Source organism: Helianthus annuus, chromosome 14 (assembly GCF_002127325.2).
Source record: "Helianthus annuus cultivar XRQ/B chromosome 14, HanXRQr2.0-SUNRISE, whole genome shotgun sequence".
In the NCBI taxonomy this organism is placed as follows: Eukaryota; Viridiplantae; Streptophyta; class Magnoliopsida; order Asterales; family Asteraceae; genus Helianthus; species Helianthus annuus.
The window spans coordinates 115,047,421-115,119,509 of record NC_035446.2 but is presented as its reverse complement, the minus strand read 5'-3'; the positions used below and the strand labels follow the sequence as shown (position 1 = coordinate 115,119,509).

At 37.5% G+C, this 72,089-nt stretch overlaps 5 protein-coding genes across 6 annotated transcripts in view; 4 read left to right on the top strand and 1 right to left on the bottom strand.

Annotated features, from left to right (window-relative positions):
* Window positions 1-22,797: 22,797 nt before the first annotated feature.
* On the top strand, window positions 22,798-26,031 carry LOC110909126 (SRSF protein kinase 3). 2 transcript variants are annotated; one of them, XM_035982781.1, is made up of 5 exons: window positions 22,802-23,228; window positions 23,778-24,392; window positions 24,540-24,569; window positions 25,364-25,411; window positions 25,522-26,031. In XM_035982781.1, exons 1-5 carry the CDS (start codon window positions 23,049-23,051, stop codon window positions 25,786-25,788), a joined length of 1,140 nt encoding a protein of 379 aa, XP_035838674.1. In that variant the 5' UTR covers window positions 22,802-23,048; the 3' UTR covers window positions 25,789-26,031. The 2 variants fall into 2 exon arrangements, with proteins under 2 accessions (XP_022009824.1, XP_035838674.1); XM_022154132.2 differs by having other exon boundaries at window positions 22,798-23,228; window positions 23,778-24,569.
* A 23,607-nt stretch (window positions 26,032-49,638) lies between these two features.
* On the top strand, window positions 49,639-52,893 carry LOC110909096 (trafficking protein particle complex subunit 6b). Its single transcript, XM_022154105.2, has 4 exons — window positions 49,639-49,929; window positions 51,162-51,279; window positions 51,351-51,567; window positions 52,478-52,893. Exons 1-4 carry the CDS (start codon window positions 49,778-49,780, stop codon window positions 52,504-52,506), a joined length of 516 nt encoding a protein of 171 aa, XP_022009797.1. The 5' UTR covers window positions 49,639-49,777; the 3' UTR covers window positions 52,507-52,893.
* A 1,417-nt stretch (window positions 52,894-54,310) lies between these two features.
* Window positions 54,311-62,335, top strand: LOC110909095 (DNA mismatch repair protein MLH3). Its single transcript, XM_022154104.2, has 27 exons — window positions 54,311-54,439; window positions 54,966-55,148; window positions 55,382-55,433; window positions 55,521-55,568; window positions 55,751-55,905; window positions 55,991-56,048; window positions 56,139-56,196; window positions 56,311-56,403; window positions 56,491-56,656; window positions 56,721-56,736; window positions 56,856-57,076; window positions 57,595-57,652; window positions 57,777-57,848; window positions 57,982-58,053; window positions 58,149-59,210; window positions 59,294-59,354; window positions 59,435-59,532; window positions 59,617-59,690; window positions 60,061-60,258; window positions 60,363-60,407; window positions 60,476-60,529; window positions 60,623-60,729; window positions 60,801-60,849; window positions 61,383-61,442; window positions 61,566-61,638; window positions 61,765-61,850; window positions 61,950-62,335. Exons 2-27 carry the CDS (start codon window positions 55,023-55,025, stop codon window positions 62,115-62,117), a joined length of 3,330 nt encoding a protein of 1,109 aa, XP_022009796.1. The 5' UTR covers window positions 54,311-54,439; window positions 54,966-55,022; the 3' UTR covers window positions 62,118-62,335.
* A 5,162-nt stretch (window positions 62,336-67,497) lies between these two features.
* The window catches only part of LOC110909093, a 9,443-nt gene continuing 4,851 nt past the window's right edge, over window positions 67,498-72,089 (top strand). Inside the window, exons 1-9 of the mRNA XM_022154101.2 lie at window positions 67,498-67,754; window positions 69,550-69,680; window positions 69,840-69,978; window positions 70,106-70,197; window positions 70,295-70,398; window positions 70,481-70,553; window positions 70,641-71,043; window positions 71,563-71,886; window positions 71,970-72,089. The exon at window positions 71,970-72,089 is cut by the window's right edge and continues 75 nt beyond it. Of these exons, the coding sequence (XP_022009793.1) occupies window positions 67,713-67,754; window positions 69,550-69,680; window positions 69,840-69,978; window positions 70,106-70,197; window positions 70,295-70,398; window positions 70,481-70,553; window positions 70,641-71,043; window positions 71,563-71,886; window positions 71,970-72,089 (1,428 nt within the window). The 5' untranslated portion in view covers window positions 67,498-67,712. The remainder of the gene's footprint in view (window positions 67,755-69,549; window positions 69,681-69,839; window positions 69,979-70,105; window positions 70,198-70,294; window positions 70,399-70,480; window positions 70,554-70,640; window positions 71,044-71,562; window positions 71,887-71,969) is intronic.
* The window catches only part of LOC110909094 (cancer-related nucleoside-triphosphatase homolog), a 6,687-nt gene continuing 6,614 nt past the window's right edge, over window positions 72,017-72,089 (bottom strand). Inside the window, exon 7 of the mRNA XM_035982780.1 lies at window positions 72,017-72,089. This exon is cut by the window's right edge and continues 254 nt beyond it. The gene's annotated coding sequence lies outside the window, so the exon portion shown is untranslated.

Here is a 72,089-nt window from a genome sequence, read left to right as displayed (position 1 = left end):
CTTTTAGCCAAGTTTTAAATTTATAAAACACGATATTTACTAACACTAAACACACATATGGGCAAGTGCACCCATCGTGGACGTAGTATAGTGTTGGTAAGATACCGAGGTCGTCCAAGGACACGAGAGCTTTTAATACCGGTTTATCCTCAACGTCTAATCAAATCAAAAAGTGAGAAAAGTGTGTTAAACTAAGAAAAATAAAAACTAACTAAATGCTGAAAAATAAAATAAAATAAAAAACAGATAGACAAGAAGAATCACTTGGATCCGACACGTGTATTAGTATAACCTTTGATTATTTTCGCACTTTTGCACTTGTTTAAGAGATTATCTTAGTTATTGTAGTAGGCCCCTCTTTTGAAGGCGACGTTACCCTCAACCCAGTAGTTTGAGTCAGCAAGGATACAATCCTAAAGGGTCGGATTATTGAAAGATAATGAATTAAGTTATTAATGCAAATTGTGGTAGGCCCCGCTTTTGGCGGTGACGTTACCCTCGGCTAAGTAGTCTGAGTCAGCAGGGATACAGTCCTAAATAGCCGGGTTATAGTATTAATAGTAGTTAACTTATGAGGGGGTCAAAGAGTTTGGATCCCCGCCATCCAATACCTATGGGCATTGAAGGAGATCCTACTAAAATTGACCCAGGTCCCAAGCAGGACCTCTAAACGTTGAACAAGGGCAAGACCCTTACCAAACCGTTCCCTTAACCCCCGACCAGGTAGCCAACATACCTCCATATAGACCGTGGATATATGAATGGTGAAAATCTTTTATTTTATATAGACAGTAAAATAATGCCTAGACACCACGGACAAACGATAAGGAAAGATCACCTTCAACATAAGTAACTAGTTATTAAAGTCATTAATACAAAACCAAATAAAAAGTGCAAAAGATTAAAAATAAAAAGTATTATACTAAACACTTGTCTTCACCAAGTGATGTAAGAGACTTAGGCAAACATGGCCTTGATTGTCAAGAACTCTTACGATCAATCTTGGATCCCGAGACGACTCACACACACTCTACGATGGACAATGGATGATGGTGGTGGATGATGGTGTTATGGTGGTGGTGGGTGGTGGATGAAGTGTGAGAGAGGTGGTGTGCCAAGGGATGAGAGAGAATGAAGCCAAGCTCCTCTATTTATAGGCTGAACAGAAGGCTGGACACGGCCCCGTGTCCGCTGGACACGGCCCCGTGCCCGTCTGACATTCTCTCACTTCATTAATTGTAATTGCGAATTACAATTAATGCGCCTGCTGTACTTTCACCACGCCCCCGTGCTCGCTGGACACGGCCCCGTGGTGGGCAATGGAAGCTTCTACTAGTTTGTCTTTTCTGCTGCTTCCTGGGCACGCCCCCGTGTTCGCTGGACACGGGGCGTGTTCAGACTCTGTTTCTTCTCCTTTGCCTTGGGAGGTGCCGTTGAGGGTCCGGGCAGTCCACTTTTGTTCCTTTTCTTGTATTTATGGTAGAATTAGTTGTCTTTTTGCTTCTTTTGTGATTTTGAGCTCATTTCATCCTGAAAATACAAAAGGAAGACAAAAACACTCTTTTTCCAACATTAGTACTTAAAAGGGGTTAGTTTTATGCCTTAATTGATGTGATTTATATGTTGCATTTTACACACATCAACAAACTAGTGCTATGCGTGCTCCCCGCGGACCAAAAGAGACATATAACTATTACCACTCATCATTGCGAAATATAATTGAACGTACTTTTGGAGTGTGGAAAGCTAGGTGGGCGTTATTGAGAGATATGCATGTTAATTTCACGTACGAACACCAAGTGAGTATTGTGATAGCGTCGATGGCGATCCATAACTATATTAGAAAGGCCGGTGAGTTTGATAAAGCATTTGATAGGGCACAACAAGAATCGTACAATCCTAGACGGGGTGGTACTAGCGATGAAGTTTGCGAAGAAGATCAGGCTACACGTCGTGCAAATGATGATATGTATATGTCAGCGATCCGAGATATGATTGCGGGAGAAATAATGAAATTGCGGAGATGAACATGACATCATTTCAATTGTATGGATGAATGTAATATGAGAACTATGGTGGTATTATTGTGTTTTAACTTTTGTAAAAGACATATTTTTTATTTTGTAGGTTTTTTTATTAAATTAAACTTTTTATTAAGAGAAGAGAAACAAAAAAGCTAAGCCAAACACTTTTTAAAAAAGCAACTTATTGACTTATGAATGAATGTCCATTTTAGTCATTTTACATCAATAAGCTAAGCCAAACACTTTTTAAAAAACAACTTATTGACTTATTGGCTTTTCCCACCCCATAAATAATATTTTTATACCTTTATCATTACATTTTTTTCTCTCCTTCACTCACAACCACTTTTAATATATATTAAAAAATTATAGTGGGTGAACTGGATCACCTCCTTTTCAGGGAGAGCTAATGCTTGTTGGGTATTTTGGTTTGACACTGCTTCACACCCAAAAAGAAGGGAGCTACGTCTGAGTTAAACTTGGAGATGGAAGTCTTCTTTCGTTTCTCGACAGTGAAGTAAGACCAAGCTCATGAGCTTATTATCTCAGGTCGGAACAAGTTGATAGGATCCCCCTTTTTACGTCCCCATGCCGCCTGTGTGGTGACACGGGGCCGAAAAAAGGAAAGAGAGGGATGGGGTTTCTCTCGCTTTTGGCATAGTGGGCCCCCGGTGGGGGGCTCGCACGACGGGCTATTAGCTCAGTGGTAGACAGTGTCCCCCCAAATATACAGATGAATAGTAACATTTTCTCTCTCCTCCACTCACAACCATTTTTTATACTTTTTATATTTTAAAAACCCCACACTCACAATTTAGTTCTTTGGATGTGAATGCTCTAAGCTAATCCAAACACTTTTTTTAAAAACTCCTTTTCAAAAAGTCCTTTTCCCAAAAGTCCTTTTTAACTCTAATAAGCTTAGCCAAACATGCCCTTAATCTGTTATTACTGTTCATTTCGTTCTCTTATTAATGTATAGGAGAATGTATAGGAGAATTAAGAGGAATTAGAAATGCATAATTAAAAACTCGTAAATGATCGAATAAAAATTTATAGTTCTAATTAGGCCTTAGCAAAAAGAATGTATAAGAGAATGTATAGGAGAATGTATAGGAGAATTAAGAGGAATTAGAAATGCATAATTAAAAACTCGTAAATGATCGAATAAAAATTTATAGTTCTAATTAGGCCTTAGCAAAATCGTTTTGCAGACTTAGATTTTTCCCTTTCAATTTGACGAACGTAGCCACATAGTTGTAACGGGCAAAATCATTGTTAGTGATCACTATAGGCATCAAATGCCACTACGTCCCTCCCTATAGATCATCGACCCATTACCCCCCAACCATGAGTATAAAAGCTCAATCAACCCACATCTCCCTTTCTTGTCACTTTCCCCTATTCAATTTTTTAGTTAAATTTTCAGTGAACTCGAACCCTTCTAATTCACAATCAAAGCCAAATTTTGTGTTCCTCCTCTCAAGACAGACATGTGACATGGTCGAGATTATCAACTTGATTCTCATATTTTTATACGTTGGTTGCTAGTTGGTTTTCTCTAACTATATTTTGTTTTGTTTTTTTTTTTGTTGCTTTTCTGTTACTATGAACAAGTTACATAGTTCACCTTTAACCATGTAATTTAAATTTGTTTTTACCATGTAACATGTTTTTATGGAATATATTATAAAACACTTTAAAAACTTTAATTAGTTGTTTTCAGTTTGAGATTTGTGGCTTGATATTGCGAGTTAATGAAGTACGGGTTTTAGTGTATACTATTTTTTCTTATAAAGTTCATTCAAAGAGTTTGAGTAGATGAAAATCAAACATGACACATTCGTTGAAGAATCTTGATGTCATCACACTTGGATACTTGGATCGCACATATGGGGTTTATTACTTTAGGTTCAGAATTTTAATATTTGTTCAGGGATATTCGAAATAATTTTTTTAGATCTAATGGTATCCTAATTTTGTTCAAGGATATCTGATACATAAAACGGGGAAGGAAAAAAATTCGCTAGCTTTGCACTTCACCGACAAAGTTCAAGGGTAGCCCGGGCTACCTCTAACTCCTTCATAGATCCGCCATTGGCCGATGTATGTGCCATATAATTAATTTGTTCATTTGTTGTGTACGTGGCTAGCAGAGCCGGCCCAAAGGGCTTCAGACCCTAGGCCTAGGGCCACCCAAATTAAAAGGTCTCCAAAATTTGGTGTGCCTTCTTTATACTAGGCTCAATTATTATAAGATAATACACTAAACAACTCACTAAATGACCTGCAATTGAAACAACCCATTAGTCCATTACCCAAATTGAAAGGCCTACAATTATTATATCAATCGAAAAAGATTTCAGAAGAACTTGATTACAATAATTTTATCAAACAATTTGCCTCAGTTAAAACTAGAAAAATAAATCTTATTTAAACATATGTTATATCTATAAAAAAGAGTGAATCGCAAGAATTGTCATTTATCTTTATACCACTTTGCAAGAATTGTCCTTTATGTTTAAAATTGACGAGTTTTGTGCTTTATGTTTAAAAATCAAGCACGTTTTACCCTTTGGGCCTAACCCAGTTAATTTTTCAGTTAAATTTGATCATGTGTATAATTGTCTTTTTACCCTGTTAATTAAGAAAACAACTTAAGAAAAACTAAAATATTATATGTACACACTCATATATGAACACTCTTTCTGTCACTCTCTTCTACCTATTCCATTTGGGAGTGTAAGCCACATTTAAAGAGTTTTGCTTGAGGATAAGCAAAAGTTCAAGTGTGGGGGTATTTGATGTGTGTAAAATGCAACATATAAATCACATCAATTAAGGCATAAAACTAACCCTTTTTAAGTGCTAATGTTGGAAAAAGTGTACTTTTGTCTTCCTTTTGTATTTTCAGGGTTAAAAGAGCTTAAATGAACAAAAGAAGCAAAAATGCAGCCAAATCCAACATAAATACAAAGAAAAGGAAGAAACGTGGCATGCCCGACTCCTCGACAGCATCTCCCAAAGCAAAAACAAGAAGAAAGCTGAGCATGGGGCTGTGCCCAGCTGAACACGGGGCTGTGTCCAGCGGACACGGGGCGTGTCCAGCTCAACACGGGGCCGTGCTCAGCGAGCACGGGGCAGTGTCCAGGATGGTCAGCCCTGGCACAAAAGACAAAGTGGTAGAAGCTTCTATTGCCCACCACAGGGCCGTGCCTAGCGGACACGGGGGCGTGGTCAGAGTGCTGCAGGTGCATTTATTGTAATTGCGAATTACAATTAATGAAGAGAGAGAGTGTCAGACGGGCACGGGGCCGTGTCCAGCGGACACGGGGCCGTGCCCAGGCTTCTGTTCAGCCTATAAATAGGAGTGCTTGGCTTCATTTCAACTCATCCCTTGGCACACCACCTCTCTCACACCTCATCCACCACCCACCACCACCATAACACCATCATCCACCACCATCATCCATTGTCCATCGTAGAGTGTGTGAGTCGTCTCGGGATCCAAGATTGATCGTAAGAGTTCTTGACAATCAAGGCCATGTTTGCCTAAGTCTCTTACATCACTTGGTGAAGACAAGTGTTTAGTATAATACTTTTTATTTTTAATCTTTTGCACTTTTTATTTGGTTTTGTATTAATGACTTTAATAACTAGTTACTTATGTTGAAGGTGATCTTTCCTTATCGTTTGTCCGTGGTGTCTTGGCATTATTTTACTGTCTATATAAAATAAAAGATTTTCACCATTCATATCTCCACGGTCTATATGGAGGTATGTTGGCTACCTGGTCGGGGGTTAAGGGAACTGTTTGGTAAAGGTCTTGCCCTTGTTCAGCGTTTAGAGGTCCTGCTTGGGACCTGGGTCAAATTTAGTAGGATCTCCTTCAATGCCCATAGGTATTGGATGGCGGGGATCCAAACTCTTTGACCCCCTCATAAGTTAACTACTATTAATACTATAACCCGGCTATTTAGGACTGTATCCCTGCTGACTCAGACTACTTAGCCGAGGGTAACGTCACCGCCAAAAGCGGGGCCTACCACAATTTGCATTAATAACTTAATTCATTATCTTTCAATAATCCGACCCTTTAGGATTGTATCCTTGCTGACTCAAACTACTGGGTTGAGGGTAACGTCGCCTTCAAAAGAGGGGCCTACTACAATAACTAAGATAATCTCTTAAACAAGTGCAAAAGTGCGAAAATAATCAAAGGTTATACTAATACACGTGTCGGATCCAAGTGATTCATCTTGTCTATCTGTTTTTATTTTATCTTTATTTTCAGCATTTAGTTAGTTTTTACTTTTCTTAGTTTAAAACATTTTTCTCACTTTTTGATTTGATTAGACGTTGAGGATAAACCGGTATTAAAAGCTCTTGTGTCCTTGGACGACCTCGGTATCTTACCAACACTATACTACGTCCACGATGGGTGCACTTGCCCATATGTGTGTTTAGTGTTAGTGAATATCGTGTTTTATAAATTTAAAACTTGGCTAAAAGTGTAAAAAGGGCTTAAATATACATCAAAAATATAACACACTTCACGCACATCAAGTTTTTGGCGCCGCTGCCGGGGACACAAGGATTTTAAGAAAGTTAGGAATCAACGGCCTAATCATATTTTTATTTTTCTTTAATTTTTTAGGATTTTTCTTAGATTTTTAGCTTCTGCAGAGCTCAACACGGGGCCGTGCCCGCTGAACACGCCCCGTGCTCAATCATTGGAACTGGCAATCCTGTTTTAAGTCAGACAGTAGGCTGAACACGGGGCCGTGTCTACTCAACACGCCCCCGTGCCCAAGATTCAGTTGCTGAAAACAGAACCGTTAGATCCCGGCGGTTGGTAATTTCTGACACAAACATGAGTGATAGTAATTCTTTTTACTTTCGGCACTCTTATGGTTTGTGGTGTCGAATATGTGGAGGCGAACATGAGGAATTAAAATGTTTTTTCCTCACTTATAGGCCCCACTATATAGACCCACCGATTCCTTGTAACCTTAAGAGGGGCGAAAGTAAAAATAAGCACTATTTCTCCCTCGAATGCGCCCAGCCAGATATTCTAGGAGAAATGCTCCTTGACGAGCTATTTCAACTAGAAGAACTACTTCTCAATTGGTCAAAAGAACTCAGGAAGGATTTTTTAGATCCATCCCAAGATGATGACCATGAGGAAATGTTGGAACCGCATTCCGACAACCTCGTTGCTCCCGAAAATACCTTCTTACCTAGAAAAGACGCGGACGATAGTCGTCCCTGTGCCGATTGTGCCGTGAAGGACTCCCCATCGACTTCGTTCGATGCATACATAGACCTGAGCGATTCGGCATACACCTTCTTTAACGAGAGCCCGGGAAAGGGTTGGACTTGTCCACCTAGAATGAAAATAGGAATTACCCTCACCGACAACCTCTTGCGTTCTCGCCTTAGTATAGGACAATTAAGGTATCTTAGGCACTTTGGGGTTGTTCCAACAAGTCAAGAGCCACCCGATATAGATTAGTTCCTTAGTAAAGACAAAACTCCATAAAACAGCCTGCCGACACGGGGCCGTGCCCGGTCAACACGCCCCCGTGCTCACTCAGAAGATTCTCTACTGATTCTGTCAGAATACGGACAAAATGTGTCAGGATTTTTTCTGCACACGGGGCCGTGTCCAGCGGACACGGGGCCGTGTCCAGTGTGCTGTCGTTTTCTTTAAATGCAGCCTGAATCCTGCTCATTTTTTACCACTTCACCAAGCAGAGATTCCAGGGATCTTCACATATACCATCCTAGGTAAGTGCTAAAAGAAGGTTCCTAAGGACCCTCTTGTCTTTTCCACTTTTGTTCATTTCTCCTTCTTCCAAAAATTTTTCAAACCTTACCTCCATGGAAGCTTGGAAATCCATGATTCCAACCTTCTATGAAAAGTTTGTAGGAACTTTTTCTACGGATTCTTGTCTAAAGTTAGTTCTATAACTTTGTTTTAAATTATCTGAGCTTAAAACACAATAAAAGTGTATTAAAATAATTTAAAAACCTGGAATCGATAGACAAAAAAGTCCTGCAGACAGCTGAACACGGGCCGTGCTCACTAAGCACGGGGCCGTGTTCGAGGTACTGTTTTGCAAAAGTTTAGTTATCTTCGGTTTATTTCGCAGAAAATGGCCAGCAGAAACAGCGGAACATCTTCAAGAAATAACCGAAATGGAAGGAGATCGTCCACGGCGGAGGATTCCCTAGTAAACTACGTTTACGCTTTGAGGGAAGCCATAGACGAAATGACGGGGGTAGAGGAAGCATTGGTGGACCGTATTAATCATCTGACGGTAGGTTTGGAGGGCTGCCTGCGAGAAGTAAACCTCCTGCACCAAAGGTTAAACCTTCTCGCTTCCCCGCCTTTGGTTCCAGTGATAACCCAAAGGGCGTGGAATGTAGTACCCGAGGTCATCATTCCAGCCGAATGGCACGCCATGCACCAAGTACCTCAACCAAGGGTGGTGCAAGGAGTCCCGGTGAGCGTTCCTCCTCGAGACACGGAAGAGAATGAAGCTACCTTCTACCTCCCAAGGGAGATAGAAGAATGGCTTTGAGTAACAACCGAGGAGTCATCGGCTAGGAAGAGTTACTACATCGGGAAGCTATTCCCGAAATTTTCCTAAATAAGTAGAACCCTTATGATAACCTTATGTATCCCTTAGTTATTTAGCTAACTTAATGTAATGTCTCTCTATTAGCAATGTTATGATGGTTTTTAAGATTGATGGTTGTTTTGAGAATAAAACACACTCATGGTGGTAATGGATGAAAAAGGGAACGAGAAAAATGGAACCATGCACGAAGAACAGAGCAACCCGACAAAAATCTCCATCACAGAAGGCTCAACACGGGCCGTGCCCAACCAACACGGCCCCGTGCTGAGCCCCTGCAGAAAATCACCCAGTTCAGGTAACTGGACACGGGCCGTGTTCAGCGGACACGCCCCCGTGTCCAGGCTTCTGTTTCAATTCTGTAATTTTTGTTACTGGCACTTGACCACGGGGCCGTGCCCGGTCAACACGGGGCCGTGTCCAGGATGCCAGTAACATAAATCTTTGCTTTTTAACCCACTTTTATACATTCTAATCAACCAAAAACATTATTTTTGGACACATTGAGGACAATGTGTAATTTAAGTGTGGGGGGGATGCTAAAACCCTTGAAATTTTGCAAAATCCTAAACACAAGCCTTACACAAAACTCTATTGGAACCGCTAAACACCCCAAATTTTTTCAAAAACTTTTTCATTTTTTTTTATTTACTTGTCTTAGTTTAAGTTGGGAATAACAAGTTCTAAAAAGGTTATATTTTTACAAGTTTACAACCGATAGCGTCGTGATAAAAAAAGAACCAACATAAGAAAATTATGAAACGGTATAACAAGTCTAGTTAAAAATTCGATTATATATGCTTGGTCACATTAAAAACCCATTCCCACAAAAGTGAGTTTTGAGCCTTTATTGAGCACAAAAATACACATATTTAGATTAAATGCTCATTTTTCGTTTCTTGTGTGAATAGCCGCTCGGTCCTTACAAATCTAGAACTTGCCACGACGATACATTCCCGGTCCTTACCAACTTAAACCCAAGTAAGTAAATGATGGAGGCATTAGGATTAACCATTTTTCTTTCAAAACCATTATTTTTCATTTTTTTTTACCTACCCAAAATCCCCCTAGATAGCCCCTTTGAGCCTAAACCTTTCATTTCATTACCCCAAAACCCTTTTTACCCACCAAAAACCTTTTTATTTTTTTTAGTAACAAGTTCGCTTTTTCGTAAACTCACCTTTTTATGTGACGGTTGAAAAAAAAAATGATGATGATGAAGTCAAAAACAAACAAAAGCTATAAAAGCTTGTTTGGAGAAATACTTCAAAATAAAAAGTCACTAAAAACAAGGTACTTCACGAAAACCGACGCTTGTTACGATTTTCGCCCTTTTTACTAACCACTAACCAACCACCCACCTTTAAACCCAAGCCTTCACCCAAAAAGTCCTCTTTGTAACGCCCGGCTCTTTTGTACTTTCCATTTATAGAAAGTTTGGTTCGTATTTCTATTTTTGGAAACCTTGTATTCTTATATTTGTTCCTTTCTTTGTAATCTTTATCAAACCGAGACTTGGATCATTAATGAAGCTTGCATTTTGTTACATTTATGTCATACACACTCTATGTATGCTCGTGTGTCCGACTTCGTGAATCAATCAATGTCTAATCGTTATTCTTGGAAACTATGTGCGAAACTTGTAATTGATCTAAACTTATGCATTGAACGTCTTTTGAATGAGAACGATAATTGAATATGGCTCTTATACGCTTAAATATACTTTGGTTATGATCATCATGCTTAACTACACCTTATACTATGCTTTTATATCAAAACAAGTCCCTAAACTCTCAAGTTTGCACCAAAAGGGATTAAAAACAAACTTCAGGGACTAAAGTGTCACAAAACGAAAGATGGGAGACCATACCCGCCGCGTGACGCCTAGGTCCCTCGCGTCACGCGAGGCCCTTGTTTCGGCAGATTGTGTTTTCTTCCAGCTTTGTGCACGAAATCCCATTAATCTAACCCACCCAATCACCTTTAATCCACCTCTAATCACCTCCAATCACCTTCTAACTCATTCATTATAAATACTCACCTTCTCCAACCCATTTGACACTTTCACAACTCACTAATCTTCACAAATTCACTCTCAATCTGCAGTAAATCTGAGTTCTTGGACAGATTCTTGTAACTTCACTAAAGTGAGTGTAACTTGCTTACTTCTTAGCCAAATCACTTGATTCTTCTTCCTATTGCTTTGTTATGTCCTTGGGTTTGAATCCTTGGTTTTTCCTTGGAAGAATCATGCTTGGATTTGCCCTAAAATGGACTAAAACTTTCTGTTTTGTTTAATATTAATCAACAACTTGTTATTTCTTATCCAACTTGTGTCTAACACATCTCACACCAATGTCCTAATGCTTACAACCTCTCTTATGGTTGGTTAAGCTTAAAAACATGGTTGAGACACTTAAATCAGAGGTTAAAACCTCACAAACTTTCTGTTTTAATTAGGGTTTTACCCACAAGTAATGTTCAAGTGTGAAACTTGATGTATGTGTGATAGTTGGTTTAGCCTAGGCTATCCTTCATAAGAATCCACTCATTACTTGATGTTTTTCTATAGATTAGTTATTGTTAATACCTTAATACTTGTAATGACCTTAGTTCAAGACCCTCCTTGGTTGTTCTTACATCAAGTGTAGTGGTGAACACCTAAGGGGTACCTAAACGGAAGCTTGTCTTCCTACCCCATACATGACATCTATGACGTAAACTTGAGGTACCTAAATGAAGGATAAACCTTCTACCTCTTACTTGAATATCTAAAATACATATATTCTACAAATTAAATAACATATATGTACATACACCTCTTTGATAATCATCTAAGGACCAAAACCTTGCCATGATTCTTATGAGTGTTTAACTCATGAAATCATTATAACCCTTGTGGTTACCAAGTGTCATGCAAGTGTTAAAGGGAAGATGAGTACTTTGATATTATATTCTATTACATTTCCGTATTACTTAAATTCCGAATCTTCCGAACTCCCCAAACTCATACGCTTTGTTTCTTTGTGTAGAGGAACAAGGTGCTCCAACTAGCTAACTCAACCACCAACTTGCTCTCGGATTCTCAAGTTTAAAGACTTGCAAAACCGTGAGTATACTCGTATTTCCCCCTTTTTACCTTTACCACTTTTGGGGTGTAACATGTTTATCTATCAACAAACTTACACATGAACATTTTACTTAAACACATGAACATTCCTATAACATGCTTGTATACGTGATGACTTGATGCTTTAAACTTGGATTTATCTTATGTGTTGAATTTATCATTAACTTCGTACGAGCCAAACCGTGACATATGTAGCGCTATAGGATTAACGACCCGCCCCTTTATCTCGGTAATGTCATGAGCATATTGCGTTTCCTTGGTTTGATATGTTAGACACATACCATGTTTAGATGTTTATCTTGAATCACATGCTTGCTATGAGGAATTGTTCACACTTTTATCTTATGCTATGTATGTATCAAACTTGTATACTCGCCTTTGCTTTTGCATTAAATTGTATTTTTAAACATGTTACAGGTTGATGATGATGAAATGAAAACGGATAGCAAAGATGCCTAGATACTCACTTAGACGTTTAGGTTTAAAGTGTTGTATCAATTTTGTTTATGCTATGTTGAACAATGTTGTTATTTGCGTTTCTTGTAATGTTTTGACAATTTATTTTGGAAATGAAATTTGGATTATTAAATTATTGTCACAAATAGCGTTATGACGTCTCGAGCAATCTTCACACTTCGTCTCATCCCGATGTTTCCGCCATTGGTTGGAGTGTGACACTCTTGATATTTACAAAGGTAAAAAGTTAAAAAGGAGGAGGATTGATTGCTTGGCAAGCCTATGGAAGACGTAAGTTCCGTGCCGCTCTCGAGTGACTCACTAAAATATACACCTTCGGCCGAGTGTTGAGTGATCTCCCGTGAGGTATGTGAACTTGTATATAAATGGAATTTTAATAAGGCATGCTATGCCCAAATAAGTAATTCATCTTATGAAACGTTCAAAATAAATCATAACGAATAGGATTGTAAATAAATAAAAATAAAACCTATAAAAACCTTGGATTCCCGACACTCTAGGACAAGCTAAAAAAAAAAAAACTTCTCTTCTACCTATTCCATTTGGGAGTGTAAGCCACATATAAAGAGTTTTGCTTGAGGACAAGCAAAAGTTCAAGTGTGGGGGTATTTGATGTGTGTAAAATGCAACATATAAATCACATCAATTAAGGCATAAAACTAACCCTTTTTAAGTACTAATGTTGGAAAAAGTGTACTTTTGTCTTCCTTTTGTATTTTCAGGGTTAAAAGAGCTTAAATGAACAAAAGAAGCAAAAATGCAGCCAAATCCAACATAAATACAAAGAAAAGGAAGAAACGTGGCATGCCCGACTCCTCGACAGCATCTCCCAAAGCAAAAACAAGAAGAAAGCTGAGCATGGGGCTGTGCCCAGCTGAGCATGGGGCTGTGCCCAGCTGAACACGGGGTTGTGTCCAGCGGACACGGGGCGTGTCCAGCTCAACACGGGGCCGTGCTCAGCGAGCACGGGGCAGTGTCCAGGATGGTCAGCCCTGGCACAAAAGACAAAGTGGTAGAAGCTTCTATTGCCCACCACGGGGCCGTGCCCAGCGGACACGGGGGTGTGGTCAGAGTGCTGCAGGTGCATTTATTGTAATTGCGAATTACAATTAATGAAGAGAGAGAGTGTCAGACGGGCACGGGGCCGTGTCCAGCGGACACGGGGCCGTGCCCAGGCTTCTGTTCAGCCTATAAATAGGAGTGCTTGGCTTCATTTCAACTCATCCCTTGGCACACCACCTCTCTCACACCTCATCCACCACCCACCACCACCATAACACCATCATCCACCACCATCATCCATTGTCCATCGTAGAGTGTGTGAGTCGTCTCGGGATCCAAGATTGATCGTAAGAGTTCTTGACAATCAAGGCCATGTTTGCCTAAGTCTCTTACATCACTTGGTGAAGACAAGTGTTCAGTATAATACTTTTTATTTTTAATCTTTTGCACTTTTTATTTGGTTTTGTATTAATGACTTTAATAACTAGTTACTTATGTTGAAGGTGATCTTTCCTTATCGTTTGTCCGTGGTGTCTTGGCATTATTTTACTGTCTATATAAAATAAAAGATTTTCACCATTCATATCTCCACGGTCTATATGGAGGTATGTTGGCTACCTGGTCGGGGGTTAAGGGAACGGTTTGGTAAGGGTCTTGCCCTTGTTCAGCGTTTAGAGGTCCTGCTTGGGACCTGGGTCAAATTTAGTAGGATCTCCTTCAATGCCCATAGGTATTGGATGGCGGGGATCCAAACTCTTTGACCCCCTCATAAGTTAACTACTATTAATACTATAACCCGGCTATTTAGGACTGTATCCCTGCTGACTCAGACTACTTAGCCGAGGGTAACGTCACCGCCAAAAGCGGGGCCTACCACAATTTGCATTAATAACTTAATTCATTATCTTTCAATAATCCGACCCTTTAGGATTGTATCCTTGCTGACTCAAACTACTAGGTTGAGGGTAACGTCGCCTTCAAAAGAGGGGCCTACTACAATAACTAAGATAATCTCTTAAACAAGTGCAAAAGTGCGAAAATAATCAAAGGTTATACTAATACACGTGTCAGATCCAAGTGATTCATCTTGTCTATCTGTTTTTATCTTATCTTTATTTTCAGCATTTAGTTAGTTTTTACTTTTCTTAGTTTAAAACATTTTTCTCACTTTTTGATTTGATTAGACGTTGAGGATAAACCGGTATTAAAAGCTCTTGTGTCCTTGGACGACCTCGGTATCTTACCAACACTATACTACGTCCACGATGGGTGCACTTGCCCATATGTGTGTTTAGTGTTAGTAAATATCGTGTTTTATAAATTTAAAACTTGGCTAAAAGTGTAAAAAGGGGCTTAAATACATATCAAAAATATATTACACTACACACGCATCAAGTTTTTGGCGCCGCTGCCGGGGATCGAACCCGGGTCACCCGCGTGACAGGCGGGAATACTTACCACTATACTACAAAAACTTGATGTGCGTGAAGTGTGTTATATTTTTGATGTATATTTAAGCCCTTTTTACACTTTTAGCCAAGTTTTAAATTTATAAAACACGATATTCACTAACACTAAACACACATATGGGCAAGTGCACCCATCGTGGACGTAGTATAGTGTTGGTAAGATACCGAGGTCGTCCAAGGACACAAGAGCTTTTAATACCGGTTTATCCTCAACGTCTAATCAAATCAAAAAGTGAGAAAAGTGTGTTAAACTAAGAAAAATAAAAACTAACTAAATGTTGAAAAATAAAATAAAATAAAAAACAGATAGACAAGATGAATCACTTGGATCCGACACGTGTATTAGTATAACCTTTGATTATTTTCGCACTTTTGCACTTGTTTAAGAGATTATCTTAGTTATTGTAGTAGGCCCCTCTTTTGAAGGCGACGTTACCCTCAACCCAGTAGTTTGAGTCAGCAAGGATACAATCCTAAAGGGTCGGATTATTGAAAGATAATGAATTAAGTTATTAATGCAAATTGTGGTAGGCCCCGCTTTTGGCGGTGACGTTACCCTCGGCTAAGTAGTCTGAGTCAGCAGGGATACAGTCCTAAATAGCCGGGTTATAGTATTAATAGTAGTTAACTTATGAGGGGGTCAAAGAGTTTGGATCCCCGCCATCCAATACCTATGGGAATTGAAGGAGATCCTACTAAAATTGACCCAGGTCCCAAGCAGGACCTCTAAACGTTGAACAAGGGCAAGACCCTTACCAAACCGTTCCCTTAACCCCCGACCAGGTAGCAAACATACCTCCATATAGACCGTGGATATATGAATGGTGAAAATCTTTTATTTTATATAGACAGTAAAATAATGCCTAGACACCACGGACAAACGATAAGGAAAGATCACCTTCAACATAAGTAACTAGTTATTAAAGTCATTAATACAAAACCAAATAAAAAGTGCAAAAGATTAAAAATAAAAAGTATTATACTAAACACTTGTCTTCACCAAGTGATGTAAGAGACTTAGGCAAACATGGCCTTGATTGTCAAGAACTCTTACGATCAATCTTGGATCCCGAGACGACTCACACACACTCTACGATGGACAATGGATGATGGTGGTGGATGATGGTGTTATGGTGGTGGTGGGTGGTGGATGAAGTGTGAGAGAGGTGGTGTGCCAAGGGATGAGAGAGAATGAAGCCAAGCTCCTCTATTTATAGGCTGAACAGAAGGCTGGACACGGCCCCGTGTCCGCTGGACACGGCCCCGTGCCCGTCTGACATTCTCTCACTTCATTAATTGTAATTGCGAATTACAATTAATGCGCCTGCTGTACTTTCACCACGCCCCCGTGCTCGCTGGACACGGCCCCGTGGTGGGCAATGGAAGCTTCTACTAGTTTGTCTTTTCTGCTGCTTCCTGGGCACGCCCCCGTGTTCGCTGGACACGGGGCGTGTTCAGACTCTGTTTCTTCTCCTTTGCCTTGGGAGGTGCCGTTGAGGGTCCGGGCAGTCCACTTTTGTTCCTTTTCTTGTATTTATGGTAGAATTAGTTGTCTTTTTGCTTCTTTTGTGATTTTGAGCTCATTTCATCCTGAAAATACAAAAGGAAGACAAAAACACTCTTTTTCCAACATTAGTACTTAAAAAGGGTTAGTTTTATGCCTTAATTGATGTGATTTATATGTTGCATTTTACACACATCAACAAACTAGTGCTATGCGTGCTCCCCGCGGACCAAAAGAGACATATAACTATTACCACTCATCATTGCGAAATATAATTGAACGTACTTTTGGAGTGTGGAAAGCTAGGTGGGCGTTATTGAGAGATATGCATGTTAATTTCACGTACGAACACCAAGTGAGTATTGTGATAGCGTCGATGGCGATCCATAACTATATTAGAAAGGCCGGTGAGTTTGATAAAGCATTTGATAGGGCACAACAAGAATCGTACAATCCTAGACGGGGTGGTACTAGCGATGAAGTTTGCGAAGAAGATCAGGCTACACGTCGTGCAAATGATGATATGTATATGTCAGCGATCCGAGATATGATTGCGGGAGAAATAATGAAATTGCGGAGATGAACATGACATCATTTCAATTGTATGGATGAATGTAATATGAGAACTATGGTGGTATTATTGTGTTTTAACTTTTGTAAAAGACATATTTTTTATTTTGTAGGTTTTTTTATTAAATTAAACTTTTTATTAAGAGAAGAGAAACAAAAAAGCTAAGCCAAACACTTTTTAAAAAAGCAACTTATTGATTTATGAATGAATGTCCATTTTAGTCATTTTACATCAATAAGCTAAGCCAAACACTTTTTAAAAAACAACTTATTGACTTATTGGCTTTTCCCACCCCATAAATAATATTTTTATACCTTTATCATTACATTTTTTTCTCTCCTTCACTCACAACCACTTTTAATATATATTAAAAAATTATAGTGGGTGAACTGGATCACCTCCTTTTCAGGGAGAGCTAATGCTTGTTGGGTATTTTGGTTTGACACTGCTTCACACCCAAAAAGAAGGGAGCTACGTCTGAGTTAAACTTGGAGATGGAAGTCTTCTTTCGTTTCTCGACAGTGAAGTAAGACCAAGCTCATGAGCTTATTATCTCAGGTCGGAACAAGTTGATAGGATCCCCCTTTTTACGTCCCCATGCCGCCTGTGTGGTGACACGGGGCCGAAAAAAGGAAAGAGAGGGATGGGGTTTCTCTCGCTTTTGGCATAGTGGGCCCCCGGTGGGGGGCTCGCACGACGGGCTATTAGCTCAGTGGTAGACAGTGTCCCCCCAAATATACAGATGAATAGTAACATTTTCTCTCTCCTCCACTCACAACCATTTTTTATACTTTTTATATTTTAAAAACCCCACACTCACAATTTAGTTCTTTGGATGTGAATGCTCTAAGCTAATCCAAACACTTTTTTTAAAAACTCCTTTTCAAAAAGTCCTTTTCCCAAAAGTCCTTTTTAACTCTAATAAGCTTAGCCAAACATGCCCTTAATCTGTTATTACTGTTCATTTCGTTCTCTTATTAATGTATAGGAGAATGTATAGGAGAATTAAGAGGAATTAGAAATGCATAATTAAAAACTCGTAAATGATCGAATAAAAATTTATAGTTCTAATTAGGCCTTAGCAAAAAGAATGTATAAGAGAATGTATAGGAGAATGTATAGGAGAATTAAGAGGAATTAGAAATGCATAATTAAAAACTCGTAAATGATCGAATAAAAATTTATAGTTCTAATTAGGCCTTAGCAAAATCGTTTTGCAGACTTAGATTTTTCCCTTTCAATTTGACGAACGTAGCCACATAGTTGTAACGGGCAAAATCATTGTTAGTGATCACTATAGGCATCAAATGCCACTACGTCCCTCCCTATAGATCATCGACCCATTACCCCCCAACCATGAGTATAAAAGCTCAATCAACCCACATCTCCCTTTCTTGTCACTTTCCCCTATTCAATTTTTTAGTTAAATTTTCAGTGAACTCGAACCCTTCTAATTCACAATCAAAGCCAAATTTTGTGTTCCTCCTCTCAAGACAGACATGTGACATGGTCGAGATTATCAACTTGATTCTCATATTTTTATACGTTGGTTGCTAGTTGGTTTTCTCTAACTATATTTTGTTTTGTTTTTTTTTTGTTGCTTTTCTGTTACTATGAACAAGTTACATAGTTCACCTTTAACCATGTAATTTAAATTTGTTTTTACCATGTAACATGTTTTTATGGAATATATTATAAAACACTTTAAAAACTTTAATTAGTTGTTTTCAGTTTGAGATTTGTGGCTTGATATTGCGAGTTAATGAAGTACGGGTTTTAGTGTATACTATTTTTTCTTATAAAGTTCATTCAAAGAGTTTGAGTAGATGAAAATCAAACATGACACATTCGTTGAAGAATCTTGATGTCATCACACTTGGATACTTGGATCGCACATATGGGGTTTATTACTTTAGGTTCAGAATTTTAATATTTGTTCAGGGATATTCGAAATAATTTTTTTAGATCTAATGGTATCCTAATTTTGTTCAAGGATATCTGATACATAAAACGGGGAAGGAAAAAAATTCGCTAGCTTTGCACTTCACCGACAAAGTTCAAGGGTAGCCCGGGCTACCTCTAACTCCTTCATAGATCCGCCATTGGCCGATGTATGTGCCATATAATTAATTTGTTCATTTGTTGTGTACGTGGCTAGCAGAGCCGGCCCAAAGGGCTTCAGACCCTAGGCCTAGGGCCACCCAAATTAAAAGGTCTCCAAAATTTGGTGTGCCTTCTTTATACTAGGCTCAATTATTATAAGATAATACACTAAACAACTCACTAAATGACCTGCAATTGAAACAACCCATTAGTCCATTACCCAAATTGAAAGGCCTACAATTATTATATCAATCGAAAAAGATTTCAGAAGAACTTGATTACAATAATTTTATCAAACAATTTGCCTCAGTTAAAACTAGAAAAATAAATCTTATTTAAACATATGTTATATCTATAAAAAAGAGTGAATCGCAAGAATTGTCATTTATCTTTATACCACTTTGCAAGAATTGTCCTTTATGTTTAAAATTGACGAGTTTTGTGCTTTATGTTTAAAAATCAAGCACGTTTTACCCTTTGGGCCTAACCCAGTTAATTTTTCAGTTAAATTTGATCATGTGTATAATTGTCTTTTTACCCTGTTAATTAAGAAAACAACTTAAGAAAAACTAAAATATTATATGTACACACTCATATATGAACACTCTTTCTGTCACTCTCTTTCATCTCTCTTACCACCACCACAACCTTCTTCCACCACCACCACCGCAGCCTCCTTCCATCACCATCACCACTACCTCATCTACACTACAGCGCCTCCACAACCATCAACACCGCCTCTCTATCTTGCATCACCACCCTCACACAAGCACCGCCATCACACCACCCCCACACCACAACTGTCAAGATCCGGCAAGAGCCGTTTTTCCGGCGACCATGGTGAGCTACAACAGCGGTCATAAAGAAACCCATGGCAGTCCGGCACCACCGTATTCTCCCATATTCTCAAATTCAAATCAAGATACAAATTCATCAAACTCTCTTTACAAACATGAATCAAAGTAGCAGTAACACCCTCTCCATCTCCCTTTCTTTACCGACCAACAACCCACACAACAAATCTGATGTACAACAGGTGGAAGATGCGATGGTGGTTTAGGGTGTAAGGTGGAGTCGTTAGGTTTGAGTCGTGGACGTCGCGTGGAGGGAGCGGCCGCTGCGCCACCGCCGTTGGCGGCGGCGGAAGTGGGTAGAGTTGAAGGGCCTCTCTTATGAGCTCCTTCTTTGATAGTTGTGTGCAAACCCCAGATGAAAAAGGTCAAATGTTTGATGATGTTTTGTGATACCCCTATTTAAAAAAATCGGGTATTGGTGATTGGGTAATGGTGAGATTGAATCTAGATTTGGAGATTATATGAACTTAATTAGGAGCACGAACTCTTTGTGACTTTGTGTGTGTATAAATTGGGAGTAGATCTAGGTGGGGATTTAAGATAGGAAAAGAATTGATCTAAAATAACTAAATTACAGATCTGGTGGTGGCCGCCGCCTTTTTTCTCATCCATAGATCTGGGCCGAAGGGTGGTGGTTACAAGTGGTGTGGTGGGCGATGGAGAACATATGTGGAGAGAGGGGGTAGATAGTGGTGGTTGTTTGTGATGGTTGGTGGTGCGGTGGGTGGTGGTTGGGAGTGGTGTGGTGGCGGTTGTTTGTGGTGGACATGCTGAGAGAGGGAGAACGGTTGTTATATATGCTGTATACATATACATATACATATACATATACATATACATATACATATACATATACATATACATATACATATACATATGCATATGCATATACATATACATATACATATACATATATTATATATAATATATATATTATATTAATATCTTAAATTTATTATTGTTTTATTTTTAAGGGGAATTGGCCTGTAATAATCTCACCTAGACCTTATTGGCCATTAATAATCCCACCTCAGAATATTCCCCACACCAGTCCCACCTTTCACCTATTTTTCCTACAATGGTCCCCCGTTAAAAAAACTTAACTGAGTTAAGCTTTTTTCCAAACTACAAACAGATTTTTTAGGGCTTTTGATCAGAACGATGATACGAGTCCATTGATGTAAAACTTACTTCAAAATGGTGCTCCAAGTGACTTGATTTTGGTTAATTGGAAATTTAAACACCCGAATTGAAGCGCCGTTTTCATCGTTTGAAGCACCGTTTCGAGGCAAGTTTTACATCAATGGACTCGTATCGTCGTTCTAATCAAAAGCCCTAAAAAATATGTTTGTAATTTGGAAAAAAGCTTAACTCCGTTAAGTTTTTTTAACGGGGGACCATTGTAGGAAAAATATGTGAAAGGTGGGACTGGTGGGGAGAATATTCTGAGGCGAGATTATTAATGGCCAATAAGGTATAGGTGGGATTATTACAGGCCAATTTCCCTATTTTTAATTAATATATTTATATATATAGGTAAAAAGACTAAATTACCCTTGTGTGATCTGATTTAACAAAAAAAAATTTAACTGGGTTAGCCCTAAAGGATAGAACGTGCTTGATTTTTAAACATAAAGCACAAAACTCGTCAATTTTAAACATAAAGGACAACTCTTGCAAAGTGGTATAAAGATAAAGGACAATTCTTGCAATTCACTCCTATAAAAAATGTAACTTATTTTTTTTAACTACGCCAATTACAAAATTTTTAGTTTTTAATTGCATGTCCCAAGCCCGGGTAAAAGAATGAGGGTTTTGTTACTAAATATGTTGAAAATGATAATTTTCCAAAATGACCTCTACTTTTTAGTTCGCTTAGGGCCTCCGAAAACGTAGGAACGGCCCGGTTCATTTATGTATAGTTATTATATTTATTGTTAATGTTAATTCTTTAGAGTCATTTTTAGATATTACATATCTGGTAGGCTTTTCATTGTTGCAGTTACAACATAAACATCACAAGAGTTCGTTTTCAACAGACAAGTCAGCATAATAAGTGATAAATAATGACACATGTAGAGTAGACTCATAATACAAGATACTATACTATAATAAAGAATATCTTAAAATTTTAGTTTTGCCTTAGCCGGTAAAAATACCATCCCTACTCGTACCAAAAAGTACCTCTATCGAACCAGTCCGATGTCTTCATTTTCCAACCTTAATAATACCAAAAATAATCTTGCTCTATATTTTATATTAATAGTGTGATCCAGTTGAATTGAGTTGATATAATAATTATTCTTTTTTTAACTAAACACAATTATAAAACTTAAAACTTGACATGAGCTCAATTGAGCATTTATTTTTTTTGAACTTGAGATGCATTATCTTATCACTAATTTCAAACTCGACTCAACGTAACCTTATAAAACTATGATGATACTTGAGTTAGACATGACAACCCATTTTAGTAGCTCGAGTTTGATCTTAATTATACTCAAGTCAAGTCAATTTATTTTTCGTAAGTAGATCACAAGTTTTCTTGATGTGTTCCTTACATAAAAAATGTTTGTTATTAAGTGGTTACCTGTTATTGTTTCACAATTATCATAACTCATAAAATAAAAAAAACTCATGTTATAAATCTTACATGTCAAAAGTCATAAAACAAATCACTAAAAACATTAAAGTCAATGATCTTCTCGTGGATTGGCAGCCTCATGACCTTGCAATGTGGAGATTTTGGGGTTGAGTCACGTCTGGAGCAAAAATGCTCTCACTTTTACCACAGTCGGCCTTCGGACAGTTGGTTTCCTCTAGAATGGCAGTGAGCTGGGTTACCAGCGCTGTCTGCGTTCGCGGACACAGACGGTCTTTTACCATTAGGTTTACACAGATAATCAGGCTTTTGTTGTTCGTTAAAGAAACTAAAAACATTAAATATTTTATCAAAGGTCAGTTGGATGGTGAATTGGTGATTATCTCATAACCTCAACTAAGGTATATAGAAAGAAGGGCAAGTTTGGAAAAGTGAATGAATAATCAATCAATCAACCCAACCCATCAACCAAACTTCAAAAAGACAGGACTTCAAGAGAACCAAAGAATTTAAACAAAGAGCAAAAAGTGGAGAAAGATTTGGATTGAAGGCCACTACTTTCCCCAAATTTCTCCCAATTCTTCCTCAATATACACAACTCATCATTCAAACTCCTTCTTCCTCAATCCATCAAAACTCATCAATCAATCAATCATTTCAACCAATCAATCATGTCCTGTTCATCCTCATCGGCATCTGAAGACGATGAGGACTTCGATTCCTACCGCAAAGGAGGCTACCACGCCGTCCGAGTCGGCGATTCGTTCGCCTCCGGTCGGTTTATCGCCCAACGGAAGCTCGGTTGGGGCCAGTTCTCCACCGTTTGGCTTGCGTACGATACACAAACATCTGTAAGTTGTTTTGTTAGGTTTTGTGAATTATGATTCTGTTTTGAAGTTCATATTGTTGAGATCTGTGAATCTGTTAATGTGATCCAGATGCAGTTTGTAACCTAATTGTCATTTTCAGTAATAAATAATGTTATTGATATGTGAATGAATAATATATCATGTTGATAATTTGTAACCTAATTGTACCGAATGTAGATCGCTTATTTAAATGTGCATATATGTAATTAGTTTTATTCATGTGATCAATTTAGATCATATAGTTTATCATGTTAATAATTTGTAACCTAATTATACCAAATGTAGATCGTTTATTTAAATGTATCTCTAGTTAGTTGTTTTGGAAACTAAATATGCGGTCGGATCTTTTTTGTATTGATCTTGCACATTGGTTTTATTTATTTATGTGAGCAATTTAAATCAGGTAGTATTTAGTTATATTGGTGTTAGGAACTTAGGATTGATAAATTGGTAACCATTCATCTGGTATAATGTGCGGCAATCGAGCATTTATAGTTCTTAATTTAGTTATTTTGGTTGCTTTATTTGTAGAAATATGTTGCACTCAAGATCCAGAAGAGTGCACCTGAATTCGTGCAAGCGGCACTCCATGAGATTGAGATTTTATCTGCACTTACGGAAAACGACCCTAAGAATGAGAAATGTGTTGTGCAATTAGTGGATCATTTTAAACACAGGGGTCCGAACGGGCAGCATTTATGTATGGTGCTTGAGTTTCTTGGTGATAGTATATTGCATCTCATCAGATATAACCGTTACAAAGGGCTTAACTTGTATAAAGTAAGGGAGGTGTGCAAATGCATATTGATAGGACTTGATTATATACACAGAGAACTTCGGATAATACATACAGATTTAAAGCCCGAAAATATACTTCTTATGTCTACTGTAAATCCGTCGAAAGACCCTATTAGATCAAACACGGCCCCTATTCTTGAACGGCCGGAGGGAAGTTTGGCCGGTGGAGGAGCGGTTAATGTGATTGAAAAGAAACTGAAGCAGAGAGCGAGAAGAGCAGTGGCTAAAATCGCAGCTGAAAGACGAGGTATGATAGGAGGTTGTGCACCAGAAGTGAAACCTGAAAGATGCCTTGATGGTATTGATTTTAGGTGTAAGATTGTGGATTTGGGAAATGCGTGTTGGGCTGATAAACCGATTGCGGAAGAAATTCAAACGAGACAGTATCGAGCCCCTGAAGTTATACTACAATCTGGGTACTCGTTCCCGGTTGATATGTGGTCATTTGCTTGCACTGCTTTTGAACTCGCTACTGGGGAAATGATGTTTGCTCCGAAGCCAGGACCAGGTTTCAGTGAAGACGAGGTATTGCATTTATCTCGAAACACTTTTTGTCTATGATTTTTAATATAATTATAAACGATTAGTGTTTATGCAATAAGAGTTACACTTTGGGTGACTTCTGACCGCTTGACCTGATCCATTCCTTTTTCAGCTAACTTGTTTTGATTTTACCTATTTGACCCGTTAGAGATAAAGACGTAATAACCCAAACGAACCCATTCATAAGTGAATGGATCAAAATTATTTTTTTGAGTAAGGTACATGGATGGTCCCTGTGGTTAAACAAAATTTTGGATTTTGTTCCTAGCTTTTAAAAAGTATACAGATGGTCCCTGTGGTTTGCACTTTGTAACACATTTAGTCCCCATCTAACAAATCTAAAGGTTTAGCAGGTCCAAGTTAGGGACGAAATGCATTATGAAGTGCAAACCACATGGACCATCCACGTACTTTTGGCGAAAATTGGGGACTAAATGCGTTAAAAAGTGCAAACCGTAGGGGCCATTCGTGTACTTTTGGAAAGCTAGGGACCAAATAAAAAATTTTGGTCAACCACAGCGGCCATCTATGTACTTCACTCTATTTTTTTGAAAGAAAATATATCTGTTACTTTATGCATTTAAGGTACACTTTTGGATACTTTGACAGATTTGACCTGGTCCTTATTACCTTTTGAACTGATATGTAGAAACGTAAGCTGAACCGGCTCATTTATAAGTAAATAGGTCGACATTGATACTTGTGGTTTTTTGTTTATGGACCACCATTAATATCTTCCGCTGGAATTATCTGCTTACTTGGCATGATCAATGCAGGACCACCTTGCTCTAATGATGGAACTTCTAGGAAAGATGCCTAAGAAGGTGACGTATATTCAAGTATTCAATCCCTTCGATACCTGTCTAAACAGTAAATATTAATACTTTCTTTTATTTTATTTTTCCTTTCCTTTTTTTTTCTAAACTTAAAACAGATAGCCACTGGAGGAGGTCGATCCAAAGATTACTTTGATAGACACGGTGACCTTAAAAGGATCCGTAGACTCAAACACTCATCACTGAGTCGTTTACTCATTGACAAATTCAAGTATTCCGAAACTGATGCTCGTGAATTTGCGGAGTTCTTGAATCCTATTCTTGATTTTGATCCCGAGAAACGACCAACGGCACAGCAGTGTTTGCAACACCCTTGGCTCTGCCAAACTGCCGCCAAGACGGCGGCCGAAAAAAGTAATAGCTGACATGGTTGAATTTTGGGATGATGATTATGGTGGGTAAGTAAAGAAGTGATTAGAAGTTGTTTTTTGTTGCAGCTTGTTGCCCCATTTCTTCCCACCTGTGTTTTGTTTACATATTTTGTTTGTGAAATTGAATAATATCTGATTATGTTTTGAATTAACTACGATGTAATATAGACGTATATAGTTTACATATATAATTTGATAGTGAAGTGATTGGGGTTTTGTGTTAACCCTTATCGAGAATTTATAATTGTTTGAAACCGGAGTAAGCTTAGAGGGTGTGTGTTAGTAATTATTTTTTGGAACAATAGATTTTAATAATCCCAACTATTAGCTGTTGGCCGGTAACGGTCCAAACTTAAAAATTAACCAGTGATGGTCCCACATTTTCACATATTGTAAACTAATGGACCTTTACTGATAGAACGTTAATTTCTTTTAGTCTCATTTTTCTTTTCTAGTTAGTAAAGGTCCATTAGTTTACAATATGTGAAAAGGTGGGACCGTCATTGGTTATTTTTTAAGTTGGGACCGTTGCCGACCAACAGCAAATAGATGAGAATATTAAAATCCATTATTCCTTTTTTATTGAATTGCACATTGACTCGGAAAGAATGACCCAACAATGAATGGGCCGGTTTGTAAACACTGTCCATCTCCCTCGTTCAACCTTCCGGTCACCGGATTTCTTACCAAAAACCCAAGTCCGACTTGCATGATAAAAGAATAAAAAGTACGAGAATAATCAAATTAATATCAAACATTCTTTAAATCTAAACACGTCTGATTGAGTCAAGTTTTAGAAAACTGATGAATCTGACTTTCTACGTAAATGTGTAAATTACTCAAATAAAAATTTTACACGTTTTTATACGGAAAATAAATTACAGCTTGTAAAGTTGACGAAAAACCGTTGAGTGTGAAATCAGAGATTCGGTTGATTAAATTCGGGTATGATGGCTAACATAAAAAAACCTATGAGCCTTGAAACTACAATCATAGCAAGTTATTCATTTTCTAGCATGTTTACCTTTGTGTGACTATTCCAAGTATTAGTCTTTAGCCATATCGATATGGATAGGGTTTACGTAGTCATGAAAATTCCAATCGTAAAAGTATACCATTGAAAAAAATTTTGGGTCCGTCACTGTCCATTGTTATTGAAAAGCGATATCTGTTTTCATGGTTTTTGATCGATGTAACATATTTCGTTTCCTTTTAAATATAACTTGGTTTTATCATTTATGAAATCTGAACATACCTTTGCCACACTTATTTTTAGTTACATTTCAATATCCTTTTATATTAAAACCTAACCGTCGCAAAGCAGCAACACTAACCACTAGTTGGTTTTAAAGTATCGGCAAAAGATCAAATACAAATAATCTTAACATACTAAACATACAAATTGAAGGAAAACTCAAAAAGATAAGGTGAAATTTTTGTAATTACCACCAACTATCAAAGTTACTATACAAATGTGAACTCAACCAAAAATACCTAAAAAACACAAATTTTTTTAACATTTTTTATTAAAAAATCGCTATATTTTGTTAGAATTTTTTTTGCTGCTACTAAAAGTAGCGATTTTTAATAAAAAATGTTAAAATAAAATAAAATTTTTTATGTGTTTTTTTTTATTTTTTAAGATTTTTTTAGGTTTTTTGGGGGTTTAGTTTTTTAGCATTTTAGCTTGGGGGGGGGGGGGGGGGGAGGGGGGGTGTTAGGTTTTTGGGGGATGGGTGGGGGTTAGGGTTTTTTTTTTTTTTTTTGAGGGGTTGGGGGGGGGTAAGTTTTTTTTTAGGTTTTAGGGGGTGGGGTGTTTAGGTTTTTTTTTTGGAGGGGTTAGGTTTTTTAGGTATATTTGTAGAGTAACTTTGATAGTTATTGATAATTACAAAAATGCCACCTTGTCTTTTTGAGTTTTCCTTCAATTTGTATGTTTAGTATGTTAAGATTATTTGTACACTCTGTTCCCGAGACTCATTTAACAGGGGGAGAGGAGGGAAAAGAGATGGAAATATGAAAAACCATGTTCCTGAGTTTTATTTAACAGGGGGAGGGGAGTGAAAAGGGAAGAAAATATGATCAAATATGACCATATATTCACCCTCCCCTCCCCTCATCTCCACCTGTTAAATAACTCGGGAACATAGTGTTAAAGTATCAATACCCGACCCGTTCAAAGGACTAGATACGAATACCCGACCCGTTGAGCAAACCCATGTATTTTTAAAATTACCCCCAAAATGAGCAAACTTTCAATCAGGAGAACGCTAATCATGTCACACCCCAACCGATGGCGGAATCATCGGGGCGCGGCACTGAGCGAAACAGATTGTTCAGAAGTTTCCACAACAACTATCATACAATTCAGTTATATAACACGTCCCATACCGTGTCCCAAATAATAACAAGTTATCATAGAAATCAACCAAACAATATGGGAACTGTTCCGACAACTCATGTTCTTAATTATTACAGACCGAAAATAAATATTGTTTTAAGACCTCTAGACGGCTATCCGTAAATCTTACTGACTACAGGTGCCAGTACAAGATCTACAGATAATTATGGCCCTGGAACAGGTACGTGGACACTGCTCTAAGGTCACAGGCTCCTAGAAGCTTATTATTGCCTCGCTTCCCTAGCACGCTAGTAGCTTAAACACCTGTCACATACGTTAAAATAAAAGTCAATACATATAATGTAAGGGTGAGTACACAAGTTTGATATAGCATATAGAGTTCGAATAGTTTACGCATAACCAAGCACGTACACAAGGGCAAACGATGCATGTAAATTATCAACATGGGACCATTGATACCAACGACTTCGGGTTGACTGTCCGAGACAGTTCGCAATACATGATTACCACCGTAATCCATGCAAGAAATTGTCCTTAGCAACCCCCGTGTGAACGGGTGCTGAGTCCAAACTATAGTACTATGTTGCTAAAGCAGGTAGATAGCACTCCACGTGTAAACATAATAAACAGCAATCATTTAGACAAGTAATACATGCAAATAGGTTAGCGTTCAAATAGTTTGTGTTGTTTGTGAATTTGATAGATTACGTATGTAACACCCAAAAGTGCTGAAAGCAAAAAGGGATCGAGTATACTCACAGTGGTTGATTGTGGATTGAAGGGAGCACTGAGAATAGGTTAGCCTGAATAGTTCGATAACACAACGATGAGTAACGTGGAAAAAGTAAACAATGTACTTGAATCGAGTAGGCCATTCGATCGGACAGCAGTTCGATCGAGTGGGCTGTTCGATTGGTTGGAAAGTCCGTTCGAACATCCATTCGATCGGCTGGCTGGCTCGATCGGCTGGTTCCTTCAAGTGGATTGTTTCTTCCTTTGATGTGAAGGATGTGTTTGTGTATGATGGTTTGTACTACCTTTCAAGTTGGCCGATCGAACAGCTGTTCGATCGGTTAGTCCAACCGATCGGTTAGCATTGCCATGTTTTCAAATATGTCACTCGATCGGCTGGCATGTTCGATCGGGCGACATTCCAATGTTTCGAAAAGTCTAAGTGTTTTGAAAGTATAGTATCTCATGATTCGAGCAGTAATGATTACAATCGAGTAGCGTAGTCGATCGAACAGTACCTCGTCAATACTACACTTTGTGAGTTTGTGGAACTAAGTGCTAGTCGATCGGTTAGCCTAGCCGATCGGCTGGCATAGTCGTTCGGTTGGGCTGTTCGATCGAACAGCCTAGCCGTTCGGCCAGCTTCTGACATGGTTAGCCGTTCACCTAACACTTGGTTATTCCCGTCAGTTGTTGATGTTTTAGAGATGTTTTGACTACGAGTTGAACCACAAAACTGAAGTCCCTACTTAGTCTACCGACTCGAGCAGGAATCACCCAAACCCGGTTAGAGACGGTTTGGAACCCAAGTTTAACGTTTAACCCGGAATCGGTATATCTCTCGGTAGAACCCGAATCTTGAACCATGTGTTTGTTTAGATCGATTGTAAATCGGTTCAAGTCTCGTTTTCACCTTTTTGAGTGTAAAAGAGTTGAAAGATAGATGAAAACCCATCTTCCAATCCTTTCCCACCGTGAAATGTTAAGATCTTTGGAAGATTTTAGGTTATTTATGTGGAAATCGGTTAGATCTAGCTTGTTCATGGTTGAATGAAGTCAAGAACATGAAGTTCTTGATGAACACCAAGAACACCATGATGACATCACTCAAGAACACCTAGATTTTGGTGATTTCATGGATGAAATTCAGATTTTGAAAGATAGAAAGATGGAGAATCGATTAATGAACAAAAACGTACAAGGATTAGAGTGAAATACTTACCGGTTTGAGAGAAATCTGAGATTTAGTGAGAAGAAGAGGCTGGTCGGTCAGAGCTTTTCCAAAAGTGGAAAGTTTGACAAAGACAGCCCTATTTATAGGCTTCCAAAAGAGGAAAGGGTCAGCTGATCGAACAGCATCCCTGATCGAACAGCATTCCTGATCGAACAGCCTGTTCGATCGGCTAGCCTGTTCGATCAGGTTGCCCTGTTCGATCGGCTAGCCTGTTCGATCAGGTTGCCCTGTTCGATCGGCTAGCCTGTTCGATCAGGTTGCCCTGTTCGATCAGGTTGCCCTGGTTTTGAGTGTTTCGCGACGATTTTTGATATTTCGACTTCGATGAACGATGATTTGAGAATGATAGAATTCCCAATCAAATTACTTTTAGTTCCAACTACTATATCTAACATACAAGCATCCTTACACCACAATTTGGGTTCGATTTCGATTGAGTTTGATTCACCTTGAGTCTCGATTGATTTGATTGATTCACCACACACTTCAACATAAAAGTAAACATGCACAAGTAACACATAAGGCACACACACACGTATAAAAGTACAAAAATCCCCACACTGGAGTTTGATGATTGATTCGATTAGCTTGATTATTGATTGACTAGCTTTATTGCGTTGTTACTTCCTATCATTCACAGTCGGTCGTTGATTCACAGTTCGATTATCGGTCGATTAGTTTGATTATACAACACTTACTCCAAATAATATGAAAATCAAAATGAAACTAAAATGAAATTAATCTTTATTAATCTTTAATTCCAATAACAGTCAACACTTGACTTTGACTTTGACTTTGGAAAAACACGGGGTGTTATAGTCTCCCCTCCTTTAGGGAATTTCGTCCCGAAATTAGGCCGAGAACCGTACATCGCCGTGTGATTTTACCTATTTGATGCTTCAGATCTATCTGAATAACTGCGGGTACTTGGCCTTCATGTCACTTTCGAGTTCCCAAGTGAACTCCGCGCCTCGTTTGCCTTCCCATCGTACTTTTACAATAGGAATGCGAGAGCGTCTGAGTTGCTTGGTCTGTCGGTCCATGATTTCGACAGGCTTTTCCACGAAGTGTAGCGTCTCATTGACCTGAAGATCGTCGAGTGGTATTATTGCGTCGTGGTCGGCTACGCATTTTCGAAGGTTTGAAATATGGAAAGTCGGGTGGACATTGCTGAGTTCCTCCGGTAATTCGAGTTTGTAGGCAACTTTACCGATCCTTTCCAGAATCTTAAAAGGTCCAACAAATCGAGGCGCAAGTTTCCCTCTTTTGCCGAATCGGACTACTCCCTTCCAAGGTGATACCTTTAGGAGCACGTAGTCGCCAACTGCAAATTCACGGGGCCTGCGTCGTTTATCGGCGTACATCTTTTGTCTGTCCCGGGCCTTTACCAAGTTTTCCCTTATCTGGTGGATCTTGTCAGTCGTTTCTTGCAGAATCTCGGGCCCAGTCAATTGTGAATGACCGACCTCGTGCCATACAATAGGCGAGCGACATCTCCTACCATACAAGGCTTCGAAAGGTGCCATTTCGATGCTGGAGTGATAGCTATTATTGTACGAAAATTCGACCAACGGTAGGTGTTTGCTCCAACTACCACCAAAATCAATAACACACGCCCGGAGCATGTCTTCAATAGTACGAATCGTTCTTTCAGTCTGCCCGTCGGTTTGCGGGTGGAATGCGGTACTCAAATTCAGCGTCGTACCTAGAGCTGCTTGAAAAGTTTCCCACAATCTCGATGTAAACCGAGCATCGCGATCCGAAATAATGTCTCGAGGCGTACCATGATTCTTAATGATCTCGTCGGTGTAGATTTGGGCTAGCTTGGCCACCTTGTAGTCTTCTCGTATTGGCAAAAAGTGGGCTGATTTGGTTAGACGGTCGACTATAACCCAAATACTGTCGTGACCTGATGGCGTGGTCGGAAGCTTAGTTATGAAATCCATAGCTATACTTTCCCACTTCCATACGGGTATCGGCGGTTGTTCGAGTAAGCCTGACGGTCTTTGGTGTTCAGCCTTGACTCTTGCACAAGTTAAACAGCTACCAACATATAGAGCAATATCCTTTTTCATCCCAGGCCACCAGTACTTGTAGCGAAGGTCCTGGTACATTTTGTCCGCACCGGGATGAATGGAATATCGGGACTTGTGGGCTTCGTTCATGATAATCTTTCGCAAATCTGTCCTCCTCGGAACCCAGATTCGGTCCAGATAATAGAATATTCCGTTGGCTTTGCTCACGAGCTGAGCTCCATCGTGATAGATTCGTTCTTTCTTCAACGTACGCTCGTTAAAGCAAGCGTGTTGTGCTTCGCGGATGAGAGCTTCGAGGTTATACTGAGCCTGGATGTTTCGAACACCTATCACGTAATTCTTTCTGCTGAGGGCGTCTGCAACTACATTCGCCTTGCCTGGGTGATAACGGATCTCACAGTCGTAATCGTTGAGAAGTTCTACCCATCGGCGTTGACGCATATTGAGTTCTCTCTGGTTAAAGATATGTTGTAAGCTCTTGTGATCGGTGAAGATCGTACACTTTGTACCATACAGGTAGTGTCGCCAAATCTTTAAGGCAAAGACAACTGCGCCTAGCTCGAGGTCATGGGTTGTATAGTTCTTCTCGTGGATTTTGAGCTGTCGAGATGCGTAAGCTATAACCTTGTCTCGTTGCATGAGTACACAGCCAAGTCCAAGGTTTGAAGCATCACAATAGACAACGAAGTCATCGCTTCCGTCCGGCAGTGTAAGAACTGGTGCATGGCACAGCATGTGTTTGAGGGTTTGGAAAGCAGTCTCCTGCGCGGTTCCCCACACAAAAGGCTTGTCTTTATGAGTAAGGGAGGTAAGTGGCACAGCAATCTTTGAGAATCCCTCGATGAATCGCCGGTAGTAACCGGCTAATCCGAGGAAAGAGCGAACTTCCGACGGATTCTTTGGCGTAACCCATCCCTTGACTGCCTCAATCTTTGCAGGATCAACGTGTATACCCCGACTATTCACAATGTGACCCAGAAATTGAACCTCCTCCAACCAGAACTCACACTTGGAGAATTTGGCGTAGAGTTGGTTTCCCTGAAGTAACTCGAGAACCAATCGCAAATGCTGCGCATGTTCGGCCCTCGATCTGGAATAAATCAGGACATCGTCGATAAATACAATGACAAAACGGTCTAAGAACGGTTTACACACGCGATTCATCAGATCCATAAAGACCGCGGGTGCGTTGGTCAAACCAAAAGGCATGACAACAAATTCGTAGTGGCCGTATCGGGTTCGAAAAGCGGTTTTGGGTACATCTTCCTCTTGAATCCGCAACTGATGGTAGCCTGAACGTAGATCAATCTTGGAGAAACACTGAGCACCTTGTAGTTGGTCAAACAGATCATCGATTCTAGGTAAGGGGTAACGGTTCTTGATGGTAAGCTTGTTCAATTCCCGGTAATCGATGCACATCCGGAACGACCCGTCCTTCTTTTTGACGAAAAGGACTGGTGCGCCCCATGGAGAAGTGCTCGGGCGAATAAAGCCTTTTTCAAGTAACTCTTGGAGTTGGTTTGAGAGTTCTCGCATCTCAGATGGAGCGAGTCGATACGGAGCTTTGGCTACTGGGTTGGCTCCTGGAATAAGGTCGATTCGAAAGTCGATATCACGACTTGGAGGTAATCCAGGAAGATCATCAGGAAACACCTGAGGAAATTCTCGGACAACGGGAACATCCTTGACTTCAACTTTCTTTTTCTTGTCCGTCTCTGCTACAACAATGTTGGCCAAGAAGGCTCGATATTCCTTGCGGAGATATTTACGAGCTTGAAGACAGGACATGAGCTTGAGATCTTTCGCAGTAGTTTCACCATAAACACATAGAATATCACCACTAGCTAGCACAAAACGAATCATCTTGTCGGCACACACAACTTCAGCACGGTTTTCACGAAGAAAGTCCATGCCTACTATGACATCGAAACTTCCGAGTTGCATTGGAATGAGATTAATCGGGAATATATGATTGTTGAGCTCGAGAGTACAATCACGGAGTACAGAATTGACAGCAATGGTTCTTCCGGTAGCGACTTCTACTTCGAAGGGTGTCGAAAGATAAGAGCGCTTACGTCTAAGAAGTTTCTCAAACTCAAATGACACAAAGCAGTTATCGGCTCCAGTATCAAACAAACATGATGCATATATACCATTCACAAGGAACGTACCATTGACCACGTTGTTATCAGCTTGAGCCTGGCGTGCATTGATGTTGAAAGTTCTGGCGTGAGCGGCTTGTTGTTGAGGCTGTTGTTGCTGTTGCTGGGGTTGTTGAGCTTCTTGTTTCACCACCCTGTTCGGGCACCGGTTTGCGAAGTGGTTAGGGTCACCACATGCAAAGCAGGTCCGAACATTGTTTGCTGGGGCCTGTGCAGCTTGAGGAGCTTGAGGAGCAGGGAGTTGAGCCTGGTTAACAGCGGCTTGAGCTTGCGTTTGACGAGGACCATAGCGGCAACTCGCAGTGAAATGCCCGTAAACGTTGCAGTGGGCACAGAATCGGCAGGCCACACCCACCGGGTGATGATAAGAACATGTAGCACAGAGTGGGTGGGGGCCGGTGTACGCACGCTTCGCTGGCGGCGCATTGATCACTGGCGCTGAACGCTGTGGTTGTTGCTGCTGGGCTGATCACTGGCGCTGAACGCTGTGGTTGTTGCTGCTGGGCTGGTACAGACTGTAGGGGAGTAGCATTGGTTGCGGCGGCGCAATTCTTGTTCTTCTTTCTTCTTCTCGAGGACTTGGAGGCTTGAGCAGTAGGGTTGTCGGTTGATGCGGCAGTAACTTGATGCAACGACTTGGATGGCTTATCCCAGACACCAGACTTAACTCGCTTGTCGTTAATCTCAGCAGCGAGTAGGTAGGTTTCCTCGATTGATGCGGGTTTGGCGGCGAACACATAATCTGCAATACAATCCGGAAGAGCACGGATGTATTTCTTGATGGTCATTTCGGGAGTCTTGACCTGATCTGGACAGATAATGCTCAGTTGCTTGAAACGGGCAGTGAGACCAGCGTTGTCGCCCTCCTTCTGCTTGATGGTCCAGAACTCATCCTCCAACTTTTGGCGTTCGTGGGGAGGACAGAACTCGTCCATCATGATCGCTTTCAATTCCTTCCACGTCAGCTCGTATGCAGCGTCGTTCCCGCGCTTGTTCCTTTCTGCGGTCCACCAGTCCAAAGCTCGCGACTGGAAGACACCGGTAGCATTGAGAGTACGGAGATGATCTGGGCATCCGCTTTGACGAAGGGTGACTTCTACCGAGTCAAACCAATGAAACAGAGCCGTAGGGCCATCTTCACCGGTAAACTCTTTTGGCCCACATGCCTTGAATTGTTTGAAGCTAAAAGTAGCTTTGTTGGAGTCTTTGGGCGTGAGGGTTCGGGATTCCTCAGATGACTTGCTTGCGTTCTCGAACACATCACTGACGGCTTTCGCCACGGTCTTAGAGATGATAGCAGCCAAACGTCGATCTCTTTTCTCCTGACGGGTAAGACGCGAGTGTGATCTAGGTTGTCCAGATGACGACATGGTCTGCAATAGACATCGCCATAGGGCTCAACACAACGAATTCGAATCTCGCATGTCTTAGTTTACTAAAGCTCAGAATCACGTCGCATCTCACGTCACGTAACACATATAAACACATAAGCACATAATCATAGAGGCACATAAGCACAGAAGCAATTAGAGCACATAAGCAAGTAAGCAAATAGAGCACTTAATTTCCAAAACACGTACGAAATTTTATCACAGAGGCCTTCAGATAACAGAAACCTATAACCTCAAGTCGAGTGTCGTTCGTTTTGCATGTCAGATAGCATCACATTGTATCGTCTAACTTAGTCGTATAGCGTAGCATAGCACACTGGTTTCGTTTAGATCACATCAACAGGGATTTGAATCGAGATAGGATAGCAACAAAGGTCACGCAGATTGATAACAAATGGAGTAACCAACGAATTTTAAAACACGTAAACAGGTAAATCACATAAAATCAACAAGCAACACTCAAAATCGGAAAATGGATTGTCTGCGGCTACTAGACTTCGACTAACCATGGCAATTTAACTATTCACAGTTGACTTGTCGTCACTTTCGACTCTAGGGGACATGTTTCTGCCTCGATTCTTGGGCATTATGCACGCGCATTCTAGGTCATACTCGTGAGTTCAGGTCGTTGGAGTCCGTCAATTGCCTTGGCGAGATAAAATAAAGTCGGAATAACTGCCAAGGTTAGGGTTTCACCCCTAGCTCAGCTATTTCTTCCTTGTTTTAAGAAAATTTAGAGGAAATTTTCATCAAATTATGGGTTTCAGCCCTGATTTGATATAATTTTCCCCCGTTTTGTTGATATTTAGGCAGGAATTTGCGGGTTTCACTCCTAATCCCGTCCAAACTACAAAATTTGGCTCGGAGTTCGGATGTAATGATAGAATAGAAGGAAACAACATAAAATAAGCACATAAACTTGGTCTCTTGGTTCCTAACTATAGTCTAGGTCTCTAAGACAGCGATCCGGACTAGATCGTGTCTAACCTAATTCCCTATAGTTATGGCTCTGATACCAATCTGTCACACCCCAACCGATGGCGGAATCATCGGGGCGCGGCACTGAGCGAAACAGATTGTTCAGAAGTTTCCACAACAACTATCATACAATTCAGTTATATAACACGTCCCATACCGTGTCCCAAATAATAACAAGTTATCATAGAAATCAACCAAACAATATGGGAACTGTTCCGACAACTCATGTTCTTAATTATTACAGACCGAAAATAAATATTGTTTTAAGACCTCTAGACGGCTATCCGTAAATCTTACTGACTACAGGTGCCAGTACAAGATCTACAGATAATTATGGCCCTGGAACAGGTACGTGGACACTGCTCTAAGGTCACAGGCTCCTAGAAGCTTATTATTGCCTCGCTTCCCTAGCACGCTAGTAGCTTAAACACCTGTCACATACGTTAAAATAAAAGTCAATACATATAATGTAAGGGTGAGTACACAAGTTTGATATAGCATATAGAGTTCGAATAGTTTACGCATAACCAAGCACGTACACAAGGGCAAACGATGCATGTAAATTATCAACATGGGACCATTGATACCAACGACTTCGGGTTGACTGTCCGAGACAGTTCGCAATACATGATTACCACCGTAATCCATGCAAGAAATTGTCCTTAGCAACCCCCGTGTGAACGGGTGCTGAGTCCAAACTATAGTACTATGTTGCTAAAGCAGGTAGATAGCACTCCACGTGTAAACATAATAAACAGCAATCATTTAGACAAGTAATACATGCAAATAGGTTAGCGTTCAAATAGTTTGTGTTGTTTGTGAATTTGATAGATTACGTATGTAACACCCAAAAGTGCTGAAAGCAAAAAGGGATCGAGTATACTCACAGTGGTTGATTGTGGATTGAAGGGAGCACTGAGAATAGGTTAGCCTGAATAGTTCGATAACACAACGATGAGTAACGTGGAAAAAGTAAACAATGTACTTGAATCGAGTAGGCCATTCGATCGGACAGCAGTTCGATCGAGTGGGCTGTTCGATTGGTTGGAAAGTCCGTTCGAACATCCATTCGATCGGCTGGCTGGCTCGATCGGCTGGTTCCTTCAAGTGGATTGTTTCTTCCTTTGATGTGAAGGATGTGTTTGTGTATGATGGTTTGTACTACCTTTCAAGTTGGCCGATCGAACAGCTGTTCGATCGGTTAGTCCAACCGATCGGTTAGCATTGCCATGTTTTCAAATATGTCACTCGATCGGCTGGCATGTTCGATCGGGCGACATTCCAATGTTTCGAAAAGTCTAAGTGTTTTGAAAGTATAGTATCTCATGATTCGAGCAGTAATGATTACAATCGAGTAGCGTAGTCGATCGAACAGTACCTCGTCAATACTACACTTTGTGAGTTTGTGGAACTAAGTGCTAGTCGATCGGTTAGCCTAGCCGATCGGCTGGCATAGTCGTTCGGTTGGGCTGTTCGATCGAACAGCCTAGCCGTTCGGCCAGCTTCTGACATGGTTAGCCGTTCACCTAACACTTGGTTATTCCCGTCAGTTGTTGATGTTTTAGAGATGTTTTGACTACGAGTTGAACCACAAAACTGAAGTCCCTACTTAGTCTACCGACTCGAGCAGGAATCACCCAAACCCGGTTAGAGACGGTTTGGAACCCAAGTTTAACGTTTAACCCGGAATCGGTATATCTCTCGGTAGAACCCGAATCTTGAACCATGTGTTTGTTTAGATCGATTGTAAATCGGTTCAAGTCTCGTTTTCACCTTTTTGAGTGTAAAAGAGTTGAAAGATAGATGAAAACCCATCTTCCAATCCTTTCCCACCGTGAAATGTTAAGATCTTTGGAAGATTTTAGGTTATTTATGTGGAAATCGGTTAGATCTAGCTTGTTCATGGTTGAATGAAGTCAAGAACATGAAGTTCTTGATGAACACCAAGAACACCATGATGACATCACTCAAGAACACCTAGATTTTGGTGATTTCATGGATGAAATTCAGATTTTGAAAGATAGAAAGATGGAGAATCGATTAATGAACAAAAACGTACAAGGATTAGAGTGAAATACTTACCGGTTTGAGAGAAATCTGAGATTTAGTGAGAAGAAGAGGCTGGTCGGTCAGAGCTTTTCCAAAAGTGGAAAGTTTGACAAAGACAGCCCTATTTATAGGCTTCCAAAAGAGGAAAGGGTCAGCTGATCGAACAGCATCCCTGATCGAACAGCATTCCTGATCGAACAGCCTGTTCGATCGGCTAGCCTGTTCGATCAGGTTGCCCTGTTCGATCGGCTAGCCTGTTCGATCAGGTTGCCCTGTTCGATCGGCTAGCCTGTTCGATCAGGTTGCCCTGTTCGATCAGGTTGCCCTGGTTTTGAGTGTTTCGCGACGATTTTTGATATTTCGACTTCGATGAACGATGATTTGAGAATGATAGAATTCCCAATCAAATTACTTTTAGTTCCAACTACTATATCTAACATACAAGCATCCTTACACCACAATTTGGGTTCGATTTCGATTGAGTTTGATTCACCTTGAGTCTCGATTGATTTGATTGATTCACCACACACTTCAACATAAAAGTAAACATGCACAAGTAACACATAAGGCACACACACACGTATAAAAGTACAAAAATCCCCACACTGGAGTTTGATGATTGATTCGATTAGCTTGATTATTGATTGACTAGCTTTATTGCGTTGTTACTTCCTATCATTCACAGTCGGTCGTTGATTCACAGTTCGATTATCGGTCGATTAGTTTGATTATACAACACTTACTCCAAATAATATGAAAATCAAAATGAAACTAAAATGAAATTAATCTTTATTAATCTTTAATTCCAATAACAGTCAACACTTGACTTTGACTTTGACTTTGGAAAAACACGGGGTGTTACAAATCAACGTCAGAATCGCCTCAAAACTCTAACCCTGGTGTGAAGAAAGTTGATTTGTTGATTGTGTGTAAAGAGGGGAAGCTATTGAGTTATTGGGGGCAGGGTGAGGTTGCAGATGCTAAGTGTTTCGGTTATCTGTTTGGGTTATGTGGGAAGTTTAGGAAGGTTGAGGATGCTAAAAAGGTGCATGGTTACTTCTTAAGGTCAGGTTATAGGGGGGTATTCAATTAAATCATAATTCATAAGGTGATGGATATGTACAGCAAGTGTGGAAGGTGTTCGATCATATGCCTGAGAGAAATATGGAGTCTTGGCATTGTATTATGCGGTGAATGGGTTGCAGCCGAATGAAGAGATGTTTTGGATTCTTGTGCTGGTGCGGATGCGATTGAAGAGGGGTTTTTGCACTTCAAATCAATGCAGAAGGAGTATCGGATTGCTGAACATTATTTGGGTTTTATCGGTGTGTTTGGCAAACCGGGACATCTTGCTGAAGCCTGAAGCTTTGGAGTATGTTGAGAAGCGAACCCACAGCCGAAATATGGGAGGCGGTAATGAACTATGCTCGAAGTCATGGAGAAGTTGATCTTGGAGACCAGGCTGAGGAGATATATCTAATAAGTTTAATGCTATCAGCATGCTCGAGGGTGAGGGTAAGAAACCCGACCCTTTACAAAGATGAAGAGAAGTTCAGGGCTGCTAACAAAGAGCAAAGTTATGTCCTGGACGTTCTGCATAATACTGATCAAGAAGCTAAAGAGCAGGCTTTACTTTACCATAGTGAGCGTTTGGCGATTGCGATATCTACTCCGGCAAGAACACCACTGAGGATTATAAAGAATCTTCGCGATTGTCACAATGCCATCAAGATTATGTCCAGGATTGTAGGTCGAGAGCTGATTGTTTGTTAGAGACAAAAAAAGGTTTCTTCATTTCAAAGACGGCAAGTGTTCGTGGGTGAAAGCCGTCATTGTTTCAAACTGATAGTTTTGATGTACTAGGTTCCTCTATATGTGTGTTTGTGCTAGCAATGTTTTGGTATTATTCTGGTCAATATAGGGCAGGGCTAGTGATGATGTTTAGAGGTTTATGATATACATTGTCAAATCTAAGTTTTCCTCTTTTGTTATATTTGATCTTAGTTTCATCTTGTATGTGGTATCACTTTACTTTTGATACGTAAACAACTTTTGATACCTAAACAACACATGATAGACGAGTATAGTATTGGATATTATATATCACTTGACCGGCACATGGTAAAACCAGCAATTTTGTATCATGCTTATGTTGTTATCCTTTGTTTTTCAATAAATGGAACATGGGATTTTTCACTCAAAACTGTAAGCTAAACAAAGAATAAACCTTGTTATTTTCCACAATATTCACAGGTATATGTAAATAATGTATTTGTATCATCTAAACAGCAGAACAACATAACTATAATCAATGAAGATCGCATTTCAACTGTTTCTTCATTTCAATCTACTAGTTTTCCTCTCTTGAGAACGCTTTAAAAATCCAACGTTCTAGAAGATCGGCATTGAATCATGCAAGTAATGAAGATCACTCAGCCGGGCATTCAACCTCAGCATAGGTCCACAAGACGGGTTGAAGGACGATGGCAAAATATCTAGTTTGCCAGGTCAGCCAGCCGGAACAAACTTTGACCAGTACTCAGGGTATGTGACCGTTGACCCGAACCAAGGGAGAGCACTGTTTTACTATCTTGCAGAGTCAGCTGTCAATTCTTCCTCTTGTACTCTGGCTCAATGGAGGTAACATTTTCTTGATTTTGAAGTCATTTGTGTACAAGAACTAATAAGGCGTTGAATCGTTTGGAAACGGGGCCATGATGGAGCTTGGACCGTTTAGAGTCAACGCTGATAATCCGACACTGTCACATAATAAATATGCATGGAACAACGCTAAGCCTTGTATGTGTGTATAGAACATGTTTGAAATGATGTATTTAACCGCTACAGTTGCAAATGTCCTTTTCTTGGAATCCCCGGCTGGAGTTGGATTTTCTTACTAGAACACGTCTTCAGATTATATAAACAATGATGTACAAACCGCAAAAGATTCGAATACGTTTTTAGTTAACTAGTTAGAAAGATTCCCAGAATACAAAACTAGATCACGAGAGAAAGGGCATTATGACCTCAACTTGCACAGTTAATTCTTCATAACAACAAGATCACCAATCAAACTGTCATTAACTTTAAACGATTTGTCTATACTGAAAAGAAGAAGGAACATGTTGATGATATGTTATGCTTCAGCTCGGAAATGCATATGTGTGTATATACTTAACTGATTATAACACAACAAAAAACATAAATTTGCAGATGGGAGTGTACCAGTGACTTCAAGTAGGTATTCTATAAACAAACTACAAACATAAGTCGATGTACCAAGGCGAGGTAGAAACCCTTGGATTCAATCTTCATTTAACAAGTTATCTAGTATTAACTGATACATGGATTTACTTATGTTACTTAGGTTGGTGGATATGAAAATCTAACATTTGTGAGCGTAAGAGGAGCTGGACCTTTCGTTCCAAGCTACCAACCAGGGTGCACTTTAGCAGTCTTCTTGGAGGGAAATCTTCCTACCAATCACTAAGTTAACATCCCTGATGTTTTCATCTTCTAGTTGGTATCCATACTAAATGTGCAAAATGCCATGAAAGTTAACATCCCTGATGTTTTCATCTTCTAGTTGGTAATACAAAGTCATTTGAATTCCAGTCTACTACTACACCAACATAATCTTGTTGGTCGTAACATCCAAAGCATTCCAAACTGTATGCCACCATCATCGTCTACATGTTTTGCCACAAACCAACACAACTACGAGCACGGTGACTGAAAACTCAATACGAACGTAGTTGACACGATTGTGCTGAAAAGTCATCTACTTAACTTCGTTTTGACTTATTGTTGTAATGGTTATCTAGGGTGTCAATCGTGTTGGCTTCCCGGATTGACAGGTTGAATGGTTCAACTTGAACATGACCCATTTATTTATTCGTGCAAAAAACTAAACCATAACGATACAACACAACCCATTTAATTTAATTCAATTTTCTATCCCTAATAATAAATAGAGAAAGTGTAAAATATAATAGAGCTTATCGTGTGATGTGTACGCGAACAGAAGATTGCACCGCGTGTCACTCTCATAACATGCGTGATTATGTATATAACGTGCGTAAATCCGAAACACTTGAATACTCCGGAACTTGGGTAAGTCGGAACTCAAGTAAATCGGAACTTATGTGAAATTATGCAATATCGTGCGTGATTATGTATTGTAACGTGCGTAATTTTGCAAATAACGTGCGTGATTATGTATATAGCGTGCGGATTTCGGAACTATATGGCGAAATCCGGAATACTTGAATATCCGGAACTTGGGTATTTCGGAACTCAAGTAATTCGGAACTTATGTGAATTTATGCAATAACATGCGTCATTATGTATATAACGTGCGGAATTCGAAACTATATGGTGAAATCCGGAATACTTGATTACTCCGGGACTTTGGGTAATTCGGAACTCAAGTAATTCAGAACTTAGGGTGAGCGGGGCACTCCCCTAAGAGGGGAGTCCCCTCTCTTACGCACACCCAATCAGGTTATGTCACGTCAACTTCCCTCTTAAACTCCCCTCACACCCCAATTTGATGGCGGCACTCCCCTCTTAGGTGACTTATTTTTTTATTAAAAAAAAAAAGAAAATCACTGATTGGTTGAAAAAGAGGCTGGCCCCACCAACAACCCTCCCCTTCTTCGGTGAACTCCCCCCGACCACCCTCCCCGAATTGGGTCACCGCAGGGATGGCGGCGGTGTTCCCGCTGGTTTGTAGAAAATAGATTCACCTTTTGTAAAATATAATTACAAAATATATCATAACGAGACTCTCGTTATTCGTAGGAAATATCATTGTACAATACCGGTTGCAATAACTAAATAAAAGAATATAAATATAATTATATATACCAATCTTGATTCAAGCCGCATCTCTGGTGGGTCCTTCACGCGCACTTGATAGCATCCTAGACTCGAGTATTCATCATCTTGAGTCTTGAAAAATACTCCTTGACTGCAACAAAGAGCACACTAAAACGTTGACGATTTTGGTTGAGGCACGTGTTCAACACGCTTCCCTTAAAACAGATTTCGCGCCTCTACTAAAGATGACGCGTCTGTCTCCCAGGGTACAATAGCCGAAGCAGTCTGTACTGCCGGAGATGGCTCACCGGCCCAAGGTTACATCCGGTAATTGTAGTGTTTGAACTCATGTGGTGGAAACAAGTAGAGAGTACTCATCTCTCTAGTTGGTATTCAAGTGTTCATACTACTTCTAATATTTTTCATGTATCAAGCAATACCCTATTCTTGTTGTAACCAAAAGAAAGGCACATAGCCTACTATTTGAACAAGACTAGTGAAAGGATTCACTTAATTAGTCACTTAATTAGAGACTTAAAACTCTAATAAAACCAATTAAATACTCAAGAGTTACTCTTTTATATACCACATGAATATTCTAATTAATATTTATAATTTCATTAAATTATAAATATATTTAATATCCATTCACCAAATTTCCAACAATCCCCCACATGAATGGAGATCATTCAAAACACTTAAAATTTCCAATGTAACCTCGACAGTTGAGTTTTGCATACGATAGGTAGGTGTTACCCTTTGAACCTTCGCTCATGAAATGCACTTAGCCCACTAGCTCTGAGTAGATCTCGATGTCTTTGAACTCGTCTGCCGTTTGTGTAGACGACAATACACTTCACACAAGACTCTCCCTAGCCGGGTCATCTCCTCATAGTCGTGTCCAATAATGGTCGTGGAACACTTTCCTGGTTCTGCGAGAGCTCTAGGAATTGTGCCCTCAATTCCATTCGAAGCGACCCCACTTCTCTCTAACATAGGTGATTCTCCTTAGATCATTAAAAGCATTGTGGTTATCATGATCTATCCAAATCATTTACCACATATTATGCTTAGCCTCTCACTTGTCACTTTTAGGAATGGACTAGGAAGTTTATTAATCTTTATAATAAACTACCTTATTAAATGTGTAGGGTTATTCCCCCACAGTGACCTCGCTTATTCATACAATTATGTTTTCCTATTGAACTCAATTCTTGGGATCTTCAGTCTACTGAGTTAGGTTTCCATCATATGAACTTCATTTTTCAAGGGCTTCAGTCCCATTCCACAACTTGATCTCTAATAAACCCTTAGGTTGTTGGATCCATAACATTAGCAAATACCTTTGCGTATTTGAGATCAGTTGTCATGATGTGTTATTAACTCATAAGTTAATTTTGCCTATTGTCAACTTCTAAGACTATAACCTCAGTGGTCATCTGAATCTGGTTATAATATATGTCTTTGTAAGATACGCTTATCATTTAAGGCAAACACATCTCCATTATGCACTGCGACCTTTGTGTCCTCCACATAGTCGTCTGTTTGCAATGTTAGATTCCTTATTGCCAAACTTTTATGATACAAATGCAAGACACCCCCATATTTAAGTGTTATAGGATATCATCCAGATGGGGTAATGAAAACCATTTCTACATACCCTTATAGGGTTGTTTCTAAATGGATCATCCCTCACATTTCTTGCCATTTGATCAACATTTCCGTAACTTCACTTATGACGACATTTATACACATATGATTGAACAAGATCAACCTCATTGTATCAGTGAATTTAACTCATACTGCATTAGCTTACATAAGCTTCTGAGCTAACCAAAGAAACACTTGCCATTGTCATAAGTTTGTCACCAACTTAGAATAATTCTAATTTAACATCTAGAATAAGCTTAGACAATGAGTTCTCCTCATTAGCTTTTCGAACAAACTCTTAAAAGTTACATGCCTTTTCCTTATAATGAATGAAAAATCCTCTCTCAACTTTGTCTATACACAAATTCTTTTTGTGTTCATACACATTTGAATGTTTAGAGTTAATTAGTCTCCGTCAAGACCCATAATTAACCAAGTACTAGTCTAGCATGCTTTAGACTATAATACTTTAGCATGTGAACAGAAGATGCATCATTCTGATTCTTCACAGCCCTAAGGATATCATAATATCACTTTGCAACATTCATCCCTTGTTAAGACAAAATAATGAGACTTATTCACAATCCTAAAACATCAATATTTAGGAAAGTCTCACAAATTATTGTATATAGCACATAGCTAAATTTCATCATTCATTTAAGGAACATAACTTGTTTACCTTTGATCTCCAACATTCTACCATTGACTCATAAGTACTTAAACATAAGTCTTAATCCAAGTCACTTGGTAAACACATTCATCACCAACAAGATGAATGTTTCTCGTCTACAATCACTATTGTGTATGAGATAGAGTCAACTAGATCGACACTCAACAACATGACATTTATAATTTGCCATAAGTGATTTGCACACATCTATTGTTATTCATTAGGAGATATATATATTTAGGATGCTCTCCTAAATGAAGGTAAAATCTCCATATGGATCTAACAATGATCAAGTGGTAGACGCATCTACTTATAAATCTCGCAAGATTTATTAAAGGTATACAATAACATATAGTACTTTACTTTCATATGTTAGAATTCACACTTGTGAATTTTCCAACGACTTCTAATGAAGTATGTTGACATGAATGTCCTTAGTGTATTTCATCTCAATACACTCACTACGTTCTTTCATTACTCACTCATGATGTGGTTATACATTTGATATTTTGTTTTGGACTTCTAGTCAATGTAACAACTCTCAAGTTATTTATGTCCAAGTATTTTCATGTACTATCCGTTTAAAACCATATTCTTTTAAACAATGTATAACCGACGTTATAATTATTTTCCACAAAAATAATTTATACGTCTCAACCATTAGTGATTTATTTCTTTGTAAAAAATTGCATGTGTTATCCGAAGATATTGAACACAAAACAATAAAATACATTGGAAACTAAATCATAAGTGCCAATCACTTTTGAAATTTAAACGGAACATAGACAATTTGTAGATATCAAATAGTAAAGTGCTTTTATTTTCAATACTTTAAAATCTGACCGAAATCTTCTCAACAATATCGTCTCATGGCATGTCTTGAGGTACTCCCTCAATAAGACTCCATGCACTTGTAAGTACAAGTTTCCTATTTCATGTTTAAAATTTAAACTTGGACAATTATGCTCAAAACAACACCAAGTTGTTACAAATACTACATTTACGTAGTAAACTTGAACAATTAAATTTGTTCACAACAACACCAAGTTGTTTTTCACCAAATAACATTTTCTAACACGCATGTTAAAAAAAACATTATAACAAGCACATTATAGAATCGAACTTTTACATAAAACGTTTTCCTAAGATATAGTTTATAAAATAAACCATTTCTCATCATCTTTAATGCTCACATAGGCAATTAAATGTTTACATAAAACATTTATGTTCAGTATGAACAATCTCTAACCTCGTATTATTGATACACATTTTCTAACACACGTGTTAGAAAATTTAAGTCATTTTATATGTACCAAACATGACCAAATTAGAGCATTAAATGTCATCATTAAAACTCATCAAATGTCATCATTAAAACTCTACTCAAGAGTTTCACCAAATGAAGAGTTAAGAGTCTCAATAATTATATACTTAAACTCTAATAAAATTCATCAAATGTCATCATTAAAACTCTACTAAAGAGTTTTACCATATGAAGAGTTAAGAGTCTCAATAATTATAGACTTAAACTCTAATAAAACTCATCAAATGTCATCACTAAAACTCTACTCAAGAGTTTCACCATATGAAGAGTTAAGAGTCTCAATAATTATAAATTTAAACTCTAATAAAACTCATCAAATGTCATCATTAAAACTCTACTCAAGAGTTTCACCATATGAAGAGTTAAGAGTCTCAATAATTATAAATTTAAACTCTAATAAAACTCATCAAATGTCATCATTAAAACTCTACTCAAGAGTTTCACCATATTAGAGATTTTATTAGAGACATAAACTCTAATAAAAACTAATAAATTGACATAAATACTCTACTAAAAGTCTCACTTTATTAGAGATTTTATTAGAGAAAAAAAAAACTCTAATAAAAACTAATAAATTGACTTGAAACTCTCTTAAGAGTTTATCTTCCATATGAAGAGTCTACTAAATGATTTTAATTTCATTAAATTTATATAAATACCACACCATCACTTTATGGTGATTTAATTCCTTGAAGCCAATCAAACATCAACTTCAATGTATGACATTTTATTTCTAAATCATACAAAGCATTAAAATAATGCTACAACAAATTGCTTATATAAAATGTCTACATAAAACATTTCAAAGCATTTGTATTTTAACAATTTTTAACAATCATGTTAAAATTTAAGAAATTCTAACACGCACGTTAGAAATATTAACATTTTCACAAAATGTTAATTCGACTTGCTAAAAGCACATATATGGTTCAAATAAATAAATCATTTCTAATACCCACGTTAGAAACTAAACAATTAAAAATTGCTTCTAAACTAACGCGTTTCATGAACGTTTCTAACACACATGTTAGAAGACAAATGATTTACAAAAATCATTATAAGACTTATTTGTTCATATCAATCCATTGGTGGATGAAAAGTCTACTTTAAATAGAGACTTAATTAGAGACATAAAACTCTAATCAAGTAACATAAAAACTCTTATTTAAAGACATAAAAAACTCTACTGAAGAGAATTTAACGTTTACAAAAAACGTATGGTTTACACCAATAATTCTGGTCTAACACACATGTTAGAGAACTTAACGTTTACAAAAAAAACATATGGTTTACACTAATAAACCCGATCTAACACAAAAGTTAGAAAAATTAACGATTCCTAAAATCGTTTCAAAAACCAAACGTTGGAACCAAAACAATTCGTTTTGTACCACGGTATAGGATTTAAGATTTTATCTCAATCTCAAAAAATCCAAACACAACAAGTTGTACTACATACATATTTCCCAAAAAAATGTTTATAAGATCATAACCTCTAAAAATATTTTTTATTCTATTATAAATCCTTTCGTAAACCCAAAATCATTATAAATAAGGTTTTTAAGATTGTACCAACAATCTCACTAAATCTGTTTTAAGTTTGTAGAAAATAGGTTCACCTTTTGTAAAATATAATTACAAAATATATCATAACGAGACTCTCGTTATTCGTAGGAAATATCATTGTACAATACCGGTTGCAATAACTAAATAAAAGAATATAAATATAATTATATATACCAATCTTGATTCAAGTCGCATCTCTGGTGGGTCCTTCACGCGCACTTGATAGCATCCTAGACTCGAGTATTCATCATCTTGAGTCTTGAAAAATACTCCTTGACTGCAACAAAGAGCACACTAAAACGTTGACGATTTTGGTTGAGGCATGTGTTCAACACGCTTCCCTTAAAACAGATTTCGCGCCTCTACTAAAGATGACGCGTCTGTCTCCCAGGGTACAACAGCCGAAGCAGTTTGTACTGCCGGAGATGGCTCACCGGCCCAAGGTTACATCCGGTAATTGTAGTGTTTGAACTCATGTGGTGGAAACAAGTAGAGAGTACTCATCTCTCTAGTTGGTATTTAAGTGTTCATACTACTTCTAATATTTTTCATGTATCAAGCAATACTCTATTCTTGTTGTAACCAAAATAAAGGCACGTAGCCTACTATTTGAACAAGACTAGTGAAAGGATTCACTTAATTAGTCACTTAATTAGAGACTTAAAACTCTAATAAAACCAATTAAATACTCTAATTAATATTTATAATTTCATTAAATTATAAATATATTTAATATCCATTCACCAAATTTCCAACAGGGAATTGGGTCACCGCGGCCACTCTCCGCTAGTGCCCCGCTCACCCTTATGTGCGGCTGTGATAGTCGCGTATGCACCGCACTACAAGAAACATTGTGTGTTAACCAGCCTCTAATAAACAAACCCAAAAACTTTGGGTTCACAAAAACGTAGAATGAATGAATAACATCAAATCACCGGAGAAACAAAACTCAACCTCGATCATCATCATCATCTCCGTCACAAAATCGTCAGAATCACAAGTAGAAAAATGGCGAGAGAAGTATCAGAGAGCTGTATGGACAGTTTACTCACTGAAATAGTTTCATCATACTGCAATGTTCTCTACGCTACGAAGCCGGAACTTGCCGCTCGGAGAATTGAAGCAATCGGTTATCAGGTCGGTCATCAGTTATCCGAAAGGTATCGATTCAATTCATTTCAAATCGCGCTTTTTTTATCAACTGTTTTTAGATCTATCAACTGTTAATGAACGTGTAGTATATCATTAGTTTATTTCGATTTCATTACAGATATGATGATACCAGAGGTTAGGTTTACAGATCTGGAGAATTAATTTGAAATGTCGGTTGTGTTGTGGAATGAATTGATTTTAGGTTTCTAGATCGTGTTAGTGGTAGGATTACGTTTATTCATCTGGATCTTAGAATGCTGATCCATCAGCTGTGAATGTCTGTGTATTTGATTAGAGGATACAGGATACCAGAGCTTAAGTTTACAGATCTATCGATTGATTTGAGCATGTTTTAGGAATTAGATTGTAATCTGAATGTTAGCTAATTGCGTCGTTGTCATTAATATTTATCATGTTCAAAATGCAGCATTAAACCAAATGCCATAGTGCTTGCTTAACATACATGTTAAGACTTGGAAACATAAAACGAGTCGCTTTTAATCTCAAGCGTGTGACCAACAGATGTGTTTTGGTTCCAAAGTTGATGTGCGTTGCGCGGAGCACACTTCACATATGTGAGGCGTACGTTACTAAAAGGATAGTTATAAATAATATTTTAACTTGTGAGTTGTGAACTTTTAAACACTAAATATAAAATGCTCAAAGCCATTGCTCAGATATGTTCAATCAAATTTGAAAAACCATTGCAATCGACAATACAATTTGTTCAAATATGGGTCAACTGCATAAGATGCTGCATCACTCTTAAGATCACATCAGACCGCACCATGTGATGTACGCATCACTTATTGTGATCTCATCACCAAATCAGGTGATGCACACATTATGCCTCACGTCGTGCGCATTTAAAAAAACAGAGTTTGAATTGAGGCTATATTAGTTTTTTTTGGAGCGTTTTGTTCTTGTATTCTGCATTTGTATTGTGCAAACTTCAACGGTAGCTGATGAATGTAACAGATACGATTTGATCTTACTTTGGTGTAATTTTCCTTAAATCAAGTTTTTGATAATGGTTCAAGGACATGGTTATGGCAACTGGCAAGTAGCTTATGACCTGCTTAACATAATTGCTTTAGGAAGTTGAACACTCAATTTAAGCCTTCTGGTTTTAGACTTTTCATACATTACTCTGTTAAAAAGTTACATATTTTGTGTCTAGTTTCTGAATCTTGCTAACACTTAAAGTCGATAATAGTTGTTACTGAGTTTCTTATAACAGGTACACCATGGAACGACCACGGTTTAGTGATCACCTGGAGGCAATCAAGTTCATCTGTAAAGATTTCTGGTCTGAGCTCTTCAAGAAGCAGATAGACAATTTAAAGACTAATCATAGGGCAAGTTTCAGTTAGTATAACAATTGTAAAATAGTAGGGGATTGATGAAGTGACTTATTTGTATTTTATAGGGTACATTTGTTTTGCAAGATGATAAATTTGCATGGCTTTCACGCATGTCGGGGGAGCCATCCACAGAGACTCGGGGTTCAGCTACAGAGGCTGGAAACAAAGCTGCAGAAACAACTGGCATGCATCTTTACTTCCCTTGTGGGATAATAAGGGGAGCTCTTTCAAACATGGGCATTCCTTGTGCTGTTTCTGCAGATATATCCAATCTTCCTGCTTGTAAGTTTCCAAGTGCTTCTGACTAAAATTATGGCCAAATTATTAAAAACATGTCTATATATCATTTTGTTTATTAAAAAGACATATTGTCAGTCATTTGTCAATTTGATAAACAACATAACAGTAAACAATTTGACAATATAAAAAAGATTCTTGTGTTAGATTGCTTATCTGTTAAGCCAGAATGCTTATGCATGTTAAATGAGTCTATTTAGGTTTTGTCTCCTAAATCGACAAATGATTTAAGATTAAAACATGTAACCAGAGTATAATTGGTTGAAAGTCATCCAAAATGTATTCATTTACATAAAGTCATAAGCCTCCTGTCCTGAGTCGTCGTACTAGAAAAAGTTAGACTATTATTCTAGGTTGTCAAAGGCTAAGGACACCTACAAGGCGCAAGGGGTGAGCCGGTCGCCTAGGCGCTTTTAAAGTGAGGGCCCGAGCCCCGAGGCAAGCAAGGCGCATGTGTATTCAAGGCCATTATTAGCTGTGTTAGTCTTCTAGACATGTTTTAGGCTGTTTTAGACTGTTCTAGACTAGTTTAAGCCAGTTCAGGCAGTTTTTTTTTCCTTCTTTTTCCAGATTTTGTCCTCTTTTTTCTGCACCTTGCTCAATGCAAGGTGGTTTTGCTTGCTGCGCTTGGGCGCCTTTGACTACTATACTATTATTATTATTATTATCATTAGCATCATTAGTATATAGTTTTTGTAATATTATTTGACACTTTAATCATCAAGGAAGTTACAAAAAGTTAAGCAAAGAAATTGTTTGCGGGTCACATAAATCAGGCTTAACCTAACCGGTTACAAGGCACAATAAAAGAACTGTCATCTTGATTACCACGCTTTCCTTCAATGTGTGTGAATTACTCAAACTGATATTTATTTTGAATAAATTTGGTGTGCAGGTTCGTTTGTGATCCGGATAAAGGTGTAGCAAACATCATCCTTTCCTGGGCTGCAAACCAAGCACTGTATTTTCATTTTTCAATACTACAGCAATGTAAGTAACCAAGTACGTAATTGTTGACAGTTGAAATCAATCAACAAGACTTCTAGATGGTCGGAAATGAGTGATATCTTATTATTATATAAAAAAGGGGACCATTTGATTATTTTTGTCTATGTGCAATCTGCTCGGGAGTGAGATCGACTTACATAGCTATTAGTTATATTAGAAAGAACAGTTAACACACCAGCTTAGTGCCTTTTATAGATCTTGTAGAGTTGTATTGCACTTAATATCATTTGTAGCGTAGTTCTTCAACTATACCGTTCAAAGCAAAGCAAAGTAAACCAGCCGGTTCGGCCAGTTTGAGATTTATATTGATATTGTTCGATTTTTACTGTTTGATTTGGTAGTTTGATGGTTTAACAGACGACCAGCCAACGGCTTGGAATTTGTAATCGGGTATTATATGTGTGTGTGCATATATAAACATCTTTTTCATTTTAATATTTTTAATACATTACTATGATTTTGAAAAGAAAAAAATCGGTAATTGTGAGCCTCTGTGGCCGACCCACTCAAGTTAGCCAGTTTGATTTGTGCTTTTTGAAACTGTAGTTAGCAATTTGGCATGAAATCTTTAATCAAAACCTTCTAAAACACCCGTAAATCATTTCTGCAAATGGAACTCACCTTTGGAGCTAAAAGGATGGTATATTATTTATTTGTGCAGTTCGCTAACAATTTTTTTTGTGAAATGAGTGATACCTTCATTGCTCTATCGTCTTTGCCAACTTTAAAACCACCAACGTTGCAACTTCCACCATGTAGTCGCCACCCCACAGTAGTCTCCACCCATGGGCCTTGTTACTGCTATAACTCATTGTCGTCCCTACCGCAGCTGCAACCACCACTAGTAGCACTCACGTCGTCGCCCTTGCCACCCCTAACTCCATCACCATCGTTGTCACCACCACCGATAGTGGCGATGTAGGATCTCACACAACGATAATGTTTTGTGTACTTGCGAAGGGCCTCATTAACCACATGCGTCTCCGTTTGCTTCTACGACGACATGTCCACTACATGTCTACTAATTTGTTACAAAAAATGTGCAAATTAATAAAAAAAATAATGAACAAGCAATCCATTCAAAAAAAGGTTGCCAGATCCGTACTCACCTGTTCACGCACTGACACCTAGATTCATAACGAGTTCGTGTAGTGGACCAAGTGACTAACCACTAGACCAATTTGTCAAGACATGTAATAGACCAAGTGACTACCCACTATACTTCAACAACTTCTCTTTTTTTAACTAATTTACATTATAACCCTTGAATTTTAACAGCGCACCCTGGCACTACGGGGATGTTTGGGATTGCTTTTAACTTATGACTTATTAACTTTTATAAGTCATAATCATAAGTCACAAATCCTAACTTCTCATTTTCTCCGTTTCAAACCATAAAAACTGCTTCTTAACCCATTATCCAAACAATGTAAATGACTTATTAAGTTTTGTAAGTCAATAAGTTAAAAGAGTTAAATGCCATTTTAGTTCTTGTGGTTTTGGTCATTTTGAAGGTTTAGTCCAAAGATTTTATTTTTCACTTCTGGACCCAAAAAGGTTTTACCGTTGCCATTTTAGTCCACTGGGTTAACTTCATCCGTTTTTTTCTGTTAACGAGAAGGGTAATTCGATCATTTTATATGTAATTCTATTAACTAGAAGGGCAATTCGGTCATTTAAAATGAAAAATTAAATGACGAAAAATTAAACTGGGAGACCCAAACACCTGTACTCGACAGCGTATATTCCGACCGCCAAATTTCAGGTTTTTAAACCGTAAACCCTTTTCACCTTCTTCCACCCCCATCCATCCTCTAATCACCACCACCGCACCAACAACTGTTATTCGGTAAGGTTTTACTTTGCTGGACTTCACTATTCACTTCCTTTATACGATCATTACATACATACAGTTACATATACATCTCGCTATATCTATGCGTACGTAGTGTTGTGAATTCAGTATCTTACAAAGAAATATACGATACACAATTAGTTTTCTCCAATTTTTGAGTGTTCACCAACAATCGCACCCGCGAAATCACTGTTTTATTATTTGGTTAAATGTGACCGAATAGAGGACCAATTCTAGGGTTTTTAGGTATATGATGATGATGATGCAATTATGCACTATAGCTTTCACTGATAAATATTAATTACGTTGTGAGTGACTGTTTCTGTTACACCTTATAATACATCAGTTCAATCATCTAGGGTTTTCACCAACTGTGTACACACAATAGGGATATAAGTTTTGGGTAAATGGGATTGAGAAGAGGACTATTTCTGTAATTTGTGGTTTAATGTTAGTATGTAGTGAAGTTTTTACGAATGCATATTAATCGGTGTGATGAATTTTGGTTTTATGTTTTAAGACAGAGTTGTAGAGTAATGAAGACTTGGTACTGTTATATTCTTATTGGGCAAGATTGATGAGGAGCATCAAGGTATTGCCGGAATCTGTTCGCAGTTCTATGCGGTCTGGCATTATTTTGTTTGATTTGACAAGGGTTATAGAAGAACTGGTATTCAACAGTCTTGATGCTGGTGCCACAAAGGTAATCATAAATTTATGTAGATCTCTTGTTCATAATTTAAACAACCAAATTTATTGAGTTATGAAAAATGCGTTTTCTGGTGAGAGTTGTCATGATTCCTGTGTATCAGTGAGATTTGTTACATATATTTCTGATTAGACGCACATTATTGGACTGTTATGTAATTTTGATAAATCATTTTTTTTCCATGCTTCACAATTGCAAATTATTGAAGTCAATATTTGTCTCTGTAGGTGATCGTGGCTGTAGGCGTTGGGACAAACTACATAAAAGTTACTGACAATGGTAACCCACCTTAATTCCACTAGAGTGACATGTGACCTAACTTCCATCTCTGTTTTTCTCTTTTTATTCTAAAAGATAGTCTTGCAGGTTGTGGTATTACACGGGATGGACTGGTGTTGCTGGGAGAAAGATATGGTAATTGGAATGCTGTTTTCTTATTATAGTATAATTTCCATTAACACATATGTATGTTCATTTCATTGATGTCTATTCTATGTTTTTTTCTGCATACCCATTTCAAAATAGTTAGTTACTAGATGATTATTATAGGATGCTTATTTAGTCATATGGTTTTGTTATGTTTGTGTTACTTGAAGCAACATCTAAGGTTGAGAAGCTGGCTGGTATGAACACTGTTCCAGAAAGCTTTGGTTTCCGCGGGGAAGCACTAAGCTCAATTGCTGATGTTTCTTTGTTGGAAGTTTTTACAAAGGCCCATGGAATGCCAAATGGCTACCGCAAAGTCATAAAGGTACGGGTTCTTTAATGTTCAATATTAACATTTTATTGCATATTACCTTTTCTTATTTTTCATAGTTTTGTTTCCTATTTTTCAGGGGTGCAAATGCTTGTATCTAGGAATTGATGATGATAGACAAGATGTTGGCACAACAGGTAATGTATTCTCAAGTGTTGTACAAGAATGTGTCATTGCTTTCACTTTGAAGGTTTGACCATTTGTTAGCATATTGTTGGTTATTGCAGTTGTCGTTCGCGATTTATTCTATAACCAACCAGTTAAAAGGAGGCATTTACATTCCAGGTTCTTTCACATCTGTTAACTTGTAAACATAAACTGTTTTAATCATCGTTAGTTGTTGTATGAAACTGCTTATTCCTTATGCTGATATAATCTCATTATGGTATCGCGGGAAAGCCCCAAAAAGGTTCTGCACTCTGTTAAAGAATGCATACTGAATATTGCTCTTGTCCACCTGGCAACCTGCTTCAAACTGGTTGATGTTGAGAGGTGCTCACTTTTCGTACATGCAGCTTATGTTCAATTACTAATTTTAAAAGTTAATCCTTAAATAATTAAAGCATCATCTTCATGCAGTGGTGATGAGCTTCTTAGCTTGCATCCTTCATCTTCTCCTTTGCCCCTATTAACAAGCGGTTTTGGAGTTGACGTTTCACGTTCTCTACATAAGTTGGATGAATGTGATGGAAAATTAAAGCTTTCTGGATACATATCTGGCCCTTATGAAACATTCTCCGTGAAGGTATTCTTTATTTTCTTCCGTTTTGTCATCATTTATTTCCTATTAAAGGTTGCTTATTTTGCAGGCTTTCCAATATTTCTGTATCCATGTTCTTGCATTGCTTCTATGTTTCAATGTAACGGTCTTACGGGTAGATAAATGGGTAAAGAATATATTAGAATATATTACCGCATTTGTTCTTTTTTACCTTTTAACAAAGATATCAATTCAAGATATATATCACGAGGCCCGATACATAAATTGCTGAGTCAGCTAGCTGCCATGCATGAGAGTTCAGATACGTTAAAGGCTGACGTTAGGTCTCAATGTGGAAAGCGGAGCAGGGTTCAAGCATCTCCAACTTACGTATTGAATTTAAGTTGCCCACGAGCTCATTATGATTTGAGTTTTGAACCTGCCAAGACTTGTGTTGAATTCAAGGTAAGATATGCTCATGACCTTTGACTTTGGTGTTGACTTCATATTTATGCTGATCTTTGACTTTATGCTCAAATTCTTTGAGTACATGCTTATGAACTTTGACTTCCGATGTATACATGCTTGTAGACTTGTATGCCCGGGAAACATTTTGGAGTTTAGAAATAGAGTAAAATGCCATTTTCATCCTGAGGTTTGGCCAGTTTTGCAAATTTCGTCCAAAGGTTTGTTTTTCCGCATCTGGAACCAAAAGGTTTGAAATCTTGCCATTTTCATCCGGCTCGTAAAATCCATCCATTTTTCTCCATTAAGTCAGGGGTATTTTCGTCTTTTTTTGCTAACTTAAAAGGCAATTCAGTCTTTTTCACTTTATGTAAAAATACCGAATTGCCCTTTAAGTTAACAAAAAAGACAAACCTTTGGACGAAATCCACAGAACTGGCCAAACTTGAGGGACAAAAATGGCATTTTACTCTTAATAATATATATTTGACCATTAAACATCTGTACTAATGTTGCAGGATTGGGATCCTGTATTAGATTTCATAAAGAAAGCTGTTTCATGCGTTTGGAGTGAAGGTATGTCTTGTGGTTGACTCAAGACATTAGTTTTGAATAATTTAATCATAGTTTGTACCAATTGAAGTGTTTGGTAACTAATTGTCTAATCCAGTATTTGAATTAAACTTCTGATGTCTGCCAGTCTGTGAAGGTGCTCATATGTCTAAAGAAGATGATATATGGAATGAAGCTGATACTTTTTTAACCAAAGATGGTAATATCACTTCGTCTTCCTTTTTAAATATCATTTTTATACGTATACCTTTTTAGTTACCACTTACCAGTTGAAGTGTTTGGTAACTAATCGTCTAATCCAGTATTTGAAATAAACTTCTGATGTCTGCCAGTCTGTGAAGGTGCTCGTATGTCTAAAGAAGATGATATATGGAGTGAAGCTGATACTTTTTCAACCAAGGATGGTAATATCACTTCGTCTTCCTTTCTTAATATAATTTTTATACGTATACCTTTTTAGTTACATGGATTCTTCTGCTGCCAAACTCATGTAAATCAGATATACTGAATAATGAGCGGTTTCCAAAGAAGAGGTGCGTGACAAAATGCAATCAGGATTCCATTATTCTTTCTTCACCCCAATTAGAGATGCCCACAAAAGAACCAAAGCACATGACATTAGGTAGATTTTCATGTAATCGATCTCAAAGAAATGCTGTACGGTTTGAAGATTTTGGTTACGTAACTTCCGAAGATGCCAAGTGGCACCCAAAAACTCTGTATACTGGCTGTAATACAAGCAATAAATCGCTTGTGAAACATGCATCTCCCATTTCTTTTCATTTTGATGATAATCTTATGAAGCCTTTTATGAGAAGTTGTTCCTCTCACATGGATATGTTACGTGTTGTTAAAAGCACTAGAGGTGATGACAAATTCAGATTCCAAGCTGATAAGTTCAAGAAATGGCTTGACATGGATGATAATAGAGTGGATGTTGAAGAAGAAAATGATAATATCACACTGGGTTCAGAACCATGGCTCGATGATGGCGTAACCATTTGGTCGCCACCTAGGATCACCACATCAAAAGGCTCACTTGATACATTTTTGACCGGTGGAGACTGCTTGACAGAGGATAATAGTCATTGGACCAGTCCAGTTGCATCAATTCAATATTCTAAATCAAGTCACTGGTCTTCTAAAGAGGATAACAGACACTTCAAACATGAAAGAAATATTGGATTTGACCTTTTTGCACATGAGGCAGACGAAAAGGATATCTTTAACGTTGATTACATGAGAGATAGCCCTTCCTGGGAGGATTGTGAAAAGAACATTAAGAATTCTCGAAATGACGGTATTTTATCCCAACAGCAGTATGATTTCCTGTATGAATCAGATTGGACAAGATCTCCTGTAGCTGCATCACACCATATGCCTTCATTATCTTATGCTGAAAGGGAAAGGAATAAAATAGCTCATTGTAAAATTCGGGATAAGCAGCGAAGAAGAAGCTGTTCGGCCCCACCATTTTACAAAGAGAAGAAAAGAATCATTGCCTTAAATAGTTGGATGACTAATAAATCAGAGACACTTCATGATGCCCCTACTTTGAAAGGTGATTTTTCAACTTATCTCTATATGTGATATTATACGTATCAAAAACTCAAGAAACTAACTTTTTCTTTATTTTGTGTGTAGAAGCTAGCCATCTGAAGCACACACAGAAATCATCTGCGAATGACTTGCGGTCTAAGGCTAGGTAACATTACCACGTATAACGCATGCTGTAGGTTGAATCTACGAATTTGGTTTCATGCTGCTGTTTTTCTTTCTGTTCAGACATGATGAGAAGAAAATTATTGGTAAAGCCGAGATTCCAGATTATAAAGGGGAGGCGACTCATTGTCTTGATGTATACATATACAATACAGATTCCAGTAATTCTATTGCCTATTTGAAACACAATTTTCATACATAAATATGGTGATACGATTTTTACACTAAATTTCTCATATTTTTAGACTTCACCTCAAAGGAAAACCTAGGTGGACTAGGCTTTGGAGTAAAATGGCGGAATGGCTGTCCTTTGACTCCAGTTGAGTGATATTATATATATATATATATATATATATATAGAGAAAGTATAATGTACTTCAAGGCTTAACCTACATTAACATACATGACAAAAAATATAACGTGCGTTATTATCATAGAACGTGCGTGATTATAGTCCCATGCGTGATTATGTGGTCCCATGTGGTCCCATGCGTGATTATGTGGTCCCATGCGTGATTATACCCCTGATCCAACGGTTACCATTGTCTCCTACGTGATGTATGATAAGGCTTTTTGTATGTTAACCTTACTCTATATATATATATATATATATATATATATATTGGTTCATTTCTAACCACTTACAAAAAAATTAACTTATAATTAGACTTTATTTGTTTTACTGACAGAGTATACAGACACGTAATGATCTTGCTAATGAGGAGAAAATACTTGATATCTCTTCTGGGATATTACATCTCTCTGGTGATTCTCTGTTACCCAAGTCTACAAGTAAGAAATGTCTTGAGGATTGTAGAGTTCTTTATCAAGTTGACAAGAAATTTATTCCCATCGTGGGTGGTGGAATACTTGCTATTATTGACCAAGTATATCAACTCTTCTAATTTCTCAGATTCATTTGTACTTAATTTCATTGGTCAAACATAAATTTGACTTGAGGATTTGACCACTAATATGGTTGTGTTTGCAGCATGCTGCTGATGAAAGAATACGACTTGAAGATTTGAGAGAAAAGGTATAAAGGTATTTCGTGAGCTTTTGAATGCTATGTGATATGGTATAACTGAAAAGAAAAATCTGTAGGTGCTTTCTGGAGAAACAAAGACGATCACCTATCTGGATGCAGAGCAAGAACTTGTATGTTGACTTCCATCCACTATTACAGTTATGAATTCTTTTATTTATTTATTTATTTTTTTTGTGATTTGACTTTTTATATCTTTGACACAGGTTTTACCTGAGATTGGGTATCAGTTATTGAACAACTATTCTGAGCAGATCCAGAAATGGGGCTGGATCTGCAACTTTCATGCTCAGAGCTCGGTGTCCTTTAAGAAGTAATAAAATTCACCTACTTCTTTATAAGACAAATTTGAATGTTTTTCACATTTCTATAATTCTTGCACAGGAATTTGAATTTCTTAAACAATCAGCCATCTGTTGCCACACTACTTGCTGTAAGTCGAGTTCTTAATTTACTGGTGACTTTTTTACTTATTCACAATTCACATAGGCATGAGCTATATTTAATCTTCTGAAATCCCCTTAGGTAGCGTTCGTTTCATGGAATGGAATGTAATGGAATTAGGAAGATTTTCTTTGTAAAATTGATCTTGGTTGGGGAGGGAGGAATTTGAAATCCTTCACTCTAATGAAATTTGTGACTATTTCAACATTCCTTAGAAATCCTTCACTCTAATGAAGGAATGGAATGGAATGTTGAAATAGTCACAAATTTCATTGATTAAACAAATTCATTGGATTTCAAATTCCTCCCTCCCCCAACCAAGATCAATTTTACAAAGAAAAACTTCCTAATTCCATTCCATTCCATTCCATGAAACGAACGCTACCTTAGATGTTCATAGTTATTAACTAACGCATCCCTCCTGTTTAAATGATCGCTCTCTGTTTGCAATATATTAAGGGAACAAGCTTGTATATTAGGTCTTTACTTGCGTAACATACCCATTTTTTAATTGGCATACAGGTGCCATGTATTTTGGGTGTCAATTTAACTGATGTCGATCTCCTAGAATTTCTTCAACAGGTTTGTAACATATCATTCTTATTATGCTGAGACATTCTTTGAGTTCTATCTTTGAAAATTTTGGTTATTTTTTCTCATTTGCAATGTTTTTTGTTTAAAAAAAAATCTATACTTGTTTACCAGCTTGCTGATACTGATGGATCTTCAGGAATACCACCAGCCGTTCTTCGGGTTCTAAATTTCAAAGCTTGCAGGGGTACAGTCCTCTACATCTCAAGAATTTAGCTCCACATCTCTAAAAACATACAATACATCCTTATCTACAAGTATTAGTGTGTGCAACAATACATGTTCTTACTATAATGCATGATTTCATAAATAGGTGCAATCATGTTTGGAGATGCACTACTCCCTTCAGAATGTTCTCTTATTGTTGAAGAGCTTAAGAAGACTTCAATGTGTTTTCAGGTGAGTACGCAACTAAAATACTACTTTTCTCTTAACCATTTTTGGGTTGCTGAATTTTAACCTCGGAATAACATGTGATTTTGGTTTGTTGTGGTTCAGTGTGCTCATGGTCGGCCAACAACTGCACCCCTCGTGAACCTAGTGGCCTTGCATAAACAGATTGCTAAGCTTGGAAATTGGAGCCATGGGTCATCTGGGCCTTGGCATGGACTAAGTCGACATAGACCAAGTCTCGAGCGTGCGACTCAACGGTTAAGTCAATGCTAGAGGTATGAACATGTCTTTAGGTCACATATGTCTTGTTATTCACCTATACGTCTTAAGCAATGTAAGTAGAAATGTGTGTGTTGTATGTTCTTGTAGAGTTGTAAAAACATGCTTTATTTCGACATATAAATCTTGTTTTCCATTAATGGGGGCATGTGAACTTGTGCATAAAGTTGGTTAACTGTAGCTTCTGAAAGTTTTTTCTATCATCCAGAATCTATCTCATCGATTTTGTACATGTCTCCTTTCAGGATACCAATACATGGATTTTGTATTTTATTTTATATTATATATATATAGGGTAGGGATAGTGTACATTAATTCAGAAGTGTGAGAAGTGTCAGTGGCGGATCTAGGATTCCGACCAAGCGGTAACGTATTATAAATAAGCGGTAACGAAATCGAAAAAACGTCATTTTTTTCAAAATTTACACTAATTTTTCCAAATTTTTTCCGACCAAGGGGTAGCGGACGCCACCCCTTAACTACCTATAGGTCCGCCCCTGAGAAGTGTATTATAACACTATTTATAACACTATATAACACCATATAAACACCGTATAACACTGCATAACACTATGTAACACCATATAACACTATGTAACACTATATAACACTATATAACAATATATAACACTATACATCTATCATAGACATGCTATCAGACAAAATATAGTGTTATATTTGTTATATAGTGTTATATAGTGTTACATAGTGTTATATGGTGTTATATGGTGTTACATAGTATTATACGGTGTTTATATGGTGTTATATAGTGTTATAATACATTTCTCACACTTCTGGATTAATGTACAGAATCCTCTACCTACATATATATATATCATTAGAAAAGACTTTTAGTTGACTTTACTAAGTCCTACCACTTAAATTGTTTTACAACCTATGAGGGTGGCATGACTGACTTTAAGTCCTACCACTTAAATTGTTTTACTTTTGCCAGTGTATCCTACTTTATACTCATTAAAATGCATGTGATTTCCTACGTGAATCACATTCTATATTTCATATGCAAATCAACAATCGCTTAGAACCATTCGATCGCGTACTATAAAATGTTGGTGCTAAAATGAAAACGCTTCTACTTGGTTTGTAGGATTTGATACACTTTTTTCAACCTACAATGACTAGGCAATGCAAAACAATGCATGGCATGTTTTAATTTAGAAAAACACGGTATGTTGATTCAATATAGATGAATTTGAATGTTTAATGACTATGTTAACACTAGGAGTATATTAGTTTGCCGTTAAAAAATTACTTTAGTTATTTATATAGATATTTGCATTGATTCTATAAAATACATTATTGGTGGATACAAGAGCTACATTAGGGTACATCTTTTATTCATCAACAACTATCTTTGGTGTAATTGCACATCCATGTTTAATTACTTTTATGAGCATATACTAACGATATTTTACGTTGAACATGTTAACAGTCAAACACCGCCGCCTTGTGTTAAGTTGATAGTGTCTTAAATTTGTTCTCACCTTACTAATTTAATAAATGATTTTAACAAAATAATGCGGTATTAAGAGCACATGTTTTGAATGTATCACATGTTTGGTCGTAAAATAAAAGTTTTGGTGGAAGAAGACCTGAATTATGCATTTTATATTTTAATTTAGGACGTTGAGGTAACAAGTTGAAAACAATTTTTAGACGCTATCAACCAAGCAACATGCGACAAAGTATCAACACTAACATGTGTCAACTTAAAATGCTGAAAAGGTACAAATTGTAAGAATGTATGGTGTCTAAATTGGAGTGTTGTTATTTGTTATCATGGTGAAAAGCGCTGTAATACGAAGATGGTATAGTTTAAATTCATGAAAAGGGCTAGAAGACGTACACTTTTGTAAACGAGCGCCAAACTGAACATATAGCCACCATTTTCTAGCATATGTCATGAATATAAGCACTTACAAAGTATCACTAGTCATGCTCTCAGCTTTTGATAAGTTGAGAGCATCCACAATAAGGAAACGCAAAAACGTATAAAAATATGCCTAGTCAGCCGACACATCATAAAAACACTCATTCTTCAAAAACACTAAAACTAACTCAATAAGGAAAACAAAAAGCACTGCCACGTCATTATCTTTTTCTTATTTTTAGTTATTAATTTATTACCTTCTTCATATATTTTATAAAAGAAAATTAACATGACCCACCACTAATTCTCTCTCTATAATATATTTATATGTTTATAGTACATAAGGGCCCACAAAAAATTGTTTTTCAACGTTTTTGTAGAAGAACTAATGGCTAAATACACAACCAAAAAACATATGCCACAATAATAAGAATGACAAAAAATGCCACATGGGCAGAAAAAATGGATCAAAAACCCCTTATTGAGGATGCTCATCACACCACTCGTGTGATTGGTTGTACGAGCAAACCATGAACATGGAGTGATCCTATTGATTCTAAATATCATTGATATGTTTGGATCACTGTCATTGGATAAAATACACCTAATGTATGAGACTCACTATGTATGTGTTTTAAAGAGTCATGAATTAGTGCTACTCATTGTCTAAACTTGATGCCTTAAATGGGAACTCAAGTATTGTGTTGTCATTTTCACCTCTAATCCAAATATAAAATGGATACTACGCGGGTTCATTTCACGTACATGTTTAATTTTGACAACCGAAGTATGGTTGATGATATAAGAGTGGTACTTTGCATACACCATGTCTTTAGCCGAAATGGAATAGATAAAGTCAGATACACGAGTAAAAGTAGATACACAATTATGTCTTCACGTTTCACGTGAGTAAACTTACATCATTCTCTAACATAATCATAGAGGTATACGTTAGGCGGTTAGGGTGAAACATATCTGTGTTAATACTTAAAATGAAGTAAACTATGTTAGCATAACATGTAATATTTATAATAAACAAATGACTAACATTTAGTGTCTCATCCATGACGTGAACACAAAAGAAAATAAAATTAATTCAAAAAGTATGATTTCATTAACGAGTGAATTTTCTTATATTTATTAGGTTTCCTTATGAATTGGTGTATAGGCATTATGTCTAGTGGAGATGGATATGATCGGGTGGTTCCGCTGGTGGCACGATGATACTCCAATGGTCCGTCAGTGATCCAAATTTGCCGTTCAAAAAATAAAAAAATAAAACAATAACCTAAACATTATTTTGTTTTAGCTAAAACTTTAAAAAGGTTAAACGACAACACCCTTTCTAGAAGACCCACTTCTATAAAAACTTACAATTTTTATTCCCACTGGTGGTCATTTTTGAAATTTTATTTGGGTAATTATTATTTTATACAAAGTATATTCATTCATATGGGAGAAGCAAACACTTTTGCCGACCAAACGTAAATGACAAAGATATCCCTTGGCTTGAGGGCAGGCAAGTGAAGTGCAACATACATAGACCAGATCTACGGTTTAAAATAAGAGTGGGCCCTACTTGTAGATCCAAGGGTGCAGGTAAAGGAGCTAATGCCTGAGAAGCACGCGATTATGGCTCAATGTTAATTGGATTGTAATTTGTCGTTTAGAACAGTTGTACCATAACAGACCATCGAACCCGTTTCCTTTTCTCGCAATCTCCGGATCAACCTTACTGATTGCCACGTGTGTTCACTTCATTGTCTCTTACCTCTTTTCTGAGTTTGGTACTCCATATTCCAAATCTACACTTTACTCACTCTATATTTTTATATGTCTACTTTAGAGAAGAAGTATGCATCACTTGCAAAAAACCGAAACCGGTTTTAGAACCGAACTGAATCGCCTGTTGTAGACCGGTTAGGGATATTCATCTTCGAAACTGGTTATAAAAAACCCGGTTTTTTTGGAATAAACCGGTTAAAAACCGGTCATAACCGGTTGGACCGATTATTGTTTTGAGTAAAAAAAAAACCGGTTAGTAACCGAAACCGGTTATAAAAAAACCGGTTTTTGTTTTTGATGAAAAAAACCGATTTGTACACACATAAAGTATGTGACAAATAAAAATATAATGTACTAGCATGTATGCTATAGATGATTTACATAGTGTATATACTTTAAAACAGAAGTTGATTAATATTTTTTTCCCATCAAACACATACACTGTCTTGTACCTTCTATCGTCTGATTGAGCCACATTTCCGGTATGTTGATATTGTTAGGTTATTTTGAGTAAACGATAATGATGCAATGCTCACAGTTTTCATAATTTTTCTATTTCTCTTAACATTATTGCTTGACTTGGATCAGTTGAACTGAGATGACTAATGAAATACTCTAATTGCTAATCATGTGAAATTGAAAAAAAAAAAAAAAAAATCAAACAAAAGTTACATATATGGATGGCATAAAAGTGGATAATCCATATATATACACATGTACATAAGACGATAGGTCGGATTTGGGATGGGTTTAGATATTCCTAACATAATACTTGATGGTAAGTCGTATCTCGTACTCCGTCTTGTACTCTATGTATACTCGATTGTCTTACTCATCGAGTTCACAAGTTTTCAAACAAGTATCGAGGATTCATGTTTATAATTCTATGTGTTTTAAAGGAACCCGTAGTGATTTCTTCACCCGAAAACCAATCATAGTCTCATCCCAAAAAAATTATTTGAAATATTGAATTCTAAATTATTTTAGCAATTTAAATTCTAAATAGTTTTATGTTTCTAGCAATTAAAAAAATTAAAATATTATTTATCATATTTATTCATGGTAATAATATATTTGGTTTTAATATAGATAAGCATATATGGTGTCATTATTGAGTAATTAGACAATCTCAACTAACTAGCCTAAAGCCATTTATAGGTCATACTAGAGTACATTTTTAATAATATGCTTATTTGTTTGTTTTTGTGTATCCGTCTAATAGGACTTCTTCCATTTCAATAAAACACTTTGAATTCAACCAATACGTTACATAACCGCTTCAATTATACACAAACGAATCACGTTTTATACGCCATTCTCGTATTCGGTTTTTCAATTAAGTGCATAATATATGAATTGTCCCTTTTTATATGATAACTTTTAACCATTAATCAAATACTTAAAATACTAATCTTTAAAACTTATGACTCTAATCAAAGACGTTAACACTTTGTAACAAAGATGGTAGTTAATGATTTTGATGTTGCCAAATTAGGCATGTTGTATCTTTTATACATAGAAAAAAGTTTTAGTTGCTCATTTCTTCAATACAATTCCAATACATCACCTTTTAGGAAACAAAAATTCAATTTTAGAGCTTTTAACTTTTTCAGGGACTTCAATGCTTATCTTTATTATTTAAGGGGGGCAAAGTGAAAAACTTGGTTTAATAAATACCAAGTAATCTAATTAGTTGTCTTTTTTCAAAATCATAAACTCGAAAACAAAAATTAGGAAAAGCACAAGCAACCGTTATAAGACTACTTCACGGCGGTTTTCACTATACACACACACACACACACTCTCTTCAACTCCGTTCAAATTTCTCCGGTAGATCGTAAATTAACGCCGTTAGTTACCACCAGATCGTTCTGAAGTGCTTCGATTCGATATTATTAGCGTCAATTTGAGAAATGTTTGTTAAAAAGCTAGTCGAAAAGGCTTCGTTAAAGAAGGTACGTTTTGATCTCTGTTTGTTAAAAATCTAGTCGAAACTGTAGTGAATTTTCGATTGTTTTACGACGTCGTGTTGAAATTTGTTCGTTATATGCTGTAGAGATATTGATTATACTGATAATTAGTGATTACTGTGATTTTTGATGAGTTAAGAAGCTTCGGATTATTATTTTTTGGTATTAATAAGAGATCTAGAGTTTCACTCTTCTTCTCTGTTGCTGATCTTATTTTTTTACACAATTTGCAGACAACAAATATTCAGATAAAAATTTAAATTTAATTTTGGAATTAGTAAATAGTTTAGCAAAAAAAAAAATAAAAATAAAAAGTTGACATCCTGTTTTAAATTTAAAATAAAAACCGGACTGGAAACCACCTGCACAACCGGTTTGAATTTACCTATGTAACCGGCCTGGTTCGGTAAAGTAGTTCTGAACTTCTATACCGGACAGGACCGGTCTTGGTTGGACCAGAATTTCAAAATTTAATTTTTCTGATTCAAAATATCATTTACTGATTCATTTAATACGTCAGACTTACTATTCTAGTTCCTGTATATTTTATCCGGTTTTTTAAATTGATGAAAAAATGATTATAGGTTCTAAAGTTTATAATGTTTTAAGAGAACACATAATGTAGAGCTAGGTTACTAAAAGATTTGGTATATTATTATTATTATATCTGAAATATTGTCATAAACAGGAATTTTAGATTTGTTAACTAAATAATTTTATTTACTTTCCTTTAAGGTTGTCATAGGTTTGTAATGATATAATTATATAAATGTCACTTCATTCATGACTATAGCAGTCAAAGACTCAAAGCATATTTCTTTTTTCTTTTTTACTTTTTCTTTATGTGGAAAAAAACATTAGTTGTCAGTATTAATCCTCACCTGATCCTCAAAGTTTGTACTGGGAAAGTGGCTTTTTTCTATTGGATATTTTATATAATATTTTATTCTCCGATAATTGAGGTTGCGTGGTAGAATCTTATAGTCGGTTGAATATTTTAATTTTGTTTTTATAGGATGGTAATTTGTTTTGTTCAACTAATCTATCCAATCATATAAAGCGTTTCTTAGTTTCTTCAAACACACTGCTTTTTTTTTAATAAATCAATTTAATAAAGTTTAGCTGATGACGAATCCGTTATCTCCAAAGCTTTCTTTATATTATAAAAATATTATATTGTTATTAAAAGCAAGACCATTGACATAATACAGATGGTAATGGCCTGATTGGTTGCCAGGTGGTAATCTTGATATTCTTATACAAATTTCATGTTTTTATATAGTTTGTTGTTATAGATTTGGTAGATTGGATAATATCAATTAGGACCCAGCCCAGCTCAATGACTACTTTAGGGACCACCATGCTGTCACCGCGAAACTTTTATGGGTTCAGCCCATTGCCCGATTTCACTGGTTTTCCGATGACAATAAGAAAGTTTGTAATGATCAACATGTAATAACACCATACAGTGTTTTGAATGATAGTCAAATCAACTTGCACCATCTTGAAAGATAATTAAATGGTAGTATGATCAATGTGGTTGTTCTAAATGTTGGTTACAAGTTCTAGCGGATTAGTATTTCTAGCTGTTAGATCAGTGTTTTAATCGACATATTAATGTTTGAATCCATTTTTTAATATTGTGAATCTCCAATGCAATGTTGAGAAGAAAAGCAAGAGTAAATAATGCAAAAAAAAAAAAAACTCCTTTTATTCTGGCTGTTAGAAAAACCTCAATCGTTTTGACTCATAATCGCTACTGTCGATGCTTGTGCTGCAGCCTGGAGGAAATCTAGATGGTTTGAAGTCCGATGAGGTAAATCCGCGCCTTATTTACCATTATGGCCCTCCATCAGGATGTAATCTGCTTGCTTATGACCCTATTCAGAAGATTCTTGCCATGTCAACTATGTATGCTTCTATTACCCTTAATGTCAAATACTGTATATTTGTGGTTCGGGTTCCTTAAATATATATAAAAGAAAAAAAAATTACCTTAAAACTAACAGCCTTGTATTGGGAGTGTTCTTAATCCAATATCTGATTAATATGATTTTTCTGTTTCGTTAGAGATGGCCGGATTAAGTTATTTGGACAAGATAACACTCAATTCATAATGGAATCTCCTGAGGCAGTACCAAGCAAATTTTTGCAGTTCATTCACAACCAACCATTTCTTATAAACATTAATGCAAAAAATCATATCGAGGTAAGCCAGTTGGATCTAAATCGATGCAGTTCAACCATCATTTTTGTATCATAGTTTTCTTTAACTTTTTATTGACAAGCTAAATCCACCAACTTATGTGAGATATAAAAGTGTTGTATATACATAGGTTTGGGACATAGACATGAAGTCCTTGGCCCATGTGCATGTATATAATGAAGAAATTACATCGTTTACTGTCCTGCAACGTACCTTTTACATGTGAGTGCTTCTCAAACTAATAAGGGTACTTTTAGTGATCAACTGATGGTAAAGATATTAGTTTTGAAGTTAAAGTGTTTATATATGTTTTCAATAGGTACGTTGGAGACTCGTTTGGAAATGTTTCGGTTCTGAAGTTTGACAAAGATATATGTAATATAACACAAATGCAATACCGAATTCCTTTTGCAGCAGTTCAAGGTGGGCCACATTATGTTATAAGATAGCAGTATGCAGGAGTCTTTATATTATCTTTGACTTTTTGAGTGGTCAACTTATGTAGGTAATCCAACAGAGGACCTCAATGATGCTGCTGTTATGTATATTCTGCCTCAACCAGCAGCTGAAAGTAAAAGGTGATGCTTAATACATAATTTTCGTTCATGACGCTTCAGACCGTTAAAACTCTTAAATCTCACATCACGCGTCATTTCTGAATTCAGGATTCTTATAATTTATAAAAACGGTTTTGTTACACTATGGTCAATTCAAGATAGCATACCAGTCTTTACAACAGGAGGAACGTTAATTTACTCGCAAAATCACGACACCAAAAAAGTGACGGCTGCATGTTGGGCTTGTCCCTTTGGAAGCAAGGTTGTTATTGGATACAACAATGGCGAAATTCTAATGTGGAGTGTTCCTCACTCAATAGCCTCAAAAACCGAACTTTCAACTGACAAGGAGTTAAGTGGGACCCAAAGTGGCCCGTTATTCAAACTGAATCTCGGGTATAAGTTAGATAAAACACCAATAGCCCGATTAAAATGGGCTTATGCAGAAGGAAAAGCAAGTCGACTTTATGTTCTTGGTGCTTCTGATTTCGGTTCTGCAAATTCGTTACAGGTAGTTAAATCAGTTTAAGAACTTTTTTTGTTAATTTTGGTTGAGTAAAATGCCATTTTCGTCCAAGAAGTTTGGCCAGTTTTGGGACTTTCGTCCAAAGGTTTGTTTTTCTACATCTGGATGCAAAAGGTTTGAAATTTTGCCATTTTCATCCGGCTCGTTAACTCCATCCATTTTTTCTCCGTTAAGTCAGGGGTATTTTCGTCTTTTTTGTTAACTTAAAGGGCAATTCGGTCTTTTCCAGGGGTATTTGGTCTTTTTACATGAAGTGAAAATTACCGAATTGCCCTTTAAGTTAGCAAAAAAGACGAAAATACCCCTGACTTAACTGAGAAAAATGGATGGAGTTAACAAGCCGGATGAAAATGGCAAGATTTCAAACCTTTTGGATCCAGATACGGAAAAACAAACCTTTGGACGAAAGTCGCAAAACTGGCCAAACCTGGACGAAAATGGCATTTTTCTCATTTTGGTTTAACTACTTTGTTTGGTGACAAAATTGTTTGATCTTGTCTGCAGGTTGTTATAATAAATGAACAGACTGAAACTCGCACTACAAAACTGGGAATCACATCTCCTGAGCCATGTGTTGACTTTGAGATTGTTTCGTCGGGTAGTGAACAGAACAAACATAAAGATGATATCTTTCTCGTGGTTGGAAAATCAGGCCATGTTTATTTATACGATGATATTTCGATTGAAAAATATCTACTTCAGTCACAAACTAGGTCTCCACCGTCACTTCCAAAAGAGCTAAAGGTGAGGCTACCGTATGCTGACTCATGCATCACTGTAGCAAAGTTCATAACCGACAATCCATGCATGATCTCTTCTGCTGACGAGGTAATATACTAATATGAACGTATTTCTTGTAAAGTACATTAAAATAGAAAATCTTATTCGTATAAATTGTTTGGTTTTCACAGTACCAATCGCTGTCGAAAAAGATTCCTACAGTTTTTTCATTTGAGGCTAAGCAAAAAGATGGATCTTCGTCAAGCGGTTTTAGCAGTTTCTCGAATTTTAAGAACATATATATAACAGGA

Bases quoted from the DNA above. Each gene is read 5' to 3' on its own strand.
- LOC110909096 (XM_022154105.2), top strand. From the start codon at position 49,778: ATGGCGAGAGAAGTATCAGAGAGCTGTATGGACAGTTTACTCACTGAA. The intron at 49,930-51,161 runs GTATCGATTCAA...TTCTTATAACAG, and splicing joins GGTCATCAGTTATCCGAAAG to GTACACCATGGAACGACCAC. The intron at 51,280-51,350 runs GCAAGTTTCAGT...TGTATTTTATAG, and splicing joins ATTTAAAGACTAATCATAGG to GGTACATTTGTTTTGCAAGA.
- LOC110909126 (XM_022154132.2), top strand. From the start codon at position 23,049: ATGTCCTGTTCATCCTCATCGGCATCTGAAGACGATGAGGACTTCGAT. The intron at 23,229-23,777 runs GTAAGTTGTTTT...CTTTATTTGTAG, and splicing joins CGTACGATACACAAACATCT to AAATATGTTGCACTCAAGAT. The intron at 24,570-25,363 runs GTATTGCATTTA...TGATCAATGCAG, and splicing joins CAGGTTTCAGTGAAGACGAG to GACCACCTTGCTCTAATGAT.
- LOC110909095 (XM_022154104.2), top strand. From the start codon at position 55,023: ATGAGGAGCATCAAGGTATTGCCGGAATCTGTTCGCAGTTCTATGCGG. The intron at 55,569-55,750 runs GTAATTGGAATG...TGTTACTTGAAG, and splicing joins GTTGCTGGGAGAAAGATATG to CAACATCTAAGGTTGAGAAG. The intron at 60,530-60,622 runs GTATGTTGACTT...TCTTTGACACAG, and splicing joins TGGATGCAGAGCAAGAACTT to GTTTTACCTGAGATTGGGTA.